Consider the following 60948-nt stretch of genomic DNA (forward strand, 5'->3'; position numbering starts at 1 on the left):
ACTTCGTTGGGAACTATATAACCTTAGATCTTTAGGCGATTGACTCAATCTACCATCTATAAAGCAAGGGTAGAAGTATCCATCCCAGTAGTTCTCAACACCCCTAGAATCACCTGGGAAATTTTAACAAAATATCCATGCCTAAGCCACCCCTTAGATTTTGATTCAATTGGTCTGGGTAAGTGTCAAGTCATCAGCAATTTTAAAAACCCCAGATACTTCTACTGAGCAACAAGTGAAAACTACTCTTCTACTCTTTAGGATTAGAGGGAGAATTACACTGAATAATGCACATGAATATACTTCATGCTCAGTAAACATAACTTTACTATCAGCTTTGATTCCAAATATAGCAGGTGCTAACTCAGCAGAGGTCCAGGTATCTGTGAGAAGACTGTGAAACTGAAGCTGGTCAGTGAGCAAGGAAGAGCTGAAAGTAATTCTGACAGTTTTATTCCTCAGAAGAAAAAAATGACTACCAGTCATCGACTCAATGACCACCTCCTCTGCACTGGTTTCACCAGGGTAGCTTACTTGGTTGTTTCAATAGACTGCTTGTTGTGGGCTTCTTTATTTTTTTTATTTATTTTAATTTTCACTGTGAGTACAGGACACAGTTCAAACTTTAATAATGCTATCAACATGAAAGAACTCAGGGAATATAGTTCCCATGAGCCCTTCCAAAGAATCTACTAGAATATAAGATTTGAGTATCAAAGTATCTAGAGAAATATCAACCTAAGAATGGTGGTAAGTGTTGAAAATGTAATTATTTATTTGTAGTACCAAGATTAGATGAAGGTTAAAGGGAGAAAGAATATATTTAATGACAGTATGCTCAGGCAATGAATATAGACTATAGATTGTAGCATAGAAAGGAATGCAAAGGACATATACAGCATTTTAAAACTTTTCTCAGTAATTATATATGCGGTGGTGATATCAATATCACTATTTTGAGATTCATAAATAGGATCAGCAAATAACTAATTATGAAGCACTAGATTTTTTACTGCCCCCCTAAGTACATGAGAACCTTGAATGAGAACTATCAGTATGAACTCATGAGGCAATCTATTAAGAGGTGTGTGTGCATATGTGTGTGTGTGAGCGAGAGAGAGGGAGAAAGACAGAGAGAAAGAGAAAGAGAGAGAGACAGAGAGAGGATGAACATCCCTAGCAACCCAGATTCTTAGATCATGGTCTTGATGTACCTAACATTTTAAAAAACAGAGAGACATTTGGGACAATGGCTGGTTTGAGGTAGAAGACAAGCCTAGCACATCTTTTTTGTTTTTTTTAACATTAGGTAGTAATAAAGATATCAGAAACTATTAAGGCTCTCAGAAGCCATATAGAAGAGGCTCCTTCTGCCTAAAGATGAGATAATTTGAACTTCAGAAATGATAATAACTATAATTGGAACACATCAAAATATTTAAGTACATTAATTCATAATAATTATTTAAATGGAATTGGTTATTTGGGAGGAAAACAGAGAGCCAGTCATCCTGAGAAGTGATAAATAAAGAAGAGTCAAGCACTTATATTGTCTTGTCTATATACCCCTGACAACCTACCAAGCGGATGACAGAAATTATCTCATTGTAAAACATTCCAAGTAATAAATGAAGAAGAAATTATAGAAGTAGAATGTCTTTCTTTTGCAAGTGAATGGATTGCAAAAGAATGAATGGATTTAGGTAATGAGTATGAAGGGCTGTAATTAATAACATTACAAGAGAGAAGCAGACATTGTGTGCTTTATAAGGAAAGACCTCACCACCACCTTAGTGATGCCAAAGCGTAGCCCAGTAGCAGAGCAGATTCTGAGCAAGCAGAGTTAGTTTTGCCAAAGGGGCAGAGCTGAGTCTAATCAAGTTCTGCATCCAGCTGTCAATCAATAAAAATGGACGCATCTATTGAGCTATACCATAAGACACAATCAATAAAATCAGGACTGTGGGAAACTCTACAGATCAAATATCTGGAGGTTTTTTAACAGATAACCCACAGGGAGAAGAAAAAAGGAGAGGAAACCTATAAACTAAAGGAGACTTAAAAGACTTCTTTCAAGGCTAAGCTGCAGTATCCTAAGAATACACCCAATTAGGGATGGGTGATAAACTATTAAAAATACACCAACAAGGAGGTGACTACTATATAAGTCAGGAGCCTGGTTACTCTCAGGGAAAAGGAAAAGTTGGGACTGAAGCACATGAAAGGATTGCTGAGGTGTCTGGAAAACTTCTATTTCTTGACCTGGGGAATTTATGCGGGAGTTCATCTTATAAAAATAAAATAAAAACAATAATAATATAATACTAAACTATACATTTATTTTATGTGGCTTTTTATATGTTTTATTTTACAACAGAAAGCTTTTAAACATTCTTTTGCAAAATGAAGAATAAATGTATGCAGTAAATCCAATTAGCCTCCTTAATTCTCTTTTCTTGGTAAAACTATGCTTTATCAGATAGTTTGTTCAGAACAAGTTTATGTGTATTCTGGGAATGTGTTTTCAAGAATTATTACAATCTAATCAATCAACAAATGTCTATTAAGTACCTACTCTGTACAAGATTCCACTGGAATTGTTTCACTGCCATTGGCTTATATCTTCGGATATTTGCTCTGCTTCCTGGATTAACAATATACATTGTATAAGTATTCACTCTGGGTTTGAGTTTTCCTGTTTTGTCTGTTTCTAATGTTTAGTTTTATTAATTAGTTAAACTACTGCATTTCAGAGAGGAGAGGTTCATGAGACACTTCCACTCACACGAAGTTCAGTGGTCCCTTCCCAGGGGGTTAGCCCTGCTGGCCCTGAGACCACAGGCCAGGGGTCCAGGGTGCCGCCTCCTGCAGGTGTCAGCAGCCAGACCTCTGCCTGCTGGGAATCTGCTCTGTTCCTGGGCTACACTTCGGTGACTCACTATCCCAGCCTCACCACCACACCACACGTCTGGGTAGTCAGTTCCTGGAAATGATGGTTTCCGAGAGGTTTATAGTGGGTAACAATTCCCAGCAAAACAAAGTGGGTGTTTGAACATTTTCACCAAATCAAGATCACAAACATCGGAAGCAACTTACTCCTTTCCACCAGAAAACCCCAGTTTCTAAACTTAAAACTAAGCGAGTACTACAGTTTTTATGCTTTTTCTGCAAAGCAAAGGAACCACAAGAGTTGCAAAACTAAAAAATTCCCTTATGGCCAAGAAGCTTCTACCTTAATCAAAAGTAATAAAATAGCAATAATAATACACCTGATACAAAGAACTGATTCACTGGAAAAGACCCTGATGCTGGGAAACAATGAAGGCGGGACGAGAAGGGACGACAGAGGATGAGGTGGTGGGATGGCGTCACCGACTCGATGAATGTGAGTTTGAGCAAGCTCCAGGAGTTGGTGAAGGACAGGGAGGCCTGGAGTGCTGCAGTCCATAGGGTCCCAAAGAGTCTGACATGACTGAGTGACTGAGCTAAACTGAACATGATAGATAATAGATAGCTAGGTAACATTGACCATGGGGCAGAGGCTGTTCTAAGCAGGTTCAGTTCAGTTCAGTCGCTCAGTTGTGTCCCACTCTTTGCGATCCCATGAATCACAGCACACTAGGCCTCCCTGTCCATCACCAACTCCTGGAGTTTACTCAAACTCATGTCCATCGAGTTGGTGATGCCATCCATCCATCTCATCCTCTGTCGTCCCCTTCTCCTCCTGCCCCCAAGCCCTCCCAGCATCAGGGTCTTTTCCAGTGAGTCAACTCTTCGCATGAAGTGGCCAAAGTATTGGAGTTTCAGCTTCAGCATCAGTCCTTCCAATGAACACCCAGGACTGATCTCCTTTAGGATGGACTGGTTTGATCTCCTTGCAGTCCAAGGGACTCTCAAGAGTCTTCTCCAACACCACAGTTCAAAAGCATCAATTTTTCAATGCATTCATTTATGTAATCCTCACACAACCCAAATAGAGGGTACTATAACCTTCCTGTTCTACAGAGAATGGAACAGAAGAGCAGAGAGGTTAAATAGCGTGCCCAAGGTCACATAGCTAGTAAGTAGCAATGCTAGGATTCAAACCAAGAGGTCTGGCTCCAGAGCCTGTGCTGTTTGCTACATGTTACCACACTGCCAGAAGTTCTTAACATTCCAGCAAGACCAGTAAATGCTTGTGTAGGGAGGATAGTAGTTTATATTTGAACCCTCACTGGCTTGTCCAGTTTGCATTTTCAAACCTCTGGCACAGAGCACAGCTAATCAATGATCAAATATGATTCATCCACTATGGCTCTTACTAGTTCTTGAAGCTGCCTGCTTCTCTGCTCCCCCACTGTTGTTGCTCTGGTTCAAGTCACCATCATTTCTCCAGTAGATTATTGTAGGAGCCTCCTTCATGACTTCCCTGTGTGGAGCCCTAACTGGAGAGAGAATGAGAGGCCCCGAAACAACAATATAAAAGGGTATAAACTTAAACAAAGAACACAGACACCAGCTCCAACAACTTCTAGAAGGGCTGGAGAAGCCCAAGTTGGATGCATGAGACAAGTGCTCGGGCCTGGTGCACTGGGAAGACCCAGAGGAATCGGGTGGAGAGGGAGGTGGGAGCGGGGATCGGGATGGGGAATACATGTAATTCCATGGCTGATTCATGTCAATGTATGACAAAACCCGCTACAATATTGTAAAGTAATTAGCCTCCAACTAATAAAAATAAATGAAAAAAAAAAAAAAAAATAGAAGGGCTGGAGAGAGAGATGGAAGCACTTGTAAACGTAGGTCCTTGGAAATCTGGAGAAAGCCCAAAGCAGGAGTGGAGACGCGGACGTGAACAGACTTGTGGACACAGAGCAGGAAGGAGAGGGTAGGACAAATTGAGAAAGTAGCATTGCCATATATACTCTATCATATTCAAAATAGATAGCTAGTGGGAAGCTACTATATAACACAGGGAGCCCAGCCTGGGGCTCTGTGATGACCTAGAGGGGTGGGATGGAAGTGGGGAGGGAGGCTCAACAGGGAAGGGAGATATAGATATAGATATAGATATAGATATATATAATTATGACTAATTTGCCTTGGTGTATGGCAGACACCAGCACAATCTGTAAAGCAATTATCCTCAATTTTTAAAAAATAAGTAGCAAAAAAAAAAAAAAAAAATAAGTAGCAAAGATACTATGAAGACGAAGAATAAAATCAGTCCATAAAGAACGAGCTGCCTGGATCTGCCCTCAGGAACCATGGGCCAGGGGACTGTCCCCCTCCTCTCCACCTCTGCCAGCCTCTCCGAGGCTGATGGCTGCTGATCAGAGTAGCTTGACTGACTCCAGTCACCCTCCCTCACGCACTGGCCTTGCTGTGATGTGCCCTGGGCAGGGCATGGGGCAGGAAGGAGACTCCTCACATGATCCAGCTTAATCCTCCTTTTCTCCCTTCCCGAGGCTGCACGCTGCAGAAAGATCGCTACTGGAATGCAGATCAAAGGGGGCCCACGGTGGGCAAGACGGGCCCTGCTCCTCAGCCTCCTCTGGGCTACTGCACAGTTGCCTCCCCCAGGGGCCTCCCTGGCTCGGCGTCTCCCAAGGGCTACAGGTAGGTGGACACTGGGGTCAGCCACCCCTGCTGCTGCCGCCACACACAAATAAACAAAGAGAGGGGAATTCTTACTTGACTCACTTTTGCTTATGCTTGCGGCTGTATTTGCTCTGAGTTTCAGCATTTGGTGGGGCTTCTCAGGTGGTGCAGTGGTAAAGAATCCAGAGACGCGAATTTGATTTGATTCCTGGGTAGGAAAGATCCCCTGGCGTAGGAAATGTCAACCCGCTCCAATATTCTTGCCTGAAAAATTCCTTGGACAGAAGAGCCTGGCGGGCTATAGTCCATGCAGTCACAGAGTCAGACACAACTGAGCGTTTAGATTATTTTAGCATTTGGTAGGATATCAAACACTTTCGGTTCTTCAGGTAGGTTCTTGAAAATGGCTCTGAAATAACCCACAGACATCATGAAACAGAAGAGTCTTCAGATTTTATTGCTGGAGACTTCATCACGGAAAAAAGGAATCTTTCATCCTAGATATTCTCTCTGCAACAATGAATGATTCTCTGTAGGCCTTGAGATTTGTGGACAACTTGGGCTCTGAAATGGGAAAATGAGATAGCACAGATATTAGAAATTTTTATCTTCAGATGTATAGTTTCTAATTGAGGAGGAAAAGGGGTTCAGAATTCCCTTTTAGAGTTGAAGCAGACCAGGAAAATCGATTTCATTATTTCTTCTTTTAAATTCATCCACTATCTTTATTTTATTAAAACACTTCTTTTGGGTCCCAAAGACTAATATTTTTAAGGATCTATAATTATATCATAGTCAAAAGAGATTTACACGTTTTCACCAGAGTTCTTAAAATGCCACCCAGAAACCCCACACTTATTGTTTTCTTGAGGAATTTCTCTTTGTGGGCTTGGAATGCGTGACTCCAATATCCTTCAGATTTTCACCTCCTTTTCCTTACCAGGAAATAGCACCCAGTGTGTTATATCCCCATCATCGGAGTTTCCTGAGGGGTTTTTCACAAAACAGGAACGTGCAGATGGAGGTATCATAATCTACTTCCTAATTATCCTTTACATGTTCATGGCTGTGTCGATTGTCTGCAGTGAGTACTTTCTACCATCCTTGGAAATCATCAGTGAATGTAAGTAGCTGGAAATCTCTGCTATAACTTCCCAGAATAGTGATGCCACACACATATATACCTGTGTTTGGAGAAGCTCAGTAACAATCCTGTCCATCTTACCTGGCTGCAGGACACTAACATCTGTGTTGCGGCGACCTGTACTGTGAGGAACTGGCCTGACTGTGGTTTTTCTTGGTAGCTCATGTGCAGCAGGGCATCTTTAATGGGTATAAAGCACCTATCATACCAACTACGTCTAAAAACTGCCAGTTTGTCTGCTGTATTGTCTAGCTGTTAGTAAACTGTTTCAAGTTTTATACACATGCACTTGGTGTATACTCCTAATACACTGGACTCCTAATACTTGCCATCAAATACTTCAATTTTTTTTTTTAATTTTTTACTCTGAAATCTCTATAACTTTTTAGAAATGGTAGATGATAAATAAATACCTTTAAGGACCACCCTCCTACCTCTTCCTTTCCCAGTCTCCTATAAGGAGGGAAAGGAAACTAATTCATGTTAATGAACCAACAAATATATAAATAAGTCCTGCATCTTATGTAAAGTGACCTCAGGGATTAGGTAATTAAAAATTAAGCTCAGTTATTGGTTTCTGGGAAATAAGATCTGCCAAGCCCTTTAATTCTGTCTCTACAATCATGTGTATCACCTAGCATTCTGAGCATAGACCTTACATGGGTGCACTGGTTCCTAAAATCAGGATACAGTGATGTATTATGGTAACTAAGCAAAAGTGCCAGCATTTCCAGGTTCTATCTCCTGTTTAATTAGTTTAACTGGTTGAGCATGCTCACTTCAGAGAAGGTCGAAGTCCAGGATTAGATTTCCCACTGCATACTCACAGGATTGCACAGAAATGGCATGCCTCCTCCCCACCACCACACACACACACTGCTAGCGTTTCTTCACAGAGGGAAAGAGCATGAATGTAAACTCTCCTTTTTCCCCTTTTCCCAGGGCCCTATCCCCCACCCCTGCTGAAATGCAAGTCATTTTCTCTCTTTTCTCTCTTGTTAGTGCAGTATAGCAATATCCTTAGGACTTAAAATAGGATGTGGCAACAGTAGAGTCACTCAACACTTATTTCTCTAATTCAAAATATTTATAGAACAGGTCAGTATAAGTTTATTATAATTATTATATAATTTATACATACAGTTTTACTTTGATATTATATTTGACATGGACATTTCTTTAGTAGAAATTAACATAATATTTTACTTAGACTGATGAAATGCAAGAAAAATAGAAGAAAAAGCATAAACTTTCCTACATTACTATCACCCAGAGATCCCCACAGTCGTCATTTGGTATATTTCCTTTTAGTCTTTTAGATCTTGCTACACATACAGTCTGAGACTGTTTCTTTTTCCTAAGATACTATTTTATTGTGTACATTTCCCCATATTACTAAATAGCCTTCAAAAACACAGTTTTTAATGGTAGCACAATACTTCCTGCTTCTGTAAATGATTTCAGCACCTAACACTGGTTTTTGTACAGAATGAGCACTCGGTAGAAATTTATCACAATTTTTTAAATTATTAGTTTTATTAGACATTTGATTAAATTTTTTGCCCTACATAATGCTCATACTTGTATCAAATCTTTTCAAACTTCTCTGACCATTTCCTGACAAAGATGCAGAGCCATGCATATTTTAAGCTTTATTTTATACATTGCCAAAAACATTTTACAAAAAGTGTGCCAACAAAAACCTCCACAATATATGGTAGCTTCCATTCCAGAAAACCATGAATAGTATCATTTTAAATGTCTTTGTTAATTGCTTTAAAATAGTTTATTTTATAAAATTTGCATTATCTTATTATTTGTGACATTAAACATTTTATATAGGTACTGAAATTCGTGCTTTTGTCCTTGTGTTTTTTTTTTTGCCCATGTTCTAATTAGGGGAGTATTTGTCTTTTACTTATTGATTTCCAAGATTTTTTTCTAATATAAATTTCTAACATAATTTTCATATCATATGCTTTTTATGGTTTGGTTTTGTATTTTGTGTGTTTATTGCATTGAAGTGTACATAGGTAAATTTATAAATATTTTCCTTTATTATTCTTCTTTTGGTTTTATACCTAGAAATACCTTTTATCCCTAGGTCGGAAAAAATTTCATCTTCTCTTCTACTGATAGTTTTTTCTTTTCTTAACATTTATTTATTTATGTTGAATATTTTTATTTTTTCAACTAAGAATTTATTTTCTTATAGGATACACTGCTATTTTTACCAAAAGCTGATCCATTTTCTATACCTTCAACTCTATATTCTAATGATCTACTCATGTTTGTACCAATACCACACTTTTCATTAGAAAAACTAAATCATATTAATTATATAAAACTAAGAAATTTAAAATTCAAGGTACTATCTCTCTACTTAGAATCTTTCTTTTTCTGGAAAATAATAAATCCCCCCTCCCCCTTTTTTTTGCTTTCTTGACTGAAAGAATAAATCCGTCAAGAATTGTTTTTTTAATAAAAACCTGTCTTGGGAGTAGTAAATAAATTAATAACTTTTCTAGCCCTGCAGAAGAAACTACTGTATTAAAATTTAGATTGATACTTCAAAATAATCTTCTTTAAGTAACTTCATGAAACATCTATAATAATGACTTCCACCATGCCACTTGTGGAATTACCTTGGAACATCATCAGCAAACATGCATTTCTCAAGTGAATTGCCTTTTGCTCTGAAATATAACACAGTAGCTGTTATGGATGTGTGACTGATGGATGCCTATGCCACTGCCAAATCTTCAGCTGCTAAGAATTGATCCCTGTCTTGAGTATTGCAAATACTGGCAACAAAATGAGATAGAAATAGTGCTAGCTTGATTCATTTTTAAATGTCTATAAATTAATTCTCTCATTTCTCTTTTCAAGGTCTTAGCATGGTCTTGTCCAAATTAGGACATCAACAATAAAAAACAGCTTCTCTGGAATTTGTTTACATCCATAGAAACTAGCCTCAGAAAAAGTCTGTAAATGCTTTACAATTCCCCATAGTTCTTTGATGAGCATGAGTTATAACAGTCCCACCCAACTAATAAGTATTAATATTATCCTCAAAATAATTTACTGAGCATTATACATGTACTGGAATGTTATTAACTACTTATATATTTATTATAGTTATTTTTCATAAACATTTATAGAAGACCAAGCATTGTTCTAAATTAAATATATAAGGTTTTAGTTCTTTAAAAAACACTACAAAGTAGGGACTATTAGATTGGTTTTACTAATGAAAAAACTGGGGCTGAAAGAATATATAATTTCTCAAGACTACACAGGGCTTCCCAGATGGCACAGTGGTAAAGAATCTGCCTGCCAATGCAAGAGACACAAGAGATGCAGGTTTAATCCCTGAGTCAGGAAGATCCTTTGGAGGAGGAAATGGCAACCCATTCCAGTATTCCTGCCTGGAAAATTCTATAGATAGAGGAGCCTGGTGGGTTGTATGTAGTTCATGGGGTCACAGAGAGTTGGACATGACTGAACACACACACACACACACACACACACCCATACACACACATACACACAGCCAGTTCACAGGAGAGCCCTGGTCTCTTTAATGTCAAAACCCAAGAATGTTTTCAATTGCTATATAATTTTACACATCCTTATTTGAGATTAGCTGTCATAATATGATTGTTTCAGAAGAACTGTTCTATTTAAATAATTTTAAATGTATTTTCCACCCAAGGGCACCGAAAATTTTGATTAAAAAATATATCAAATAGTCATTGTAACTACAGAGGACATATACTACAAAATAATGAGAATCTACTGAGTCACTTTAAAACATTAGCAACCTACTGGGGGTTGTAAATTAATGTTATAAATGGTTACCCACAATAATTAATATGAGAACTAAGTATTTTGTTTACAATGTGCATAGAATTATAGCATCGTACTGTGGAACCAAATCATCACGTTTGATTCAATGACATTCTGTGGAGCACACGTCTGAATTGGCCGGCCCCTGGCCCACCCCAGCCCCATCGTCCCGTGATCCACTCTTGCAATCACGGACAGCGGTTCATTTGGTTATTAGCACAGGTGCTTCAGCACAGTGAACTCTAAGAAGTGGCTGGGACTGCAGTCTCCTTGCTGATACTCTGGTCAGGCCCAGCTTAGACACATGAATGCTTTCTCTGTCTGTAGCTATACACATTGGTTCTATATACATTGGTCTGTCAATTATCTCTAGAACCACTACCACTTGAGGCTCCCAGTAAGGATCTTTCTCTTTCTTGCTCTACTCATGATCATTAAAGTTATACAACCTCCCCTTCACACCTCAACACTAGGAAAGCAAGCACACACAAACCCTGAGACATTTTGTTGTCATCTTAACCAAGTAGATCCAATATGAGAAAATGCTGCTGCTATACCACCTTCCTTTAATCCTATCTTCTCTTATCCATTTAAGTTCTAAAGGAAAAGAGGTTAAAGATGAATCTTTGAACACATTTGTATATAATAGAAACTATATTAACTTACAGCCCATAGTAGGACGATTACCTTTCATCTTTATAAGCAGTTCATTTTTAGAAACACAAAAGTTCACCAGAAAGCCAAAACAAATCCTTTACATATCATTTTAATATGTAATGGGGATCTCCTAGAGTTATTTAATCCCTGTTTAGGGAACCTTTCTTTAACTTTTCTTAGGCTAACTACAGAGAAAAACTGAGAACCCCTAGTGATTGATCGGTCACTTGATACCGCCTAAAGTCCACAATGAGCTAGTTATGAAACTTTTCATCTTAAATGGTACACTAATATGCTCTTCAGTTGATACTCTAATCCCTCCACCATGTTGATCCTTTGAAGTGTAACATTTCTTAAGTGAAAATGATCTTAATAAGGTTTTGGGAAACATACTTAAATAAAATATTTACTTTTTATTAAAAATTCTTTTTATTCATTCTGCTTTGAACTAATATTTGTCCATGTTCTATTTTATGTTTCAGAAACAGACAATAAGAAAGAAATACAAGTTTTAATTCCAGGTAGAATTGATTCTAAATTGATAAAATTGAAAGGGAGTCAAATAATTCTGTGAGTATGGCATTTGGATAGCCGACAGTTTCAGGGGATTGTTTGATTCTTAATCTTATGAAATTTACAGAGGCAAAGCCTTCCGCAAGAACAAAGAATCTGAGAAGAGTGCTTCCTCCCAGCCACACAGGCACTCATTCTCCTCTTAAGAGCATTTTCGTCCTCTTTGCTTTTCTTTTTCCTCTGATCTAAACTAATCTGAATTTAAAATATAAATAAATATATTGTGGTTACCTTGGATTGCATCTAAATTTACCTTAGGTACACAGAGATAAATAAGTGTCAAGTGGTCTGGATATTACCAAAATGCTATTGCAGAGACAGGCAATAATAATAATAATAAAGCTATGTATTAAATCTCTTCACTTACCTACATGGCTAACAGAAAGAGCAGTTTTTTCAACTCAAAAAGATCTAAGTGCCCATCCCATCTCTGCAACTACTACCTATGTGACCTTGAGTAAGTTATGGAGACAAAACTCAGGTAATTGTGAGGTTTGGAGACAAAAAGTCTTGCATATGGCTTTATATGATTGACTTACAGCAAGTGGAAACTAATGTTACAGCTGTTAGATTAGGGTATGGGGGAGTCCTTTTTCAGTGGAATCGGGCTTTTCAAAGCATTATACAGGGCTTCAGAATTTGTTCCATTATGGCTCAGACAAGATATGAGATGATAACTATAAAGTACTCAAAATGTTTTTATTTACTATTAGAAGCATCACAGAGCATATAGATGGAATTGTGCATGGAGAGGCTAGGCATTTATTCCAGTGATGCTGACTTTACTCAAAATATTCCTAGAAATAATATTTGAAATTAATGTCAGAACCAATTTTGCAAATCATAAAAAACACTGGTTTGCTGTCACACTTCATTTTGAACCCTAAGTAGAATTACTCAGCATGACTACCCACCATAGTCACTAGAATTGGGTCTGAATGACTTTTAATTGCTTCCAAAACTCAAATCCATTCACAAAGCATAAAAATTTGCTATCACTGAGGACTTTATAAAATTGTGCCAGAAGACACCAAATTGCTTATAGCCTAGTCTTGTAACTCTGTTAAATGTACATGTGAAAATAACTGAAAATACATTTTTAAAAAGGTAGCAGTGGTTAAAATACAATGGTAAAAGTATAAATGATGCTGCCTCCCATCTGTTTTCTCCTCTATCTTCTAAATTTTCAGTTAACATAGGGGTTTTTAATTATAAAAGGAATTTATCTAACAATAAGAGGTGGTCCAGAGGCATAAGGCACAGAATTCATATTTTATACTTTTTTTAAATTGATAAAATTGAAGATACCTTAAAGATTTGTATATTCCAACCCTCATACAGATGGCAAAATACAAGCCTTGTCTGAATGACTTACCTAAATTCTCACATTAAGGTATTAGCAGGGCCAGAAGCCAAGTTTCCACTTTAGTTTAAAACTCTTTTTCTATATTATATTTCCAGAAAAAGATTTGCAAAGATGGTTATAAACTTTGCAGCATGGTATCAGAGAAGAGAACACGCTCAAGAAAAAGTCTGTTGAGTTTTAGTAATCAGTTCATTATCATAAAGTTGCACTTTATATAACCAATGTAATATCTAAACCTATAAAGAAACTCACCTTGAACATTTCTACTATATCCTCAAGGAAATATGATTAGTCCTTTAGAGTAATAGAGAGGGGGAAGAAAGTAATAGCTCTGGGCGGGGCGGGGGGGGGGGGGCGGAGGGGAACAGAACAATTTATCTTTAATAATAAACTATAACAGAGAGAAATGCTACCCAAAGGTCAGTGAAGACAAAGCCAGTCGATTCTAAAGTTCAAAGGTATAAACCATCCTACAAAATATGCTTAGAACCTTAAGATATAACTTGTAAAAATATCTTGGAAGTTTTATACATCCATGTAGAGAGCTCTTCTTTTCATAACTCGAATAGAGCCCAGTGAATAGCAACAAGCTTTATTGTTATTGCCTTTTGAGAGAGAAAGTGTTCAGAAGGGTCACTTTTTCTCTCCCCAGATTGAAGTTTTCTAATGAAGCATTCTTCAGCCAGCATTAGACGACGATCAGCCAATCACTCTTCAGCTGACCCAAGTTTAGACAATTTAAGATATTTTGTTCTTTTTTCAATTTCCTCCATGTATTAGTTAACCCTGGTTTCATTCAAGAATTCATGGTAATATCACTAAATTTATACATTCTCTGCAATATGCTAGAAAACTTCTTAATTATTACTAACTCCCACTAGCTATTTTTCCCCCTAGAAAAGAATACAATGGAGGAAGTTATGTACCAGTGCCACGAGGAAGGGAAGAAAATGACTCAACCACCTCCCATCTTACAATTGCCTCAGTGCATTTCTGATACTTTCTGTGGTGAAACAGAAATAGCACTGGACTTAGGTATAGCTCAGTCGGTAAAGAATCTGCCTGCAATGCGGGAGACCTGGGTTCCATGGGAAGATCCCCTGGTGAAGGGAAAGGCTACCCACTCCAGTATCCTGGTCTGGAGAATTCCATGGACTGAATAGTCCATGGGTCGCAAAGAGTGGGACACGACTGAGTGACTTTCACTTTCATGTTTCATGTTTAGAATCAATAGACTTGGGGTTTATGTCCACGCTCCTCACATTTAAGACCCTTACTTTCCATGTAACTTTAAGTTACTTAACCTTCTGGATATCTGTTTTTTATATGTGAAATGGAAATACCACAACTCATATCTAAGAACTTCCCTGGTGGCTCAGATGGTAAAGAATCTGCCTGCAATGCAAGAGACCTGGGTTTGAGCCAAGTCGAGAAGATCCCCTGGAGAAGAGAATGGCTGCCCACTTCAGTATTCCTGCCTGGAGAACTTAATGGACAGAGAAGCCTGGCAGGCTACAGTCCATGGGGGCACAAAGAGTAGGACACAACTGAGCAACTAACACTCATTTCTGAGAATAGCTGAGATTATTAAATTATGTATATGAAAGTGAATTGCATGTCATGAATATAAGATATTATTTAATTCATAGATAAAATTTTTAAGAAGTTAATAGAACAATATGCTTCATCTTTTCTAAGTTTTATGACCAACTGGACCTACTATGTATCAGAGTTGTAGTAAGAGTATAAATACTGTATATATAGGCAAAATCATTCTAACCAGTTAAAGAAATGCTATGAAATGTAACTTACAAAAATTACTTCTGTTCCTTCATTAGTCACCACAAGTAGCATTCATCAAGCAACATGACCAAAGACAAATAGGATAGAGAACTTGGGATTTGGTAATTTCAACTATCCTGAGAGGATTTTCCCCAATGGAGGCTTAACAGGTAGCAAAATAGTTCTGACTAGAGCTGGTTGGACCACTGAGACCAGATAGCCTCATGGGGATAAAAAAGATGAGTGTGGCTGGTATCACCAGCAAGCAACACTGTAGATGTCTTTCCAAAAGTGAAAGTGAAAGTCACTCAGTCATGTCCAACTCTTTGTGACCCCATGGACTTCTCCAGGAATTCTCCAGGCCAAAATACTCGAGTGGGTAGCCATTCCCTTCAGGGGATCTTCCCAACCCAGGGATCAAACCCAGGTCTCCTGCATTGCAGGCAGATTCTTTAACAGCTGAGCCACCAAGGAAGCCCAAGAATACTGGAGTGGGTAGCCTATCCCTTCTCCAGCCGATATTCCTGACCCAGGAATTGAACCGGGGTTTCCTGCCTCGCAGGCGGATTCTTCACCAGCTGAGCTAGCAGGGAAGCCCATCTTTCCAAGCACTTCCCATATTTTTCACAATAAAAGCCCAAGTGCTTGCTAGGATCCACAAGGCTTTATATGATCTGGCCATCTATCACCTTTGACTTCATCATCTACAGCTCTCCTTCACACACTTTATTCCAGACACTCTGGCCTGTTTCTTGAACACATAGGCTAGCGTCTACCTCAAAACTTTTGCACGCACTCCATCTGCCTATATTACTCCCAGGTCTATGTGTGGCTACTCCCTCACTTTGTTAGCATCTCGGTGAAATCCTTCCTGGTTACCCAATCTAAAATTGCAATCTTTCCTCCATGACATTTTATATTCCCCCTCCTGACTTTTGAGCTTCCCTGGTGGCTCAGATGGTAAAGCATCTGCCTACAATGCGGGAGACCCGGGTTCAATCCCTGGGTTGGGAAGATCTCCTGGAGAAGAAAATGGCAACCCACTCCAGTATTCTTGCCTGGAAAATCCCATGGATGGAGGAACCTGGTAGGCTACAGTCCATGGGGTCCCAAAGAGTTGGACATGACTGAGCAACTTCATACCTAACTTTTGCTCCTTCTAACACAATATATATTTTTTCTTGTCTGTTTGCTCTCACTGGAATTAAATTCCAGAAGAAGAGAAATGTCTGTCTGTTTTGTAACTGCCACATTCCTATCACATAAAAAAAGCATCTGGTACAGTAGGTGGTCAATAAATACAACAAATAGATAAACAATAGTCAGGTGTTCCAGTTATCAATGGTTTTTTATGAAATCATCCCAAAACTAGGAGCTTAAAAGAACAATCATTTCAGACTTCTCATAGTTTTAAGGGTTTACTGGCCTCAGCTGGATGGTTCTTGCTTGAGGTCTTTCATGCAGTGATAGTCAGAAGAAAAGGACTAGAATTATCTGAAAGCTCCCTCCTTCGCACGTCTGGTGCTGGGATGGGAGGATTCAAAACTGAGGGGCTGAGACAGCAAGGGTTCCTCAGCCATCTCTATGTGGACTCTTCACAAGGTCTTTCCTATAGGGCAGCCAGGGTTTTTATGTGGTAGCTTACGGCTCTGAAGCAAATGTCCCTAGAGAGAGAACCATTAGAAAGCTTTTCCACCTTTTATGTCCTAACTTCAGGCATATAGTTCTGCCATACTTTCAGCAGTCACAAAGGCTCATCTAGGCTCATACATAAACTCCATCTTGTTTTTTGTTTTAGTTTGTTTGACAGGGAATGGACAGGTTCTGGAAAACCATATGGGCAGAAATATTGTAGCTATTTTTATAAAATTCAACCTGCTACGCCACCAACAAAAAAAGAAATCAGTAATGTCAAAGGCAGATATCTCAATAGAGAAGTAGAACTTGAGGTGGACTGGAGAGTGAGCAACAGGTAAGAATAAGGAAATACTGACTACAGGTGACAGGGACTCAATCAAGCACACCAGAGTTTGAGGGTCTGGGAAGACTGTCAAAAATCAGTAATATATTAAACAATAAACTTGACAAAGGATTGCTATCAATGGCTTGGAAACCTGAATTTTCCTTCTAATTTTAACTTTCTGATATAGGGTAAATAATGCCTAGAAGGCTGCCTCTATTGGCTGTTTTCCAGTTGAAGTTAGTATCAATGGCTTTCTGTGAAAATGTAGCTTTGATATCTATTTAGTTATGAGAACATGCGCTCTCATTTGTCACTTGCCAGGCATAATATAATTTCATTTGTCTTCAGACTTTGGACTGTCCCAGGATGTTGCAGGTGCAACTTTTATGGCAGCCGGTAGTTCAGCTCCTGAATTAGTTACTGCTTTTCTAGGTAAATACTGCTCCTTATATTTTTTTGCTCAATTTGTGTGTGTGTGTGATTTGATCTTCTCCAAGTCAACACTAACTTAGCTGCTATCTGGCTCATAGGTGTATTTATCACAAAGGGCGATATTGGCATTAGCACCATTCTTGGATCTGCAATCTATAACCTCCTTGGTATCTGTGCAGCCTGTGGCTTACTATCTAATGCGGTATGTAAGAAAACTTTATTCAACAAAATATGTTGTCTTGACAAATTATAAGAACTGCTTACTGTCAAACCGCAACATGAATCATAGGTATACACATACCCCCTCCCTTTTGAACCTCCCTCCCACCTCCCTCCCCACCCCACCCCTCTAGGCTGATACAGAGCCCCTGTTTGAGTTTCCTGAGCCACACAGCAAATTCCCGTTGGCTATCTATTTTACGTATGGTAATACGTTTCCATGTTACTTTCTCCTTACATCTCACCCTCTCCTCCCCTCTCCCCATGTCAATAAGTCTATTCTCCATGTCTGTTTCTCCACTGCTGCCCTGCAAATAAATTCTTCAGTACCATTTTTCTAGATTCTGTATATACACGTTAGTATACGGTATTTATCTCTTTCTGGCTTACTTCACTCTGTATAATAGGCTCTAGGTTCACCCACAGAAACAACAGAAAACAACAGAATTTGACAGAGTTTGACAAAAAAGAACAAAATTCTGTAAAGCAATTATCCTTCAATTAAAAAGTAAATAAATTTATTTAAAAAAAGACAAAGAAAAAAAGAATTGTTTATAGTCTGGAACAAACAAGGCACTAGGAATGTGTTCAATTACGTTTATTAATCAGTAGAAAAACAACATGTATTCAATTTTAAGTTAACCCACAAATACCTCTTGGTCAAATTTATGAAAATCAGACTAGGTTTAGAAACACAATTTTTCTTAAAATTCCTTTCTCTAAAAGCAATATGCAAAAGATAACAATGTTTAACTACAAATATACAAATAATTTTAGTATTACACTAAGCAAGTACTTGAAGAAGTTAACAGCGTAATGGAAACACTAATTATTTTTACAGGTTTCAACGCTATCATGTTGGCCCCTATTCAGAGACTGTGCGGCATATGCTATCAGTATAGCAGCACTTCTTGCCATAATATTTGACAACCAAGTTTACTGGTAAGCTTGAAACAATCATTACTCTTATGTAAAACAATTACAGAGAATATCTTTATAAAATTCTGGTTTAGTAACTTTTTCTTCAGAAATGTTGTTTCTTTCACTTCTCAATCATCTACCATGTCCATGCATTTTTCCCGTAGATCTCTGAGCTAACCTTCTCATCACAGTTGTTGGTTGGGCTGTTCTCCCTTTCCAATTTTTCAGTCAAATCAGTCTTTCTTTTTGTCTAACCAGTAGATGTAACCATCCTTCTTTCTCCCCATTGACTACCTTCTCATAAAGTTTCCCAACTTTTGACATCTGTTAAAGCCCCAACTGGTGGCTTTTTCATCTATTGGGTTGTTTACCTTTCCTCAGTTAGAAGCGGCCATGATCACACAATTAGAGAGATGCCAAAGAAATAAACAAAGTCCCTTTAAATTCCTCCAACTTTTCCCCTGATGTTCATTTAGTATGAGAACTATAGCCCTCTTCCTCTAAAAATTAAAAATGTTTTAGGTTTCAAGACTAAAAACTATTTGTTTTATTTATAATCTCCCCATGCCTTGTCGTTCTAAGAAAACAGAAACAGTCACTTTTTCAGCTAACACGTACCAGGTATTTGTCAGGTGTTAATCACTATGACATGAGTCTGAACAGATGAATAAACGTAAAACACACACAGACTGCACACTGCCTGATGGTGGATGTCAATGGCACCCTCTGGGATACTAGTTTGGCAGTGCTGCTCTAATACCTGCTATCAAGAAACTTCAGACCTAGCAGGGAGTAAATTTTCAAAGTGAATCTTCCTGAAATCTAGTCTGTCTCCCAAGGAAAGACTGTTGGTTACAACAGAAGTGCTTCTGGGATTTAGCAGTTGTCTGCAAGGGGACAATGACTAGGGGAGTATCCAAGCTAATGCTCCTTTCATTAGGGAAACCAAGAACTCTGTGCTTTCAAGCTATAGCAGTGATTCACTAGCTATAAAATAAAAGGTAAATGCAAGGTTCAAATATGATGGTATCAGATAATCAAAATTCTCTAAATAGCAAACCAGAGTATAGGAAAACGGTGCAAGCCAAACTCATTTACATTAAAATCATCAAAAAATCTCAGTATAGCAAATTGAAAAGCTTCAGCCAAAGTCTAACATATTCTGATTTAGCACAGAATTCCTATACCAGAACAACTGAAATGAAGGGATACTATATTCTTATAACTGTTATCTTCTTTCAATGAACTGAGGGGGAGAAGCCCCATCACTATTCATTACTTTCACTTTCATTTTGAAAATCTGTAATTACTATTATTTTCAAATAGGGCTTCCCAGGTGGCTCAGAGGGTAAAGAATCTGCCTGTGGTGTGGGAGACTCAGGTTTGACCCCTGGGTTGGGAAGATCCCCTGGAGAAGGGAATGGCAACCCACCCCAGTATTCTTGCCTGGAGAATTCCATGGGCAGAGGAGCCTGGCAGGCTTCATTCCATTGGGTCACAAAGATTTGGACACGACTAAGCGACTAACACCATTTTCAAAGAACTTTCTATGCCTGCTATTTGGAAGGATTCTACAAATTGAGAATGAGTTTGTAATCCTTGTTTTTAAAATACAAAAAGGACAGTGTCGAACTTTCATCAATAAGTCTTTAATAATGTTGTAACCAAATCTGGACACATCTACAAAATCAAAATGTTTCTAGAATATTTCTGTTCTATTGCTTCATTAGAAAATTAAGCAGATACTGCCCCAAAACTACTAACTCTAAAATAACTTTCACTTTAAATTGAAAACCACACAAATCTCTCTAATTTATAGGTATGAAGGAACTTTACTGCTTTTGATATACGGATTATATGTTGTGGTGCTGTGTTTTGACATTAAAATTAATCAGTATATTATAAAGAAATGCAGTCCTTGCTGTACCTGTCTTGCCAAAGCAATAGAAGAGAGACGTGAACAACAGCCACTGATGGGATGGGAAGATGAGGATCAACCATTCATCCGTAGGCAATCAAGAACTGACAGCGGCATATTTCATGAAGATTCTGGCTACTCCCAACTTTCATTAAGTTTACATGGTCTTAGTCAGGTTTGTGAAGGTAATAACCACATCATGACCACTATTAAGTCTATTACTAGCAAAACTTAATTTCATTTCAATTCAGCAAGTACTATACTATTTAAAAAATACTATGGGAATTTAGAGATGATCAAGAGGCAGACCTATCCTTAAAGCTCCTAAATGGGACACAGTTCCTAAATGGGACAGATGGTAAAAAAAATTTGATGAGGATGGTTAGATAGGAGTCACAGAGACAAACTAAGCCTTGTAGAATAGTAAGATTTTAACAACTTGATTTATGGTAATAGCTACTGAAGTTTTATCAGACTTCATGTGTCATAAGTACATGATGCAGAGCTAAAAGTAAGCAGCATTCCATGGACTGACCAAGAAATAACATGGGGAAAGGCCTGTCAAGTACTAACACAACTGGAGAACTGAATGTGCAGAATAGAAGCAGAAGAAAGGGGGACAGGAAGGAATACAACAGATTCCTAAAGGCTACATTAACAGCGTCTGCAGGTTTGCAGAGAAATTACCAGAACTCAAATATGAGATAAAAAGACATGGCTACTAAACCAAGTGATGTGTTTAACAGATGCTTAGACAAGGTGAAGGCAGTGGGAATACAAGAAAACAGATGTGAGACAATGCAGAGGAAGCATCACCAAAACCAGGCAACTGAAGGGCTACATGGGAGCAGAGATAATTTTGAGCCTTTTGATCATGCCAAAGTAAGAAAATGAGAATACCACTTACAAAAACTAGGAATTTAGGAAGAAGAGCTGGTGTGAAGAAAAAGTAAGAAGGAGACAGTTGAATTTTAAACATGTGAAGCAGTAGCAAAACATGTAAATAAATGTTTATAGTATGTGTGCTAAGTCGCTTCAGTCGTGTCTGACTCTTTGAGACCTGATGGGCTTGTAGGCCACCAGACTCCTCTGCCCATGGGATTCTCCAGGCAAAAATACTGGAGTGGGTTTCCATGCCCTCCTCCTCCAAAATCCCCTGGGGAAAAGAATGACCTACCCACTGCAATATTCTTGCCTGGAGAATCCCATGGACAGAAGAGCCTGTCAGGGCTACAGTCCATGAGATCTCAAAGAGTCGGACACTACTAAACAACTAACATGTTTAGTATATAGGAAGTCAAATTCAGCTACAGCCAGAAATACAAATTTAGGGATTTTTTTTTTTTAATAAAGTGATTTAAGAAACAGATTCTGCATTTTACTTAGTACATTAGACAGGAAACTTAGTAATTTACTACCTGAAAAAATTAAAACATGAATTTTCCCCTTACAAAAATTATAGTTTCTCGTCTTTCAGGTACAAGAAGTACACATTTCTAAGTTAAATTTTATAACAAGAAACTAAAACAACCAGTGCAAACATTTTTTATTACAATAAAATTATATCTGTTACTTTCTGGCCCATTGGCTGCAATGTGGCCAAAAAAAAAAAAGAAAAAAAAATTATGAGTTGTTTCATTAATATTAGTTGTAATGTGACCTAATATATGGGCATAGTATTGGACTGGCCAAAAAGTTTGTTCAATTTTTTCCATAAGATGGTATGGAAAAAACCGTCCAAACTTTTTGGCCAACCCAATATTTCATAAATGCCATACAAATTTTAAACAATCTAAAGTGAAGTCTCCTTTTTATCTAATAGATTATTATTGACTTCTTCCACCAAGTTAATAGAACAAATTGAATTTAAAAAACATACTCAAGTTTTATAAGTTACACTGTAGATTCAATACTACTTCCAATTTTCTTAAGGTTCTAAGACTTGTGGTGAATTTTGTTTAGTAAATTAATGAAAGAAAATGATGAAATAAGCCCCGTAAAATGACCTATAATGAGAATCAGAAATATTCAACTTAATAAAAAGATTATGCTATAGCTATCTTTTACTCCCTAAGTATACATTTTGTGATACATAGGGCAGGCTAGAGGTATCATCAATACTGGGAAGTGGAGACAACTGGGGTTGCTAAGGGAAGACACCAGGTTAATCCCAAAAAGTTACTAAAAACCATCCACATTGTAGAAAATCAAGAGATGCTGAACTGATACTTGAGAAACATTATGTTTCTAACATACTTAGTGAATGACCCTAAACACTTTGATGGATTTAAGACCCCAAATCAAGAAATGCTGAGTATCACATTTTATGGTCAGCCCTCAAGTCTCAATTAGCTTCTTTTTGCCAGCAATATCAGTAATGAGATATTCAAATGTTTTAAATAGCCTCTTAAAAACTGATACAGCTAATTTATTTCAATATAGCTTCTTAAATGGACATTTCTAACTTAATTGGCCATTTGAGAAAACTCAGAATCGTTTAATTTTTCCTTAACAGATCCGCCAAGTGTTTTCAACATGCCTGAAGCAGACTTAAAAAGAATTTTTTGGGTACTATCCCTTCCCATTATTATACTACTTTTTCTAACCACACCAGATTGTAGAAGAAAGTTTTGGAGAAAGTATTTTGTGATAACATTTTTTATGTCAGCACTGTGGATATCTGCATTTACATATATCCTGGTCTGGATGGTCACAATAACTGGTATGTATAATATCTTAAGAGCACAATTTAAAAATAATCAGTTGTATATAAGTACAGCATGTATTCACTAAGTATAGTCTAGTTAAAGAGAAAATTTGTTTTTCAGCAAAGACTAAAAATAAAGATTAGTGCTATTTACAAAAAGATTAAATATTAATATACCAACAAGCTCACCCAGGTTTTGTGAGGTGTATACCACATGTCAGCTATATGGTCACTATTACACAGCGCAGGGGTACAAGTCAAAGGAACATGTTATAAATGATATCAAATTCACAGAATTTCTGTTTTGTTAATAATTAAATCACATTGCATGGGTCCACAAGATAGTCCTTATACTGAATCCCATTCCATAATTTAACACATAGCAAGGTGCCAGTGTTTTCAGAAAACAATGGGTATTCACTGTTTAACTGGATTACATTTTGTTTTTTAATATGGCAATACAAATGTACTACAAAATGAATAAAAAGGGTATAAAATAAAGTCTCATTTTAGTTTCTACTACTTTCATGATTAAGATTTAACCATAACTGCCTGACCATAAACAGCTCTAGTCCCAAAGAACTCCTAGTTCAGAAGGAAAAACTGAATATAAACAATGTACAAAAAAAAAAATCAGGAATTTCTCCCAAAAAGGTTAACCTGAATGGACTTAATCAGAGGTGAGCAAACCACCATCTGTGTACCCAAATCACTGAGTCTCCTGTTTTTGCGAGTTAAGTTTTACTGAACAGTCATGACCATCCATTTATATATTATCCATGAATGCTTTCACATTATACTGGCAGAGCTGAATAACTGCAACAGATTGTATAGCCTACAAAACCTAAAAAAATTACTATCTCACCCTTTCAAAAAAAAAGTTTCCTGACCTCTGACTTTTCTCAAATTAATGTGACTTAGAATAGTATGCTATTCTAAGAATATTTCTTTTTTTTATGCATAATATGGAAAAATCCAATAGCCTGCATATTAAAGCTCTCCATAAATGTTCTCAGCCAGATCATATTTGACATCAGGAAAGCAAGAAAAGAACAAAATCAAGTGCTAGATCACAGAACAGTCCCCAAGATGATAAATGTTAGTGTTATTTATGTACATATGAACTCTGGCAAACCAGTAACAAATTAACAACCAATTACAGTTCCAATAGCAATATATAAGCATGCAATAAATATGCTACTTGAAGTTTTTTTTAATTAACATTTTTAAGAAAAAAAGAATTGTAAAGCAAGTTTTCAATTACAATATTAAGAGCAGTTGCATTCTACTTCTGTTTCCCAAAATGGATACATTTATGAAAAATGATGAACTGCCATCTGATTTAACAGAAGTATTAAACCAGGACCACAAAGTTAGAAAGACTCAAGTAGAAGCCTATTCTGTTTTCCTCAGATTTATGATTTCCCAAAGGAAACACCTAAACTAAGGTATATCACTAAAGGAGAACTTTAAAAATGCATACCATGTTAACACATTTACAGCCTAAAAATAGCTATAAATAATTTGCTTAAATCTGACCTCTTTAGGAAATGTTTTTAAAAAGGAAAAGAGAAAATGACCAATTTATTGGCATATTTTAAGCAACAGCCTTGATAACAGTGGATATCCAAAACTTCTATAAGCATACCAGATAGGGAAATTATTCCTCGGTAGAATTTTGTGTATTAAATATCACCACCTGTCATGAAAAATCTGTGCTACCTTGGTTACCAATTCACCAATATTATTAAAATATTTTGCTACCTAAAATCTAAGTACATATTGGTTCTGAAATCTAAATATGTCTATTTTCTTTTTCAGGAAAGAAATATCTGCAGAGAACAGTTAGTGAATCTATAAGATTTGTAATATGTAATATCTTTGTTTGTTACAGGGGAAACATTAGAAATTCCAGATACAGTAATGGGTCTTACTTTATTAGCAGCAGGAACAAGCATACCAGACACGATCGCAAGTGTGTTGGTTGTAAGAAAAGGTAAGAACTGGGTCCCTCAAGCTGCAATGCCCATTCTTAAAAGCCTGACTGAAATACACTAAGCAAAGATACCTTTAAAATATTTCCTCAGTAACATACTTTGAAGAAAAAAGAACTCAGGAGGAAGCATTTACTATTTAATAGCAGATTAACTTCACTAAATCTAATCCCCTAAATAATATTCACCTGAAATGTGAATTAAATCATAATTAACCTTGTTAGAATGAAAAGCAACAAGTAATCTATATACCTTATTGAAAAATGGTTTAATAAATAAGGATAATTATTATTAGATAAATAAATGTTAAGACTTTAAATACTAACCCCCTAAAATTTAAAAATACAAATTCAGTAAGACTTTTGCTCTAATACAACAATTTCCCAAAACAGACAGAAAAAGTATCCAGTGTTTTTTCTTATGAAGCTTATTAATAAAATACAGTATTGGTATGCACATTTAACAACATGCTTTTTTTGCAGGCAAAGGAGACATGGCTATGTCTAACATCGTGGGATCCAATGTCTTTGATATGCTATGCCTAGGTGTTCCATGGTTTATTAAAACTGCATTTATAAATGCATCTGCTCCTATAGAAGTGAACAGTAGAGGACTAACTTACATAACCATCTTTCTCAACATTTCAATTGTTTTCCTTTTCTTAGCAGTTCACCTCAATGGCTGGAAACTAGACAGAAAGTTGGGAGTAGTCTGTCTGTTACTGTACTTGGGGCTTACAACATTATCAGTTCTATATGAACTTGGAATTATTGGGAACAATAAAATAAGGGGCTGTGGTGATTAATGTTAACAGTGTTATGTGGAAAATGTGAATGATGGGGAAGAGCAAAGAAGAAAAACTCCATTTCTTCATTTAACTCAAATAAAAAATATTCTGAACTTCAGGATCTAAAACTTCCTTACAGTAATTTTTTAATCAACAAAAGTAATTTAAAGTCAACCAAAATCATATCCTAATTTGTCTGAGCCCTTTCTTTTCAAGGACAATTACATATATTAAACAGAAGTTTTGGAAAAAACCATCTATGCTTTACCTTACAATAAGTTGATAAAAACTGGGGACACTTTTAACAAACAAATCCCACTATGCAGAACTGAAAATAACAAAAAAATGGCTTACTTCATTAAAACTAGTATAACCATTCATTTAAACTGAATGACCAGACTTGCTGTCTTAAAAACCCAAACTTGAGATTAACAAAAAATCACAGTATATTTAACACTATACTGTTAAAAACTGGTGGGAAGTTTTAGAAGTTCATTTTTACAACTTTTTGTAAGCAGACAGTATTACTTAAAAAATGACGTTTACTAGGAGATTCAGCAAAACAGATATAAGAATGTTCCAACCGTGGTTTCAAATTATGCATTACGATCCAAGCGAACGTCAATTTCTCTGCCACTGATTTTTATGCCATTCATTATTCTGCAGGCTTTTTCAGCTGATTCTGGGGAGTCAAATCTGACCGTTCCACAGCCTTTTGACTTTCCATTCTCCATTTTTATTTCTGCAAACATTACATGACCTGTAAAAGAAAAATTATAGAATTACCTGTCAGTTTAAACAGGTTCCATTTCAGTATACAGGTTTGAAATTTCTCATAGCCTATGAAGTGACAAGTAACATGGCTAAAAACATTAATGATTTTAAAATAGCACATCATATAAGTATTACTCTCATCATTTAATATTCTGTATATAATACAATTCATATGCAGTAATAAATAAAGGCTATAATATACAAAATTGAAATAAAAATAAATTTGCTTAGGGTTTATTATTTTATTAAAATGAAAAATTTTAATGTAAATCTTTATTTCTAAAGTGAATTTTATAGCAAAATAAGGTAAGCTAGCACAAAACAATACCTAGTTACCATGCCTAATAACAAACACAAATCCAAACAAAATTATTTTTTGAAAATTTCTTGTTTTATACTCAATCCCCTAATCTCTTTTCTTTCTCTTTTATCCTCCATATCACTGTTTTATCCCTGAAAACAGTAACCACCACCCAGGAATTTAATTTTTACCAGGTCCACAAAGGGCTTCACTAATTCTGTTTTCAACCACAGTGCAAAGTCATTTACTCAATATCTTAATTTGAACTCTACATGTAAGAGTGGCACCAAGTATTTATGGAAACAGACATGGAAGTGATACTATAGATTTAAATCAATAAAGGTAGAAAACACTGATGATGACAAGAGCACAAAGACAGACCTTAGAGAGGAACTTTCAGAAGGAGGAAGAAAACCAGACAATGGTTCTGTTTAGAGTTAATATCATTACTGACTCTATACAGACTGGTATTTGAAATAAATGCACATCATTTATAAAAATATATGGCCATAAAAATCCATCATCCAAACCAGAAACTTGAGAGTAAAAGGGAGAGATACTAATAAGTACACACAGGTAACAGACGTAAACACTGACACTATCCACAGGCAAACAGGGATGTATGATAACCCAGTTCACACAGATTTAGATCATGAGGTGTGTAACTACTTACCATAATGTTTCCCTCCCTTTGAATATGTAGTTGCCAGATCACTATGAGCTAACTTTAGTCTGGCAATAAAATCAAAGAGCCAGACATATTTAGTTCTATAAAGGGAAAAAAAAAAAAAGGAAAAGGGAGGAAGGTAAAAGAAAAGGGCTTATCAAAGAATTGCATAAGCCCTTCCTATGTGATGGGATGAATTTTTAATCTGAGTGCATGAGTAAGATTGTTTTCATGTTTAAAGTTTGATCTGAATGATTTCTACAACATCCTGGACTATTTTTTACTTTTGTTTATTCATCCATCACCACCTTGCCCCATTACTGCATTTTTTTTTAAACCAATAGTTACTCATCTACTTAATGATAATTAAATGGTTCAAGTTTTATTAACTATTCATTATATCACACTGAGCCAAAACCATGACCTGTAACCCAGGTTAGGCAGTCTTTAACTGTGTTCTAAAAGTTATCTGTTGTTTAGTCGCTAAGTCCAATCTGACTCTTTGTGATCCCATTGACCATAGCCCACCCAGCTCCTCTGTCCATGGTTTTCCCAGGCAATTATCCTGGAGTGGGTTGCCATTTCCTTCTTCAGGGGATCTTCCTGACCCAGGGATTGAACCCTTGGTTCTCAACATTGGCAGGAGGATTCTTTACCACTGAGCCACCAGGGAAGGCCCTTCTGAAAGTTCCAAAACAGACTAATTTCCAGAGAAATTATATTACAATGGTTAAAGTTCATCCAAACAATTTTTAACCTACAACTGGTAAAAATCAAACCACCACTGTGCACCCTTAGTAGGAATGTAAATTGTTGTTGCAACTATAGAAAACAATATGGAGATTCTCCAAGAAATTAAAAACAGCAATACTATATGATATGATCCAACAATTCTACTCCTGGATATTTATCCAAAGAAAACAAAAACACTAAGAAAGATATGTGCACCCCTTTGTTCATGGCAGCATTATTTACAACAGCCAAGATACAGAAACAAACTAAAAACTCCATAAAAAATTAAAAAAAAAAAAAAAGAATGAAATCTTGTCATCTGCAACAGCATGGATGAACCTAGAGGTTATTATGCTAAGTGAAATAAGCCAGATATAGAAAGATAAATATTGTACAATTTCATTTATATATGGAATCTAAAAAACAAATAAACAAACAAGATAGAAACAGTTGTACAGAGAACAGGTAAGGTTGTCTAAGTGGAAGATTAAGAGGTACAAACTTCCAATCACAAAATAAATGAATCATGGGTATGAAACATACTACATGGGGAACATAGTCAATAACTAGCATCTTTTTATGGTGGTATATTGTAACTAGACTTTATCGAGATGATCATCTAAAAAGTAGGGAAATATCAAGTAACTAGGTTGTGTAACAGGAACTAACATGAGGTTGTAGATTAATTATATTTCAAAAGCAAAGAAACAAACTCAGAAAAAAAAAAAAGAGGTCAGATTTGTAGCTGTCAGAGGCAGGGAAAGGGCTGGAGAGGGGGAATTAGAAGAAGGCAGTCAAAAGGTACAAACTTCCAGTTATAAGATAAGTAAGTACTAGAGATGTAATGTACAACATGATAAATATAATTAACACTACTATATGCTATATATGAAAGCTGTTAAGAATAAATCCTCAGAAAAGATCCTAAATCCCAAGGAAAATTTGTTTTCTGTTTCTTTAATTTGTGTCTATGAGATGATGAGTGTTCACTGAGCTTCTTGTAATAATCACTTTACATGTGTAAGTCAAACCATTTATGCTGTACACCTTAAACTTATACAGTGCTGTATGTCAATTATATCTCAAGGAAACTGGAAGAAAAAAGTAAAAAAAATACACAGAAATCATATTTTCTAATAAATATCATAAAATGAAACATTTTACATCATAAAACAAAATAAAAAACTATATTTTTAAAAAAGCTTTAAAGATAAATGCAGAGCAATTTCCAGAGTCCTCTTAGCATCTCAAATGCTGGGACCTGAAAACAAGCAAGTTTAATTAAAGCACATCTTAGTAAATGGCAGCATTTTTCAGTGATTTTGAAGAGGACTGTGGAGAACATTCAAGAGCTTTTAAGGTTAAAGGTTCCTCATTATCCTAAATTTACCTAAAAATTTAGGGTTTTTCTTAACGTAAGTATCCTACCATAGGTTTAACAGTAATACTGAGGTTCACTCAAGCAACAAATCTTCATAACTTCAAAGGAAAATATGTAATTATCTCCTGCAAAAATCTGTTAATCTCCCAGGACAAGTTTCTCCATTTTTTCCTCTTAAATTTTCCCTCTGTTTAGGAATCATGATTCAGACCCCCAAATTCCTGACTTCACAATGATCACAAGGCTGTTCAGCTGACAAGGTCTATCAGCTAAGATAACTGAACTTTCTTATATTCTGGACACTCAGGCTTATAGAAAAAGGGACTTATAGATACTTGTTTCACGGTTAGACTGACCTAAAAAGCTCCTAGGCATAGAACTGGAAAGTTCTGTTTTCCAAGTTTCTTAATTCCATAAAAACACCAATAGAGATATTTTCTTTTCTAAAGATAAATAATTGAGGAGAAAGAAGTTTAGCTTTAAGTGATTAATATCAGATTTCCCTGGCTTTCGCCATGCTCTGAGGACTCCTAAATGACTTAAAAATCTACTGATCTTAGATGATTTCAAGAAAAATAAAATAGTACTGCTATTTCAGCAACAGTATAGGACAAACCGATGCTTTAGAACTATGGTACTAAAGAAGACCCTTGAGAGTCCCTTGGACTGCAAGGAGATCAAACCAGTCAATCCTAAAGGAAATCAACCCTGCATATTCACTGGAAGGGCTGATGTTGAAGCTGAAGCTCCAATACTTTGGCCACCTGATGCTAAGAACCAACTCATTAAATAAGACCCTGATGCTGGGAAAGACTGACGCAGGAGGAGAAGGGGATGACAAGAACGAGATGGTTGGATGGCATCACTGACTCAATGGACATGAGTTTGAGCAAGCTCCAGGAGACGGTGAAGGACAGGGAAGCCTGGCAAGCTGCAGTTCATGGGGTTGCAAAGAATTGGACACAACTGAGCTACTGAACAACAACAAATAGGACAAAAGAGTATGAAATGAGAAATCAGTATTACAATGATCGAAGATACTGCTGTTACATACCCTAACTACAAAAATGACTTCCTTGCAATAAAAGAAATCTTTCTACTTTATTTAACTCAGTCTATTAACTAATCTTGTGGGGTATACTCTGGAAAATGATGGAAAAGCAGATCCAAAAACAGGCCAAGTTAAAGTATAAATAAATAAATAGTTTAATAAAATCTACTTCCAAAGTATAACTGTAACATAACCATGGGAGAAAAAATGCAAATCAAGATATTCTACAAGAAACTACAATTATGAAATAGGAGACAAAAAACAGTTTTAGGGTTTCTTTACAAACAATAGAAAGTAATTATCCGTGAATGTTCTTCATATTTTGTGTTTCTACTCATACTGCATTATTTTTACTCTTAAGTTAATCTTGAGTACACTAAGTCATGCTTGATGCAGCATGTGAAAGCTGCTCAGTCGTGTCTGACTTTTTGCAACCCCATGGATAGTCCATGGGAATCTCCAGGCCAGAAAACTGGATTGGGTAGCCTTTCCCTTCTCCAGGGGATCTTCCCAACCCAGGGATCGAACCCAGGTCTCCTGCATTGTCTCTGGATTCTTTACCAGCTGAGCCACAAGGGAAGCAGCATGTGTTTTAGTAAATAAAATCTACCACAAGTCTCCATTTTCTGTGCAGTTAACAGATCTTCTAACTGATGTAGAAAACTTTGTGGAAACTTAGATTATGGAAATCTGTAGAGCAATGTTACATTTGTTACAGTTTAGAGCAGGAATAGTTAAGAATGGGCTTTCCTTGCACTGCAATGCTATGGTCCTGCATCATACTAAGCCACTGAGTGCAGTTAAAGGGTATAGGCTATACGAAGTTTGATAGGCTATGCCTATTTGACCTCGTTAGCATAACCTAAACCAATGTGGGATCCAACTCTAAATGGTTCACTTATATTATACTCTGCCTTCTTAAAAATGCATATTCTGAGGAATTACACTGAGCAGAATAAAGGAAGATCTACTTTACTATTCTCACTTAACTTCACATCTTGTTATATTTGGAGATCTGAACAGATTTTTTTTCCTGTATTATAACTGCTGAGGAAGTGTTGTACTGAGGGTTATATAATTCATACTACCTTTTCTCAGCCTTTGTAACTGCCCCATTAAGGAAAATTAACCACTATAGACATTTAATGATCAGAGGGCTTGCTGATGGGTCATTTACTGACAGTTACTATTTTAGCAGAGAGCATGGAGTACCACTAGACTCTTACTAAGTAACCAAGAGAATATACTTAACTTACCTTGGGCCCAGGGGGTTAACAAAAAGCAAAACACTGACTTACACTATGGAAAGGGCCACTAAAGGCTTGGAGCAGATGAAAAACAAACTTCTCATTCTAAGAAAGAAAAATTCTTCAGATTTAAAAGTAAATAAATAAAGTGATGTGGCAGAAAATTGCTCAGTTCATACAAGCCAAATAAATAACTTGCATAGTTGTCAATAGCTGGACACTTAATTCTATATTACCATAACTTATTTTCCTTTCCACTGATCTAAGTTCAAGTTTAAAATAGGAAAATGGTAGGAAATTACTTGTATTACCTTAATATAAATCTAAAAGTCAGAAGATTTTACAATTGAGAAAACAAAAAAAATCATTACTTTCATGACATAACACAGACTGATCAACAAGGCACGTAAGACTAGAGCTAAAATAACAAAGTTAACCACTTTATTTTATTAGCTAAAATGTTGCACAGATTTTTAAGTGTAGATTTGGGTACTAGGTTTTTCCTTTTAAAATATGTTTTTGAGTTGATGATGTCCTCCTGTCAAAACAATGCCAGGGGCAAGTATAGAAGCCCACCAAAGACCTCAAACTTGCTACAATGTCTGATCTCGAAAGGAAATCTACCTACATATGACAAAGAAGAGTCAATTAAATATTGGTCACACTTCCATTAATGTCACTATTTGTCCCATTTGTTCTTTATCTTGTTTCACTTCTACTTAATCATATGATATTTGGAGTTTTTTTTTTTTTTCACTCAAACTACAATAGCAGGGGTTATCTATACTTACTGCTACTGCTCCCTCATTTGATGCATTTCACTAAGGCCCTGATATGTTCACTTCCCTGTAGTCTATGGGATTCATGGCTAGCTGCTTACTCATTCTGGCAGATCTTCTTACTCCTACAAAGACTACTAATACCTCAAAACAACTTCATAATTCTGCTTTCTCTTAGTAGCAACTATTACTACTACCTGACTTATTTACAACTTTTTTATCAAGAAAAATTATGTTTCTCTTCTTTGAGTAAACTAAATAAATATAAATAAGAGGATAGTCAACTAAAAGGAGCCACTAGAACATTATAGACAGATTCATATTGTATGTTCTTTGAGGGCAGTGGTAATATCTTACTTTCTTCCTCTTTGTAATCCTAATGACAAGCAGACTGCCAAAAATATAGTATTTGGAGATTTAATTAATGACTAAATAAGCAAATAAATGAACGAAGATCTTTTCAGAATGCTTAACTCATTGATAAACATTTAATAAACCCCTAGTAAATGTACAGAAGCAATGAAGGGTGCTAGAATAAAAAGATAATGGTTCTTGCCCTCAAGAGCCTCCATCTGGGAGGGAAGAAAACATGTGAACAGATTATTATAAGAAATTTAAGTATAAAGTACTCTCAGATAATAGCTTCCAAAAGATCACTATCACTGTGATTAGTGGCGACAAAGGCTATTTTTACAGGAGAACACTAAAACTTATCCCCTTCACGATCTCTAAAAATTAAAGATAATAATCCAAATACTCTTAACTTTACATTAACTCTCAAAGGCTGAATGTATCACTTTTACTTAGTCATTTTTCATCATTATATGCCACCTACATAGCTTACTATTAATGACTATACTCTCTGGGTTACCATGCAAGAGCAGACAAATATTAGCAGGATATCTGTTACTTTGCTCCACTCGCACTAATTCTCTCATCATGACAAAAAAAGGCCCTCTTTTAAAAGTAATAAACCACCTAATTTTCTACAGAGCTAATGAACATATTACGGTTGTACAGGTAGTATCATTATAGCCAAGAACAGTTTATAAAAGAAAGAGAAGGGCCAACAGCATGTACCTGTCTAAGGCATTCTAGACAGTGGGTTCTATGCTACCTACCACCTAAGCTACCTGAGTTGTACAAGTGACAAGAGTGTGCAGAATGGGTCTCATCTATTAACTCCATATCGCTTAGAAGTCAGGATTTCATTGGGTCATACTGACAATGCACTGCACTACATCATAAACAAAAAAAATACCACTCGTTAATATTTCCCACAGGAAAAAAAAATCCTTTTAAATGCAACCAATGATGATATAGTAACCATTTAAAAATCAGGTAATACAATATGCACCTTTTTTATCCACAAAGACTCTACTCAATGACAAACTCTACTCTAAATCTTGTTATTTAGTACTAATATGCACTGCTGTTATGTCAAAGGATAGCAAAATAATTCATTTCTTTGAAGTGGAATTAACTCAGGAATAAGCATCTGGAAAGGTAATGATCTAAGCAGTATTTTAAAGTTTAAAATCAATTTTTCCTCCATAGTCAATATCAATATATCTACAGTTTGGCATACTTACCACACTGACTGAATTTCTCTTTTAGTTTCTGCCAAGTCAAGTCAAAAGGCAGCTAGAATGAAAAAAGGTATTAGTAACAGATATACAAGGAAAAAATTAATTTTAAGTATCCTTTACATTTAGTTGCTTACATTTCTGACAAATATCTGGTTGCCTTTGGAGCCTATTCTGTCTCTCATTCCGCTTCCCATCGGACCCGATAAAAATCCTCGATCCATATCGATGCTTCTCTCCAGTATAGCTCCTATACCTGGTCCCATTCTATCAAAGCTGGAACTCATCCGATCCAGTCCCATCCCCATTCCTCCAGTCACACTGTTCATGCCACCCATTCCACCACCTGGATTTTCAAGAAGGGAAGGGAGGATTTGGGAGTTTGGTGTTTTTGTTTCAAAAGCAGAAGGAAAAGGAGAAGGAAAAAGAAGGAGAGAAAGAGGAGGGAGATAATCATTTTTGAGAAAGAAAGGGAGATAAAAATTAATTTATTTATGTGATTAGACAATATATAAACATAAAATTATTTTCATACACGTGATATAACAATCTTCCAAGGAACAAATTTTAATTTGGTATATATTAGGTTAGTTGAATGTTAATGGCTAACTGAATCAGTTTATTCTAGCCACTGTATAACTACATTAGACATATACAGTTCTATGAAGTTATATTCGTATCATAAAACATAATATAAATTTTCTACCAATTATTAATACTTTATTCATTAATGTTATAGTAGTTTTTTCCCTCATTTTCATTTTCTAATATTACTAAGTTTAGTAATTATTAGAACAGACATATAGGATAAATTGAAATAATTACAACTCACACACCAACTGTTGCTCTCATCATACTATCCTACATGATATTCTCTTCCTAGCTTACCTTTCACCTCAGTATCTCGTCTCACATATAATTTCTCTTTTCATATCAATTTAATTTCCAATAACAAAAGAACCTAACTTTTAGTCTCTATGTTATACAGAACTTGTAGAGATAACAAAAAACAGAATCACATCCCTTTAGCCAGAGCCTGAGAATCTAGCTTGTATCTCATACCCACTTGATTGCTATATTCAAGTTGAATCCTCTTTATTCCAATTCTACTCTTTCTCAAATGTATCCTTGTTTCTCATAGCTATTCTAGTATCCCCATTCTAAAAACTAACATCACCCTCAAATTGGTTTTCTGTTAACAACAAATATAAAATTAGGGGAACAGAAGTATAGACACTGAGGTGAAAAAGGAAGATAGGGATATTATATTTAACAGGAAAATGGCCAAGGTTGACAAAAGATGTTGAAAAGAATAAAATGAGAAGCAAGGTACAATGGAGTATCTTCCACTGACAAGATTTTTTTAAAACTCACTCTTAGAACAGTTCAAGTAGACTGTGTTTCCTATCTGTGAGATTTCAATCAATTAAAGGAAGTCAATAAAGTATGGAGAGCTCACACAGACATGGTTCAGCAGGAGTCAAAATTATAAGCCTTGTGTTAAGGCTTAATATAAGTCCTAAAATGTAGTAGTGGAAACAGAGGGAAGAAATTTAGAATTCTCTAGGGTTGCAACAATGGTACTCTTGATTCTATCTTGGAAAGATTTAAGAGGCGAGGAAATAAGCATCTCTTTCAATCTTGCCATCAAACTCAGGAGGTCTCAAGAAGTGTTAGATCTGAGGCAATTCACCCATGTTTACCAGAAGACACAAGCTGTTCACAGATGAAATAAGCTAGTCTCCAATATAAGAAAGGAAACAAAATTGATGCTAAAGCTAATGTTGTTCCTGACACATGATTAGAAAAATCCCCAGATTCATTAGTTGGAGTAAATGTTCTTGAATTGGGTGACATTAAACACATATTCTGGTGTTTAGAAATGTCAAAGAAGTAAAATTCAAAGTTAGTTTAGAAATTTCAAACAGTAAAGCTCAATAACTACCAAAGTTTCTCTAAATTACAAGTCATAGTAACATTTAAGAACAAAGTATTACTATACTACAATAACTACTCTTGCAAAGTTTTTTGCAAGTACTCAAATATTACTATAAAATTCTAGTAAAATTTAAACCTACTTATTCCAGATCCTACTGGACCCATGTTAGAAGCTCCTATTCTTCCTGCAAACCCTCCAATCATTGCACTGCCTAAACAAGGATGGAAAGATAATATACTAATTAATAATCATACTTTAAAATTCCCAAAGTACCATGCTCTCAGAAGATGTAAAAAAACTGAAAAATACAAAGTCTTCTAGAAATAGGGTTCAGATATGTAACTGAAAAAGAGAGCTAGTACATTAAAATCTGTAAAGTATTTTTCTTCAAGTAATAAACTGCATGAAACATTTTAAATGTCTACTTTTTCATAAAAAAGAGAGCCAAGCTCTAAAAATATAACCTGCAAAAAGAAAAGGAAAAGTAAACAGCCAGCCCTACCAAGTCTACCAAAGGAATCTCCAAAGCCTCGATTTATTCCAATATCACCACGTCCAAAATCTCTCTCCATGCTACTAGTCATCGCACCACGGTATAGCTCTGAAAAGATTATGCAACAAATTAACCCTTTTTCAAGTATTATCAATAAACAGTAATTGATTTAGGAACTTACTGAAACTAAACTGTAAAGACAGCAAAAATCACAATACAGAAAGTCCGTGATTCACCCAACCTACTTTCTATGCCACATATATCCCAGTCCTGCTATATCTGTCCTTATCCCCTAGTGCCCATACATCCTCTGAAAATATCTATGGTATCCATCCCTAAGTAAAGGGGGGACATTTTTAATAATAAGGAAAATGAAATGTACCACACATATCCCACTATATACATTTACCTACCTCCCATTCGACCAACTCCTCCAAATCCTCCCATGCTATTCATTGCTTCCAGGCCACCAAACCCAATTCCTATGAAATAAAGATTAAGTTTGAGATGTGACTGTCAGTTGTATAGGTGAATGGTGCATTTTGTAAATGTTAAGTCTCATCAGTAAAAACTCTTCACCTACCCTACCCTTGTGCAACTGCTTCATAACACATCACCTTCCATATCCCTTAAGTATGTACCAGGCTCAAATTCTGCTCACAGCCTTTAGGACATGAGCCAATAGTAAATCATGTTTTGTTTTCCTTAGAATTCTCAACATATTTCTAATTCACTTAACATGGTGATGGGTACATACAAAAAAAAAAAAGAAAAGAAAAGAAATACTTATACATACCTCCTCCAATTCTATTCATTCCTCCAAAACCTGGACCATCCATTCCCATACCTCAAATGAAATACACAATATTTACTTTCAATAAACTTTATTTTAATGACTAAAGAGTGACAAAATGCAAGAGCACAATAGATATAATACTGGTCTAGTCACAGTGGAACACTAGAGAAGCAGCAGGGCACAGACAGGATGGTTTAAAGTGCTATGCCATAGCAGTTGTCTAATCAAGAGTCTTTAAAAAGGCCTCTGTGAATATTCATTAGTCAAGAAAACAAAATTCACTGGTCATGCTCACATTTGGTTAGAGAATATCTAGGATTGGCCAAGAGTTCATTATTTTTTTTCAGTTCACACACACAAATATCACCACAGCAGACTGAGAAATCAGGTCTCCTTTAAACATAGCAGCTAAGGGAGCAGTAAAAAAGAATAAAAATAGTATGTGTTTAGGAGGGCAGAACGCCTCAGCGTAAAGGAGAAAATTTCCACCTGTTTAAACGAGAATGATTATTTTAACTAACCTCACAATTTAAGTTGTAGCTATAGCACCTCAACAAAAACAGGAACCAGAGAGCATTTATTAGTCCATCAATTAAAATAGCAATTCTCAAAATATGGTATGGGAACCTTTGAGAGCTCAACAGGTCAAAACTATTTTATTATTCAAATAATACTAAGATATTGACTGTTTTACTCTCACTTTCTCCTGAGTATAAGGTGGAATTTTCCAGAAACTACACAATAGATGGTACTATAATGAATTGAATTCAGAAGCAAATATAAGAGCATGATTATCTTGCATTAAGCCAAATATTAAAGAGATGCACAAAAAGGCGAAATATCACTCTTCTAATTTTTGTTTTCTTAAAAACTATATCTATATTTATGTTAACACATAATACATTATTTTAAATATGCAAATTTTTAAGTTCTAATTTTTAATTTCTAATAAAGTAAATACCGACAAATATAACCACATACACAAAAGCACTTTGGAGTCCTCAACAAATTTTAAAAGTATAAAAGGGTTCTGAAACCAAAAAGCTTAAAAATTAATTTTCAAAGATAAACTGTAGATTACTCTAGGTGAAGAGTCAAACAGCTATATGACAAGCTACCTTTCCAACTGGATATTCAAATTTAAATTCCTTACAACATGGTAGTATTTCACCCATTCCACAAATAAAGTATATCCATGATATACAAGACACAGACAATACTGGATATTCTCCTTTGACAATTCAAAATCCACAGTACTAAAAGGCTAACTGTAACATGGCTGGCCTCAGAGGAACCCTCCTGACCTTTGCCCAATCTCTTTCATGTTCTCTGCTCTTAAGGTCTCATTCTTTTTTCAGACTGAAGTAACATCTTAAATATTCAATTATAAACTAGAGTCCTTTCAACATTATTACAAACTGTAAGTATAAGCTTTACAATCTAGCAAATGTATCATTTGAAAAGAAATAATAAAGTTAGAATACTTACCACTTGGACCTAAATTTCCCATTACACCACCTATGTTCAACTGGCTGGCACTAATAGGTTGTCCACCTGGACCAAGTCCCATTCCAATGCCTCCAAGACCACCTAAAACACAAATAAGGATATTATTATCAATTCATATTTGATCAACTGCCACTGAAAATGTTAAAACTATATGCTTGTAGTAGTATTTCTAAAAGTTTGCAGATTTGTAAATAAGAGCACCAGTTCTTGTTTTCATTGACATATAGCACACTGAGGCCTTACTATAATATCATTTATTAAAGAGAAGTGCTTTATGAAGTAGGTTCATCTTATATCACAGTCAAATGCATACTGAAAAAGTAATGAAATACTAAGAGCATTCTGAATCACTTTATAAATGACCTATATATCTAAAATATGTAGGTATTGAATCTGTGAGTGAAGTGAAGTCACTCAGTCGTGTCCGACTCTTTGCCACCCCATGGACCATAGCCTACCAGGCTTCTCCGTCCCTGGGATTTCCCAGGCAAGAATACTGGAGTGGGTTGCCATTTCCTTCTCTTAAAATCTAGGAATTACTTTTAGATAGTTCAGAAGAAACTAAAAAGTCAACAACCAAGTAAACATAATATTGAATAAAGCAAATGTTATATTACCTAGTTTTATCATTGACATATTTATATGGTATGTTAAGTGTTTTCATATCTGTTATGCACAGATGAGGTAATTTTTGAGACCTTAAGTTACCTGCAAAATGCTATGTGATTAAGCTAACACTAGAATTCAAGTTTTCTGTCTCTAAATCCAGTATTCTTTTTACTTCTCTTAAACTACTTAAGTTCACTGAAAATAGACTCTAAGAAGATAATCTGATGACCTTAAAGACAGTGGGAACTGTTTTACTCTACTAACTCTGAGTTTGGTTTTAAAGTTCCTTCTAGTCAATGGAGCAATCAGTAAGTTCTAAGGGTTAAGAAAACCATATATTATATACTTCTTTTTTTTTTTTACAGTACAGAAGCATGTTGTGTTAAATTGGAAAGATCAGTGTGACCTGATAAAAGAAATACCTTTTTTCAGTTCAGTCCCTAAAACTGATTCAAAGCAATAGCACACCTATCAACAATGCTCATGTCTACACATAACACTCTTATTTTCATCTCTGATACCATTCTTCACTAAAAGGAACCAGGACTCTTTGAAAGTAGACCAAATTCATGTCTCAGAAAAAGAAAAACCATGGATCTGGGAAATTCCATTCTTACCAGAAAGTAAGAATATCAGAGGCAAAAGAAATGAAAAAGCCTCCATTTGCCAAGTTACAACAATTTCAGCAAAGGAAGTAAAAGCGGAGGGAGAAAGGAAAGAATAAAGATGTTAAAAATAATTAACTTAACAAACTGATTCTGTCAAAGTCTATGAATTCATACTACATCTCAAAAGAAAAGAGTACATAAAACCGTAAATCTTGAGAAGAATAGATATAAAATAAATATGAAAAAAATATGGATATAATAAAGGATTATTTTTAACCTAAATAAAGAGTTCCAATCCCTGTAGCTTAGTCGGTAAAGAATCTTCCTGCAGTACAGGAGACCCAGGTTCAATCCCTGGGTTGGGAAGATCCCCTGGAGAAGGAAATGGCAACCTACTCCAGTATCCTTGCCTGGAAAATCTCATGGACAGAGGAGCCTGGTGGGCTGCAGTCCATGGGGTCACAAAGAGTCGGGCACGACTGAGCGACTAACACAACACAACAACAACAACAATGCTGGAAAAGAAAATTGAAAGCCCTTACTTTACAAAGCCAGGATCTTAACAGATGACACCCTGAGGGATACAGAAGGGCAGAAAAGGACTGCCCTACAAAGGGAGAACAGGCAATATTCAAAGACACGTTAAGTTGAGAATTTTCCAGAATTTATTTTAAAAAACTGAATTCTCAATTGTGAAAGCCCAATAAAGGATAATCCACACCCTCACTGTAGTAAAACTATATGCCAAAGACAAAGCTCTTAAAATCGGCTACAAGAAGAACACAGCTTACCTACAAAGAAAGGACAATTCAGCTGACAGCTGACTCAATATCAATAATGGAAGCCAGAAGACTGGAATATTTTAAAAGTGCTGAGGGAAAATAACTACCTTACACTATATAACTTCATCTTTGAAGACATTTATAGATGAATCAAAATTGAGAGAATTTACTAACAACAGATACTCATTGAAAGAGCTTTTAAAATATATGCTTCAGGGGGGAAAATAATAGTGCCATGATCTGTGAAAGCAAATAATAAGATAAGTAAGTACTAATAATGCCTACTTTGTGTGACTGGATAAAAAGTAAATATATAACTAAAACATTAAGCAATAATAGCATATAATTCAGTAGGAAAGTGATTAAAATTAGAGAATTCAAAGGTCATTCGGCTTTTGAGAATAATACTATTAACTTCAGACTTTATATTAACATATTAAAATATTCAGGATAACCACTGAAAGGGAAAGATAGGAGAAAAAGAAATATAAAGTAAATATCTGTACAAAGCAGAAAAATACTAATAAAACACAAGATAATAGAAATTAAACCAAATAAATCTATAAAGTGAATAAACAAAACAAAGCTGTTGTATCTACATTACTATTAGACAAAAGACTTACAGGCATTTACTAAATATGAAATCACTCTACAACGATAAAATCTTAACTCACTAGGAAAATGTATCAGTTCTATACTTGTATGCATCTACTGAATTAGTTTTGAAATAAAGTAAAAATAAGGAAAAGCAGACAAATTCACCTTAATAGCACAGGATTTTACCATAAATATATCTCAGTAATGGATAGCACAAGCAGACAAAATTACTAGCAAAGGTGTAATTTAAATAATTAACAAACTTGACTTAATGGACACAGGGCTTTCCAGGTGGCACTAGTGGTAAAGAATTCACTTGCCAATCCAGGAGACCCAAGAGATTCAGGTTCCATCCCTGGGTCGGGAAGATCCTCTGGAATAGGAAATGGCAAACACAGAAGTATTCTTGACTGGAAAATTCCATGGATGGAGGAGCCTGGAGGGCTACAGCCCATGGGGTCACAAAGAGGCAGACACAACAGAGCAACTGCACATGCACACACACACAGCACACATAGAACAGTATACTGAACACCTGGAAGATTTATTAAAATGTATCATATATTAGGCCACAATAAAAAGTCCAAATTAACTAATTAATTCCAAAGAATCATAATCATACATCTATAAGCCACACTAAGTTAGAAATGAGTAAGAAAAAACCTATACATTTGAAAATTCAAAAATAGATGACTTAGGAAGAAATCATAACGGTAATTTAATAAAAATTAAATCACAATAAAGACACTCTAGCACAACTTGTTTATAGTGGCCAAATTGATAGTCATGACTACTTATATTAAAAAAAAGAGGCTGCAAATTAGTGAAGTACATATTCAACTTAAGGAGTTAGGACAAAAATAAGAGACTAAACCCAAACAAATAGAAAAGGAAATAAAACTAAGAGCATAAATTAAGATGTAAAAAAGGGAATTTACTTCTTCAAAAGCACTGATAAAATTGACAAATCTCCAAGCAAAACTGACTAAGAAAAACAGAGAAATTGCAAACCTTTGGAATTTAAAAATGACAGAACTATAGCTGTGGCACAAATTGAAAGAGACTATTTTATGCCAACAAATATGAAAATGAACAAAAATGGTAAAATTCTCAGAAAAATAGAAATTACCACAATGGACTCAAGAAGCAACAGTAAATATAGTAAATAATAGTACATAAATAATAGTAAATAAAGTAAATAAGTAAAAATCTTCCCCTAAACAATATACACCAGGGCTAGTTTTACAAATAAGTTCTAGCCAATGTTGAGAGAACAGAGTATTCTCAGGGAAAGAAAACAAATACTCCTGAAAGTACTATTGTTTCTTATAACAGAAAAATTAGAATAACCTAAAACACACACACACACACATAGGTTTACAAAATGTGGCATTAGCAACTGAAGTGAAGGGATTAGAGCTACAATTTTTCAATACACATGAAATCTCAAAAACAATGTTAAACCAAAAACAGAAAGTTGCAGAAAAATATGAACAATATAATTTCACTCATACCAAATTTTGAATCCAGCAAAACAATTTCATATAATGTTTATGGATGCATAAATATGTAATCAAATTATTAAAATATGGATACAGTGTTTATCATTTTATCTACAAGTTGTTTCCTCTAGGTAAGGTTATCTAGTGGGAGGTGGTAAGGAAGGACAATCTTTATACATAAAATGTTATTTTAAAGAAAAATCACCTAAAACAAATATAGTCTATGATAGCTACATTATGCCAGAACTATTCTATGCACTTTACATATATTATATATTAACTCATACAATACTCATGCCAACCCATGAAGTAGGTACCATAAGCATCCTCATTTTGAAGACTGAGCATTGAGACACAGGTGTTAAGTATATTATATTGCTGTTTTATAATCCTTTGGAAAATAATTTGATAATACTGATCACTTGAAAACCTATAAATCTACTTCAAGGTATCTATCCTAAGGAAATAACCAAAAACATACCAAAAACTTGTATACAAAAAGAAAGAAAAAGGGAAAACTCTGTTGGTGATTAAAGGAAAAAAAGTTAACATACCTAAAATACATGTAACACTGAAATAGTTATGGAGCATCCATATGATAGATTAATAGCCAATAAAAAAATTTTAGAAAGAATTTATAACAAGGAATAGTGCTTACATTCTAATGCTAAACAAAAAAAAAAAAAAAGAAAATTATTTATGTGGTAGTTCTCAACTATGCAAAAAAAAATACACATATAAGGAAACACTGGATAAAATTAACACACAGAAACCCCTTGCATTCCTATACACTAACAATGAGAAAACAGAAAGGGAAATTAAGGAAACAATACCATTCATCATTGCAATAAAAAGAATAAAATACTTAGGAGTATATCTACCTAAAGAAACAAAAGACCTATACATAGAAAACTATAAAACACTGATGAAAGAAATCAAAGAGGACACAAATAGATGGAGAAATATACCATGCTCATGGATTGGAAGAATCAATATTGTGAAAATGACTATACCACCCAAAGCAATCTATAGATTTCAATGCAATCCCTATCAAGCTACCAACAGTATTCTTCATAGAACTAGAACAAATAATTTCACAATTTGTATGGAAATACAAAAAACCTCGAATAGCCAAAGCAATCTTGAAAAAGAAGAATGGAACTGGAGGAATCAACCTGCCTGACTTCAGACTACACTACAAAGCCACAGTCATCAAGACAGTAATGGTACTGGCACAAAGACAGAAATATAGATCAATGGAAGAGATAAATCCACGAACCTATGGACACCTTATCTTCGACAAAGGAGGCAAGAATATACAATGGAAAAAAGACAACCTCTTTAACAAGTGGTGCTGGGAAAACTGGTCAACCACTTGTAAAAGAATGAAACTAGAACACTTTCTAACACCATACACAAAAATAAACTCAAAATGGATTAAAGATCTAAATGTAAGACCAGAAACTATAAAACTCCTAGAGAAGAACACAGGCAAAACACTCTCAGACATAAATAACAGCGAGATCCTCTATGACCCACCTCCCAGAATAGTGCAAAGAAAACCAAAAATAAACAAAAAGGACCTAATGAAACTTAAAAGCTTTTGCACAACAAAGGAAACTATAAGCAAAGTGAAAAGACAGCCTTCAGAATGGGAGAAAATAATAGCAAATGAAGAAAGAGACAAAGGATTAATCTCAAAAATATACAAGCAACTCCTGAAGCTCAATTCCAGAAAAATAAATGACCCAATCAAAAAATGGGCCAAAGGACTGAACAGACATTTCTCCAAAGAAGAAATACAGATGGCTAACAAACACATGAAAAGATGCTCAACATCACTCATCATCAGAGAAATGCAAAATCAAAACCACAATGAGGTACCATTACACGCCAGTCAGGATGGCTCCTATCCAAAAGTCTACAAGCAATAAATGCTGGAGAGGGTGTGGAGAAAAGGGAACCCTCTTACACTGTTGGTGGGAATGCAAACTAGCACAGCCACTATGGAGAACAGTGTGGAGATTCCTTAAAAAACTGGAAATAGAACTGCCATATTACCCAGCAATCCCACTCCTGGGCATACACACTGAGGAAACCAGATCTGAAAGAAACACGTGTACCCCAATGTTTATCACAGCACTGTTTATAATAGCCAGGACATGGAAGCAACCTAGATGCCCATCAGCAGATGAGTGGATAAGAAAGCTATGGTACATATACACAATGGAATATTACTCAGCCATTAAAAAGAATACATTTGAATCAGTTCTAATGATGTGGATGAAACTGGAGCCCATTATACAGAGTGAAGTAAGCCAGAAAGATAAATACCAATACAGTATACTAATGCATATATATGGAATTTAAAAAGATGGTAACAATAATCCTATATGCAGGACAGAAAAAGAGACACAGATGTAGAGCACAAACTTTTGGACTCTGTGGGAGAAGGCGAGGGTGGGATGATCTGAGAGAATAGCATTGAAACATGTATATTATCAAGTGTGAAACAGATCACCAGCCCAGGTTGGATGCATGAGACAAGTGCTCAGGGCTGGTGCACTGGGAAGACCCAGTGGGATGGGATGGGGAGGGAGGTGGGAGTGGGGATCAGGATGGGGAACACATGTAAATCCATGGCTGATTCATGTCAATGTATGGCAAAAAGCACTACAATACTGTAAAGTAATTAGCCTCCAACTAATAAAAATAATTGGGGGAAAAAATAAAAGGAAACACTGGAAGCAAATTCACAAAAATGTTATAATGGAGGTTATTTATGGATAATAAAATTACAAAGACTTTCCCCCCACCCACATAGGACCTTAACAAACTTTTTAGTATATACTGCTTTTATAATCAGGAAAAACTACAAAAAGAAAAAAAAAGTGGCACATATTTATCTTCTCAGTCTTTCTAATCAATTATGACAAACTAGCTCCATAACTCAAAACACCAAATGGTGGGCAACTAGGGATGCAAGCACAAAAACAGTTTTGTTTAGCATATAACAAAACTGAAAAAGAATAGTCTGTATTACTTCTAATAACAACTTTACTTACGCGGTAACTGTGGTGTTTTACTGTCATGTGAACGGTAGTCTTCATGAGGGACAGACTTGTCATCCTAATTGCAAAAAAGTTTATTATTTGGTTAATATATAACTTAAAAGATCTCTAACATAGAAGAAAGCAGATAAAATTTGAGGTTGGAGAGTTGAAGTGATATATAGGAACTCACCATTTTCACATGCATAGGTCTATCAAACAAAAACTGCCCATTGAACATAGCTGTTGGTTCAGTCAAGGAAAGCCAGTTAGGACAACTATGAAATTATACTTGAACACAAACACATTTTTAATAATATTTTGCATCAAACTACCCCTAATATTTTAATCAACATCTTTTAATATTTTACTTATTTGTATTAGTCTCTTCCACATACTCAAAGAAAAGCTTCAATTCTTTGCTTTATAGTTTTATTTTATAAATATCTTTTAATTCAACTACTGAAAAGAGAAAACTAACTAGGCATCATTTAAAGCGACTATGTTAATGTACAATGAGATACATTACTGTCAACAACATGTATACAATTAGTTGTAGTAGGAAGAGAAAGTAGGAAAAAGTTAATACCAGGCCTGTATAATACGGCTAATTCAAGTTTTAAGAGTGACTTTAGTACTTGGACATAATAAAGGTTTTATGCACTGGAGACCAAATTCTAATACACATTTCTAAGTAAGGCAACCTTAAATTCCATGATCCCCACAAAACAGTATCAAACTTCAACCTTATTAAACAACGCTAAAGTGCAAATCAGGATACAAATAGCTTGAACTGCTTCAATTGCTTGTTCAAAAGTGACTGTGCCCATTCCTCTGCTCTTGCCATCTTTGTCTTCTTTAATATCTGCCCGCTTTACAGTTCCAGCTATGCTGAACACTTCCTTTAGCTTCTTCCAACCAACTTTGAAGTCAAGCTTAATATAAAATCATATAAAGTTACACACCTATTAACCCCTCTCCCCACTTAAAATAATACAAATCATTTCTAAATTCTCAAGAACATAAAGAATTCTAATTCTTGTAAAACAGTGTATCAACAGTATCAAATAGAAACATCTTAAGTTGTTAAAGATCAGTAAGCTACATCTATGTTGTTCCTTACCCTTGATTTTTTTAAATTCTCAAAACAGCCTCTCAGTGCTGCTCAGTCCTGTTTTGTACATTTGAAACTTTCATATCTATTTTTACTGACAGAAATTCAGATTTTGGAAAGTATGATTGATATTACTGACTTTCAAAAGCTTAAGACAAACCAACAACAACATGCACATTCACAAATATCAAATCTAAAAGAAATCCACTTACCAATATGACTAAAATCACATACAATAATAGTACATAATATCAAGAACTGTTTGTTTATAAATTCCACAGTTCTATTTTCAAAAATCCTAAATACTTGTGTTTACACTCTAACCTTGTATTTATGGACTCAAATTGGGTTTGAGTTTATAATAATTACTGTTTTGCTTACTTTAGTTAAAAACAAGCAAAATGTTTTATAAACCTGTAACCCATTCATCTAATAATCTCATGATTAGAACTAAATATCTGAATGGCAAAATTTTAGAGTAAAGCTTAAACTTACATTAGCAACAAAAATTGTGGAACCAAGTCTACCAGCCTGCAAATTACTGATAACCTCAGGAGGAATGTTTGGATTATTGAGAATGGAAGGTGGTAAATTCATCAATCCCGATCCCATATCGGGTACATGTCCTCCTGGAAATGATCCTCCTGTTCGTTGCAATGCCCTACGAGCATTTTCTCCATCAGGATCCTATAACATATAGTGAATGTTAAAGCCACTATATACATCAGTAAATCTATACCACTAAAATAGCAACTTCAAGTTCTACAGCAGCTATCCAAACTGGCTCAAATTACTGGCCCTCTTGAGGAGTGAACTTTTTTCTCATCCAGAGAATCCAGTCCCATAAAAACCTGTGGACAGACAAAAGATTTCAGTCTCCAGGGATGTCAATTAAATACCTCTTTCCAATCACTAAAGTCACTTAAGAACTTGAAATTAGTTTAATTTTGTCCTCACACAGGTATACAAATATATGGCACATACACATACAAATAACTCAAAGAGGAACAAATACTTACTGTGACTCTTTCCTTTTCAAAATGCAGTAGTGATTAATTCTCACCACTATATACCCAAAGCAATGTCAAATTCATATTACCTCAAAGCTTTCAACAGCAGAACAAACTGTTACAAAACCCAGAAATACTGGGGTAGAGGGGAACTGTTACAATTCGCAAATTTTATTCCTGAACAAAAGAGAATTATACACTTTCCAACCTCAACAATGATTACAATTTGAGATGGAGGGAAGAGGAAGATAAAGAAAGGCCAAGTACCAAGTAAAGAATGGTACTAAACATTGTTTGGTTTTTTCTTTAGTTCATTAACTTTTAAGAGAAATATTCTGCCTTTAAACAAAACAAAAAAAAGGCAAGCTTAAACATACTTCTCACTTATCTCAGTAGAGTACAAAAACAAAAATCACATAAACGCACAGAAAACTACTATCTGCAACACCAAATGATTACGATACATGTAACCATCTACACTCTACTCTGCTGGTCCTGGTCAGGGAATTCTAATGAAAAGAAAGCTGGGTGACTTTAATAAATTTTATAGGAAGGCTAAGAGAACAGAAGGTGAAGTGAATGTAAGAATAAAGGAATTCTGGCATTCAATGTATTCCATCGTGATGGAGAAATACAAAGAAATACAAAAGCAAAGAAGTGTTCTGAATAATGCTACATAACTTTCCAAATTAATAAATAAATGCTTCAGGCCTAAGGTTTCAAAAACTTGCACAAATACAAAACTGAGAATAGTGGTTACCCATGGGGGAAGGAGGAGGACTTAGCAGGGGAAATGCTTCATGAGCCATTAAGATAGTCAGTTTCTCCTTAACATCTTAATGTTAATAAAGCATATTGCTATATTTTCATTTTTATTATATGACATACATATAAACATATACACACAAAATACACACATATCATAAAACATATATATAATACAACTTATGTAAAACCAACTACTATACAGCGTGGTTTTTAGTCCTCCATTCCCATTAGGTGTCTGTCTGTCACTGTCTACTTTTGCTATGAGAGGGCCTATAAGTTTACAACTGCTACTAAGCACATTTAAGTAAATTTTAAAATGTAATTCTAATATCTGTTAATGAACACTGGAAATATACTTTTCCCTAGATTCAAACTAGTATTTCTCGGCAATGATCCTAGCCACCCATATGAAAATCATATAATTTCAAGAAAGGAACCTTTAGAGATAATAATCCAGAAAAGTTAATTGAATAAAGAACACCTCATCATTTAGCTCAGCCAACGCAATCATTCTTCTCTTTAGGAAGTTAAAAATAAGAAGTACTCTATATCACCTTGGATCACATAAATCTGTTATAGGGTCTCTGAAATATTACCAAGGATCTACAACGCACTGAAACTTAAAAGAACAGAAACAGTATGGGCTTTGTTCCCAGTTAAAAAAAATAACAAAACAAACACAGAACCTATAATACTTGTCTTTTTTTTTTTTTTTTTTGGCCCCACTGTGGGGCTTGTGAGATCTTAGTTCCTGGACCAGGAATTGAACCCCAGCCCTTGGCAGTGAGAACACAGAGTCCTAACCACTGGACCACCAGAGAATTCCCTGTAATACTTGTCTTTTGAAGAGGAATAGGAAACATCATAAAAAAGCAAGTCATGATGCTCAAAATAATAATTTCCTATATGGTGGTTGTGCTACAAATGTTACTTCCTTATGGGAAATTATTAGGGTATCAACACATTTCTGAAAAATTGGTCCTGGCTTATGCATGAAAATTATTTAATACCAAATAAATGGCACAGCTTACTAGAGTCTAAACTTCCTCTACCAATTTTCTACTTCTCAGTCAAAATATTAACAACAAAAACGAAAAACCCCTAGGCTCAAACAGAATTAGAGAAACTCAGAAGCTGACTCCAATAAAGATATACGGGATACTTTTATTTGCTGGCAGCATGGCCTTTAATTTCAAGATATGTTTCATCTCATTTCCAGGAACACAAGACCAAGGACCAAGTTACACTCCCACTTTGTGCAGCAATAACAACAGTGTCAAAATTATTATTACAGTTAACTCGTCACACAGCTAGAAAATGATAGAGCTGGGACTCAAACCAACACCATACTACATTAAATTGTGACTGACAGTACTGTTCCACAATGATTTGTATCCATGTTGGTGGAAACTCTTCAGCATCCCAAGGTTATATCCTCTGTTGTTTCTTATTACAGACTTTAAAAAGGATATACTCCTAAGTGGTGTGTGATCAAACTTTTCAGGTAAGATTAACAATATGAACTAAAGAGAGACATGAAAATGACTTCTATTCAAAGGAGCCATTTTCAAGGTTAATTTAATAGCTAACTGTAAACAGTTTTTCATTTTATCTTCTGATCATTCTTTTGTCAACATATTCACACTGCTTCACACAAAGTGAACATCTTCATTTTAGGGGAGGCATCTAAACATCTCCATTTGTATATAAGTTCTGGTTATATATTTCACTAATAGATTTATAACTTTTCTTAAATTTTAAACAGGGATTGTTTCAGGTTAATTTTATTAAAAGTGAGTATCAATTTCACTTAAATCTATAAGGTATTTGAATTACTAAGTAAACTTTATCAACTACAAGAATACCTACAGTATTTTTCAAATCTGACAACACAATCTGAAAACTGAAAGCGTTTATACCAAACAAAGTCAGCATCTGAAGTTTACCCTCTTTAAATTTCTGTACCCTATAATTTTTACAAGTCATACACTATGCTTATAATAACTGGTGACAAATCAAATACATAGGCTATTGCTTAAGAGCAAATATGAAATCATGGTCAAGCAAAACTGTCATCAATTATGTAACACTTTAATAAGCATCTATGCTTTAAAAAAATGTTGTAATCAGATAAATAACATTACCACATGAAAATCCAAAGAAGCCATGTACTTTTATTCAAATGTTTAAATTATTTCAAATACAAGAAATCTTACCTCTTTAATATTCAATGGTCTTCCACTAAGGTCATATTTGTTCATTGTCTCTAGTGCTTTCTTGACAAATTCTTCATCTTTGAATTCAACCACACTTAATGGGAAAAAAATTTATAGGAAATGTTTATGTACTAAGATTTTTTTCCAATCATAAATTTAAATTTCACTTAAGATACTAAAAAAAAAATTCTTACCCACAACCCTACATCCAGGTAGATTTGTCAATATATGCAAAAGAAAAAAAAGTTTTGGATCAGTAGATGAAGTTAACGATAGATTCTAACATTTAAACCATTAAAACAATTGATAATGCAATCACTCTGTCTTTTACACCTCCAGAACATAACAGGCAAATGACCGAAAATTTCCTATAAATTTTTAAATCTATCCATTTAAGATTGTAGAATCTAGCATCTAAGAAGCACATTTTTACTTTTAGATGAATGTTCTTTAAAATTAAAGCAATGTCACTGCACAAATTCAATCAAGGAAATAACTGAAGGCTCTCAAATACCTGTCCTTACATTGTTATATGCATTTTTGAAAGATGTATGGTGTACAAATAGTTTTAATGTAAATTTTCCAATTTTATTTTTATAAAGTTCTCAAAGAAAACTGGCTGCACACAATTTAATAACATCCAGTTGTAACTATGTTTTAAAAAATTTATGCTAAAGAAACAAAGTAGTAGAATCATTTTTTAAATAGTTCCTTGTCAAAATTATTATTCAAAGTGCCCTTTGAATGTGATTACATAAGTTTTATTTCTCATGCACCCAACTGGTTTTTGCTAATATAATTAAACATTTTTAAAAAGGTTTCCATTATATTCTTCAATATGTTGCTTTTGTTGCTAAAAATAAAAATCAACCAATTCCTTCTCTGTCAATTTAATCATCGTTTTTATATTCATCCAATTAGTCAGAGCACTGCCTTTTACGTAGTCCTGTAGGCTACCAAATTAAGCTCTTCAGTGCAAGTTTCAAACATACATTCTGAAATAACACCTTTAAGCTACAGGCCTCTCATGGAACTCTGAGGAAATATTATCAATTCAGTGACTTTTAAAATATCCTTGAAGACATCAGAACACAACAAAAAAAAAATCCTATATTAAAATCTATTGGCTAAGAAGCATTACCTTTGAGCATTAGAAAAGTGAATGCCCTTTATGAGCATTTTCAAAACCCACCTCTTCAAGGCAGCTAGGTTGGTTTGTATGTCAGACTTGCTAGTATAAAGCCTCAAATCTTTCATAATAGAGTAAAACAAAATGAAACTTAAGTTTCCAAAAACTGGTACAAGTATTATACAAAAAGTAAACTGCTGAGGAACTTTTAAACCTCAAGCAGATTATTGCCCACAGCACTTACCCTTGATTTTCCTTCCGCATCCTTAAAGAGCTCCACGTATGTAACCTCACCAACTACATAAGACATACAAAAGGAAGATACCAAGAAACAATACATTTAAACACCAGTGTCTTGCTTTACTGCACACCTGTGCACAACTCTACAGAAAAGCACCTATTATTCACCAACAATCAAAACCAGACCAACATACCTCCTGTCAATGGCTATGTAAATTTAACTAATTTTCAGAAATGTACATCATCCACATTCTCTAAAAAAGCTAACAACCATATTAACCTAATTCATGCTACAGATCATATTTTGGCCAGCATGATATAGTTGGTGAACAAATGCACATATACATACAAAAGGTCCCTTAGCCTATCATATTAAAAACATCAACATTAGCACTTTTCAAATAACTTTGGTCGCCTACACACAACAGCTGTTTTAAGGTGACTTTCTACCTGAATGTCTTCAAATCATGTTTGCCGTCAGTAAACTAAATTTACAAGTCATGCTTCACAGCAAGCCACACACTTTCTAAATAAAGTCAGTGAATAAAACCAATCAAATAGTTGTCACCTTACAACAGATACACCAATGCAAAAAAATTTTTTTTATTTATTAGATCAGCCTCAAAACCAAGTACATAGTTTGCAGGACTATTGAAACTCAATTTTTCAAGAGATAACAAAACTAACTTTTACAAGATCAAGTATTAAAATGATTTTTCCCCAAAACAAACCATATATATAAAATGAAGGTTTTCAGGTTATTCTGAAAACAAAACTGCAACAGCAGTAACACAATTTTAATATAGAACTGCAGAGACAGCATCATGGCATTCATGACAATGCAAACAAAATGAATTCCACAGCCAGATTCCAGACTCCACCAAGATAATAACAAAACAGCTTTTGGAAAAAGAAATAATCAGACCTTATTATTCATACTTTAACACACTAAATGTATTGCTTACCTAATGCAATAGTCCTTTAAAAAATCTATAAAAACTTCAACTAGACAAAGCAATCACTTTTAACAAAATTCTTGGTGGCATGCATATGTTGGCTCACTCCTTCCCCACTAACATGGCAAAAAAAAAAAAAAAAGAAAACTTCATTTATCCATACTACCTTGTAATGAAATTGTACCAAGTGAAAGAAGAGGAAAAGATTAATTTATGTGTCAAGAAATAAACAAAAATCAATCTTTTGAGTCTGTGTGGCCAAGAGGAATGAAAAAAGTCTGCTTATCTCCCTCCCCATTCTAAAGGAAGATTATCCAACAGTGAGTTTATCAAAAAATAGTTACCTTTTTCTCTCATTAGATCTTTAATAGCTTGCCATTTCATGTCATATGGGATGTTGCTAATAAAAACTCTGTTACGATTTGGACCCTTCTTTTCTCCAGTGCCTGAATTCTTATCTTTTGAATAAGGATGGAATCTATTGGCCTTCTTATTCCCTGTAGATTTTTCTTTTAATTCAGATTTCTCTTCTTTGACTGATTCATCATTCTCTCTGCGAATTAAAAACAAAACAGAACAACAAAAAGAAAACCTCAGTGGTGCTTCCAATAGTGGAAGTCTATGTTAAAATAAGTATTTCACATTTATCACTTCAGAAAATTCTCCCCTAAGTTAGACCTAAGGAAAGCAGCTGGAGAGTCAACTACTGGTTTTGAAATTATCCAATCAGTGTCTTTTCAAAGCAATGATTTCAGCATATTACCAAAGTTTTCAATTAACAACTCTTCTTTTTTCCATATTAAATAGCTGCAGCATTCAAACAAACCCAGTTTTTCCCATCATACTACTTAATAAATGTTTTAGAACCTAACAAGAGGGGGAAATGGGTGATTTTATTCCTAGAGTATATTAAAACTCCCACCATTAATGGAGAATTAACTTTCTGAGCCTCATTCAGAACTCTAAAAACTTAATTTACAAAATGACACAATGAAAAAGTTCATATCTTAAAGGTTAACAGTTTCCTCCCAGAATTTTTCTCCTCCATTGCTTAAAAACATAATCAAAATACAATTGTATCTGTATCTATACACTCCCCATATGACTCTCATAATTTTTGTCTCTTCACAGTTTTGACCAACCTGATAAGGTATCCTATTATTTTCATGTTCAGTGTTTCTGTTTTAACTTATAAATTAGGATAGGGTATTTCACAGAATCAAGCCATTTTTATTAAGAGTAATATCTATAACAGCTGGGATGGGATGGAGGAGAGAAGCAGTACTTAAATGCAACATGAATCAGAAATGTATAAATCTACTTTTTAATGAGGCCCTAACTGGAAAAACATTTAAAAGACTGTAATCACATTTCAATTACATGATGCTATTCACCAAGCATCTGTAACATGTAAGTAAACACTTAAAGTAAATCCTAAAGATAAAAATTTGGATATACATTTTAAAAATGTAATTTACTTCTCAAAAGCAATCTTTAACAGAAGTAACAATAGATTTCTTTTAAGTCACCAATTACCCTACTGAACTTAAAAGTATTTAATTAAAACTTCAATTTGAAAGCAATTTTTCACAAACATATACTAAGAAAAATCTCTGAGAATGATGCCCTAGGTTTCCTGGATTATCCTGACAACCAATCAGGTTTCATAATCCAGGCCCCATATTAACTTCTAAGCCAAGCAACTGTGTGATTTATACACTGCAGTACTTCACACACACCTCTAATTGTAGTCACTTGTTCCACAATACATCGAACTTTTCAGATAACTGTTTTTCTGAGCAGGAAACAACCTAGCCATGAGTACAGTATGTAAAATGCTAGAGAACAAAAACCATCTGCAGTGATAGTAACACGTGCTTGACAAATGTTCATTTTTGAACGAATAGTTAATTAAGAAACCATACTCATCTGAGCACAGATGATGCTACTATCTGCCAGAAAAACTGCTAAAATCAAGGAAGACACATTAGGGCCAAATATGCATTGCCACCTCTTCAGACCTAGACAGGGACACCTTCACTATCCAACATCTTCCCTCATTAGAAATGGCATGCCTGGAAGTGATCTCCTCAACTGTACTCTAGCAAGTACCTACCTGTCTAAACAGAGTGGCACTCCTATAAATGGCAGCAAGCAGTCAAAAGCCACAGAGGACCCTGTTTCCCAGGTACATCAGATACAAGAACAAATCCTTCTTTCCATCCCCCAAAGAACCTACTTATATAGTCTGAATTCAACAAGTATTTTTAAAGTAAGTCTCTGCTCAGGTGAGCAGACAGCTATATAGTCCCTATCCAAATACCCGTTCCCCTGCCATTTTCTTCCTAAGTAAAACCAATTATGAAAATTGCACAAAGTTCTGAATTATGTTTTTTTATTCTTACATGGATGTTGTAAAGTTACAACAATCTGACAACTCCACTAAAAAGCAATAATGTAGGATCATTATTACTAATCCCTTGAGTAGTAATAATATAATCCCTTGAGTAGTAAAGGCTTCCCTGACAGCTCAGTTGGTAAAGAATTCACCTGCAATGCAGGAGACCCCAGTTTGATTCCTGGATCGGGAAGATCCCCTGGGGAAGGGATAGGCAAGACACTCCAGTATTCTTGGGTTTCCCTGGTGGCTCAGATGGTAAAGAATCTGCCTGCGTTGCGGGAGACCTGGCTTCAATCCCTGGGTTGTGAAGCTCCCCTGGAGAAGGGAAAGGCTACCCACTTCAGTAGAGTCAGACTCTAGGGACTTTCACTTTCACTTTTGAGTAGTAAAGGATATGCTCTTTACTGCTCAAGGGATTACCAGAGGGAGAGACATCTTCCATGTTTTTCCCAATTAGTGGCATCTGAAAGATACTGCTAAACTGCTCATCTACAATGCACAAATTAAGATTACTATGGAAGGTAAGATCACTGTAGTTCCTAAAGGTATGGTCTGATCGTTAAGAAAGTGAACTATAATAATAGGGGAGGGGTGAGAGGAACATTCAACAGGGAGGGGATACACATATACTTCTGGTGGATTCATGCTGTTGCATCACAGAAATCAATGCAACACTGTAAAATACAAATAAATTTTAAAAAAGAAACTGAACTATAATTACTCAATTTCTGAACTCATTTCTATGTCATAAATACACTATGGGAAAGACATATGTGAAAATTCTTAAGGCAAAGTGTTACATAATATCAAACTATTGGCACTATATTCAGAATTCCATGTAATAATTACCAAACTATTCATCTAAGCAATCTCTCTTTTAATGTATTTGAAATACTGCAAAGATTCTATGTTACAAAAACATTATCTACTCTTAAGACTGAATTACGTCTACCCAAATAACTTCACTTTCTGAAAAATCAGTATCCAACATCAAATGAGGATCTAGTTTTAATATATGATTTTGAAAGCATAATGCTATGAGATCCAAAATTAAGCCAGTTCCATTCTTTACTCCTAATATGATAAAAACACTATTCTACTTCCAACACTACACCTTGCACCAATGCTTAGTATTTTGTACAAGCATCATAATGTAACTCTCAATTTCTATATGCTCCAAGTTGTTAGTCACACATGAATAATGAAGAGTTGTAACACCACTGCTATTTTTCCTCCCATTCACTTAAGAAAAGGAGAGCTAGTATACCATTTTGGCATAAAGAAAAAGACTAGACCTAGGGAAACATCTTTAATTTCCTGTCAAAAGATGTGAACATGCCAAATAAATCCTCTGTACATGAGTTTCATGATTATATGACAGCTCACTTTGGCATTTCTTAAATGTTTACTGGGCGTTTTTAAGTACAGAGTAGTAAGACATAGCTGATGTCGACATAGCTGCCTCCGTGCTCAATTACTATTGAGCCTACTACTGACTAGCCTCAGTAAAAATCATTTCAGTCTTGATGACAAACAGCACTCTGTTCACCTCTAAGCAGCATACATTTTAAGGCAATATGTGGCCATTTTTATCAGTGCTACAAGTTCTTATCATTAAGAATATATGGTGAATCAACTCAAGGTTTATGTGTTGGGTTGTTGACTACTTCAGTTGGTGCCCAGAGTCAACAAAAAGGTTGTTAGGCTGATGTAGGTAAATGTCTCTAGTTACTTAATGTGAGTGACCCATGCCTATGTGCTCACTTAGTGTCTGATTCTTTGTGATCCTATGGACTGTAGCCCATTAGGCTCCTCTGTCCATGTGGTTTTCCAGAAAAGAATACTGGAGTTGGTTGCCATTTCCTCCTCCAGAGGATCTTCCCGACCCACGGATCAAACACCCAGGTCTCCTGCATTGGTAGGCAGATTCTTTGCCACTGAGCCACCTAGGAAGCCCAAGTGATCCATGATGGTCTGTTTATGTTCTTAAGGAACAGACAGTACAAGAAACCCCTGATAGTAAACTGGTTTCTTTACACAACTGGGAAAAGAGGTAGGGAGAAAGATGAGTTATAAGCAATATGAAAAGAATCTGCATTTGTATTTACTGGTAACATTTCTTCACCTTATATTTACCTCTGCTTCAGTAAGAAGTGAAAGTGATTCTTTCCCCACTTCTTGCTTCTGCTGTCTAGCTACACCCCCATGGGACTTTAAAAGGGATTAGAGCCTTTTAGATCTCATGGAAGTTCAGATACCAGCTTTATCTGTAACAAGACTATTATACTAATCATACCCAAGTACAGTAGGGCTCCTCTCCATATTTCAAGGTTGTACTTATTGACAAGGAGGTGGCAGGCCCATATTACAATAAAACAAAGTACTTCTTATTTCTCAGGAAAGGTAGAAAATGCTTCATTCACTTTTTTGGTCTTCAGTTACTAAGTGCACCAGGTTCCACCTAGGAACAAACTCCACTAGGAGATAAGTCAAATCTCCTATACCCGCAGCTCTGTTTTGCCTAGAAGATACTGCCCAATCTACCCAAATCCAACTGAGAGCAAGAGTACATACCAGAGCTGGGAGACCTACTTTATTTCATCTGCAGTCAACCCTTAGACTGGTCCAGGTCTTACACAGTCTTACAAACATTCTTATACAAAAGAAAAGTAAGAACCTTTATCTTTCCTACTTTAGTGTGAACATTATCTTCACTCCTTTCTAGTAGTGTTTTCACAAAATTATTAACATACTTTTAACTTCAGGTTTAAAGAGCTGGGCATGTGCAGATGAAATGTCTGACTTCATATTCCTTCTATATAACAAGAACAAAGGGAAGCACAGCATTTCCTTTTAAATGGAAATTATTATGACTCGAACCGACTACATTCTTCACCGGCACTGATGACAGCTGCAATGTTTTAAGTACTGGGTTTCCTTCAACTAAAAAATGATCTTATTTTACCGAAATTAAGATCCTACCATCCCGCATTGGGTTTTTTTAAAAAGCCTGTGTGGCTGACAAACATGGGGAAGCGGTAAGGGAGGGGGGCGGAGCAAGGCACCACGCACCGTTCCTTTTTAAAGTACCTCTCACCAATTCAAGGATAACACAATGGATTCGGTCTCACAGCACATTACTAAACTTCCTCTTGGTATACAGATCAGTTAAGAAATGAATACACACTTTAGAAAACAACAGTGAACTTATAAAGCTCAGAATAAGGCCGGGAAGATGGGGCGGGGGGGGGGGGGGGGGTGCGGATATTCCTTTTACAAACGTTCTCGGTGGTTAAGAGGAAATGTCCGATGATGTCATCCCTAGTTACTCCCTAGTGATGAACACTAACTATTGGCCTTTAAAGGGGGGTACCATTTTCCTGCAAAACGTGGCGACCGCCGAGGTTTGTGTAAGGGTTCTCCAACCGAAGTCCGGGAAGAGGGGGTGACTCGCGGTCTTGGGTCAGTAGCAGGAGAGGGTAGCCCCCAGCCCCGCATCCGGGTTCCCCCGGTTCGCTGCGGGCGGGGAGGGCCCGGGAGAGGGCCGACTGCACCTGCACCAACCCGCCGCCCACGGCCCGGGGACGGTTATCCTCCGCCAAGGCTCAGCCCCGGCTTCGGCACCCCCAGCCCCCAGGTCGATCTCCCGCCCCCCACCTCGTCCCGGTCCCCTGAGGAAAAGACAATACATTTTAACGCCATTGGAGCTGCTGCTGTGCTGCGGAGGCTGCTTCTCCTGCTCGGGCGGGTGAGGTTCTCGCCGGGGCTCGCCCGGCGGCTCCGAGGGCTGCCGATGCGGGCTGTCGTCGCCAGCGGCCCTAAGCACCTCAGGCTTGTCGGCGTCAGCCATCCCGCCGCTACGGCCTCCGCCTCCGCCGCCTGCGCCGAGGGGCTCCGAGCGCGACAATGGCGGCGGCCGGCAAAGCGGTAACGGATCCCGATTTGAAAAGGCCCCGAGCGCTCAGTTGCCCGGATCTCGCGAGAACCAGTCGGGGCTGGGAGACTGGGAGATGGTGTGAGCTGGTGGAGGGGAGGGAGTGGGACTGCGCGGGGAGGGGAGTAGAAGGATGGGTTGGTGGCGTGTGTGAGCCACCATGGCCGTAGTCGGTCCTGCTCCTGCCCAAGGAGGGCTTGATTCGTCCTGAAGCCCGTGGCAGGGCAGTGTTCTGAGCCCCAGCCCCTTCAGTCCTGTGGCACCCAGAGGGGTCTTCACTAACAAAAGTCGGCTCTGGGTGTTAGAAATCCCTAGGGCTCTGAAACCTAGACTATTCTAATCATTTCCCGTAGGGGCAATTTAAGTTAGAGACGCACACACCGCTTGGCATCTTTAAAAACGTCTGCTAATCTTCAGACTCCCCTTAGAAATCCTTTGAATAATGCAAATAAATCACTTGCTACTTCAGTGCCTAGGCACCCTGTGGACATTCAATAAATAGTCATTGATGACTGGTTGCAATTCACCAGAAAGAATGGCTTTGAATTCCTTTGAGTTCTGGTTGTTCTAGGGAATAAGGCAAAAAAGAAGACTAAAGTTTTTAATTCTCCAGGCATAAATCAATGAAGAGAATCTATACTTTTCATAAGAAACCTACTTGACTAGCCAATAATGAACATTTGGGGTTTTGGTTGTGTTTATTATATGCTGATGGAAATTATATTTGAAGCAGTTACAGGCTCTCAAGCAAATTTAATTACCGTATGGAGTTTTAAAATATAGTCATAGGTATTTTCCCCCCTAAGTATGAAAAAGAAACTCATTAAACTTAATCAACTTCTAACTTGGGAGTACTCTAATAATATTTCACATTGAAATAACCTT

The 60948-nt window shown here is 35.8% G+C and overlaps 2 protein-coding genes across 3 annotated transcripts; one reads left to right on the top strand and one right to left on the bottom strand.

The window, feature by feature from the left end:
• The first annotated feature begins 6473 nt into the window (after positions 1-6473).
• SLC24A5 (solute carrier family 24 member 5) lies at positions 6474-25910 on the top strand. Its single transcript, XM_061157079.1, has 8 exons — positions 6474-6703; positions 17263-17346; positions 17445-17548; positions 18407-18507; positions 20306-20589; positions 22920-23126; positions 25006-25107; positions 25588-25910. Exons 1-8 carry the CDS (start codon positions 6475-6477, stop codon positions 25908-25910), a joined length of 1434 nt encoding a protein of 477 aa, XP_061013062.1. The 5' UTR covers position 6474.
• On the bottom strand, positions 18148-60078 carry MYEF2 (myelin expression factor 2). 2 transcript variants are annotated; one of them, XM_061157077.1, is made up of 17 exons: positions 59819-60078; positions 54073-54281; positions 52777-52829; positions 51598-51605; positions 51404-51497; positions 47905-48096; positions 47077-47230; positions 46489-46538; positions 46311-46374; positions 39127-39228; positions 37639-37689; positions 37256-37324; positions 36852-36950; positions 36489-36560; positions 34548-34756; positions 34417-34468; positions 18148-26652 (listed from the first exon to the last, which is right to left on the bottom strand). In XM_061157077.1, exons 1-17 carry the CDS (start codon positions 59977-59979, stop codon positions 26489-26491), a joined length of 1803 nt encoding a protein of 600 aa, XP_061013060.1. In that variant the 5' UTR covers positions 59980-60078; the 3' UTR covers positions 18148-26488. The 2 variants fall into 2 exon arrangements, with proteins under 2 accessions (XP_061013060.1, XP_061013061.1); XM_061157078.1 differs by lacking the exon at positions 36489-36560 and having other exon boundaries at positions 59819-60077.
• Between the last annotated feature and the right edge of the window lie 870 nt (positions 60079-60948).

This window comes from Dama dama, chromosome 12 (genome assembly GCF_033118175.1).
Source record: "Dama dama isolate Ldn47 chromosome 12, ASM3311817v1, whole genome shotgun sequence".
Taxonomy (NCBI): domain Eukaryota; kingdom Metazoa; phylum Chordata; class Mammalia; order Artiodactyla; family Cervidae; genus Dama; species Dama dama.

Bases quoted from the DNA above. Each gene is read 5' to 3' on its own strand.
- MYEF2 (XM_061157077.1), bottom strand. From the start codon at position 59,979: ATGGCTGACGCCGACAAGCCTGAGGTGCTTAGGGCCGCTGGCGACGAC. The intron at 36,951-37,255 runs GTAGGTAAATGT...TAATCTTTTCAG, and splicing joins AGGAGTTGGTCGAATGGGAG to AGCTATACCGTGGTGCGATG. The intron at 34,469-34,547 runs GTAAGCAACTAA...TTTTCATTCTAG, and splicing joins ACCAGATATTTGTCAGAAAT to CTGCCTTTTGACTTGACTTG.
- SLC24A5 (XM_061157079.1), top strand. From the start codon at position 6,475: ATGCGTGACTCCAATATCCTTCAGATTTTCACCTCCTTTTCCTTACCA. The intron at 23,127-25,005 runs GTATGTATAATA...TGTTTGTTACAG, and splicing joins CTGGATGGTCACAATAACTG to GGGAAACATTAGAAATTCCA. The intron at 25,108-25,587 runs GTAAGAACTGGG...CTTTTTTTGCAG, and splicing joins TGTGTTGGTTGTAAGAAAAG to GCAAAGGAGACATGGCTATG.